General features: G+C 31.6%; 2 protein-coding genes, 2 non-coding genes and 1 pseudogene across 5 annotated transcripts; 3 read left to right on the top strand and 2 right to left on the bottom strand.

Annotated features, from left to right (window-relative positions):
* Positions 1 to 25,980: 25,980 nt before the first annotated feature.
* LOC146884756 (secreted RxLR effector protein 161 pseudogene) lies at positions 25,981 to 26,765 on the bottom strand (annotated as a pseudogene).
* Positions 26,766 to 35,942: 9,177 nt separating this feature from the next.
* LOC114192751 (zinc finger protein JACKDAW-like) lies at positions 35,943 to 38,791 on the top strand. Of its 2 annotated transcripts, none has more exons than XM_028082548.2 (3): positions 35,943 to 36,344; positions 36,821 to 37,217; positions 37,669 to 38,791. In XM_028082548.2, exons 1-3 carry the CDS (start codon positions 36,164 to 36,166, stop codon positions 38,666 to 38,668), a joined length of 1,578 nt encoding a protein of 525 aa, XP_027938349.1. In that variant the 5' UTR covers positions 35,943 to 36,163; the 3' UTR covers positions 38,669 to 38,791. The 2 variants fall into 2 exon arrangements, with proteins under 2 accessions (XP_027938349.1, XP_085531989.1); XM_085675863.1 differs by having other exon boundaries at positions 35,943 to 36,376; positions 36,814 to 37,217.
* A 1,790-nt stretch (positions 38,792 to 40,581) lies between these two features.
* On the top strand, positions 40,582 to 40,678 carry LOC114192850 (small nucleolar RNA R41). Its single transcript, XR_003606169.1, has one exon. It is a non-coding gene; the product is annotated as a small nucleolar RNA R41 (small nucleolar RNA).
* A 96-nt stretch (positions 40,679 to 40,774) lies between these two features.
* On the top strand, positions 40,775 to 40,850 carry LOC114192852 (small nucleolar RNA Z155). Its single transcript, XR_003606171.1, has one exon. It is a non-coding gene; the product is annotated as a small nucleolar RNA Z155 (small nucleolar RNA).
* Positions 40,851 to 41,600: 750 nt separating this feature from the next.
* LOC114192519 (Cation efflux family protein) lies at positions 41,601 to 48,646 on the bottom strand. The gene is made up of 12 exons (XM_028082265.2): positions 48,053 to 48,646; positions 47,895 to 47,964; positions 47,522 to 47,619; positions 47,213 to 47,361; positions 46,549 to 46,664; positions 45,246 to 45,342; positions 44,502 to 44,586; positions 44,183 to 44,245; positions 43,946 to 44,051; positions 42,657 to 42,802; positions 42,233 to 42,321; positions 41,601 to 42,153 (listed from the first exon to the last, which is right to left on the bottom strand). Exons 1-12 carry the CDS (start codon positions 48,383 to 48,385, stop codon positions 42,033 to 42,035), a joined length of 1,473 nt encoding a protein of 490 aa, XP_027938066.1. The 5' UTR covers positions 48,386 to 48,646; the 3' UTR covers positions 41,601 to 42,032.
* Between the last annotated feature and the right edge of the window lie 17,538 nt (positions 48,647 to 66,184).

Genomic DNA, 66,184 nt, shown 5'->3' with positions numbered 1-66,184 from the left:
ATTAGTACCTAGTACCTGGACATGGTGACTAAGGTTGGGTACGGGTATTGTAAGATTCTTGATCTTGTTGGAGATAGTACCTAGTACCTGGCCATGGTAACTGAGGCTGGGTACCAGTACTGTAGGATTCCTGATCTTGCTGGAGATAGTACCCAGTACCTGGTCATGGTGACTGAGGTCAGGGTACAGGTAGGACACCAACCTCCCAGTCTTGAGGAGTGGAGTGACAAGAGGACTCGATTAGCGGTAAGCGGCCCTAAAGGTTTTTGCAAATGAAATTTGTGGTTCTAGTCGTGTACTCGCTAGGTATACCAGCCTTCTAGTCTTGAGGAGTGGAGTGACGAGAAGACTCGATTAGCAGTAAGCAACCATGAATGTTTTTGCAAATGAAATTTGTGGTTTTGGTCGTGTACGCACTAGCATACCAACCTTTCAGTCTTGAGGAGTGGAGTGACAAGAGGACTCAATTAGCGGTAAACGGTTGTGAAGATTTTTATAAATGAAATGTTTTGTTCTTACGGTGTACTCACCGGATATATTGTTTATGTTCAGAATTGTTTATTATCAATTTTTCCTATTTTAAAGTTAGGACGAATTTAAATAATTTCCATAAGTTTATTTCTCATATGTTAAAAATGTAAAAATAATAATAACCTTTTATAAAATTATATTTCTCACTATAAAAATGTTGGATATACAAACTGAAACTTTTATGGGAGAGGAGAGCATTTCCAAATTTTGTAAGAACTTTTGGCGAACCTTGAATGTTGAAACTAGCTTAAGAGGGTATATAGTTCAATACACAAAGTAAACATCAGATTAAAAAATATGAGAAATAATAGGGGTGGAATGGAAAGGATGTTGTTTGGTTCTTTTAAAATATAAATGAATGAAGGAAACTATTTAAATGTCAAATTGACTAAATTAAAAAAATTCAAGGTCACACTAAAAATTTCATTTTATTGAGGAGACAGTAGATCAAAGGAACGAAACATAAATAAATATTAGACATCTAACTAATGATCCAGTAGCATATCATTTGTATGTTTCTAATGGTTGACTTAGAATAGGAATCCAACGTGTCATGCATCAACTAAAAATTTGTATGGATGTAAAAAACAATATATTACAACACTATAAATTTGTTTCTAACGTTTACTATAATTAATAAAGATGTATATGGCATTACCACTTTAATCATTATAAGTTATAGCTACTTTAAGCTTTTATGTATTTTAAAATCTTCTGTTTGCTTTGCCTTTAATATTTTTACATCGTTGCATTTAGATTTTTTTTCTCCGTGATCATTTACATTTCAATTCCATTTATTTTATTGCCTTTTTCTTTTCAATTTACATTTGTACAAATCTTTACGTTTTCTTCTTTAAAATTTGCATGCATTTTTGTTCACGAATACCGCTTTTCTCAATCAATCAGCTACTATTTCTTTATTTCTCTAGTTTTAAATTGTCAATATTTTAAAAACAGATATTAAACTTATTATCATAAATTATAAAGTAATAAAAATGGTGTAAGCTTCGGTTATCATTTCAACCAAACAGATATAATTATAATTATCAATATCCATATAAGTTTTATTCTTATAATAGTTAATTAAGTACCGAATTTTTTCTTATTTTAAATCTTTGAAACCTCAATTCATCAGTACAAAAATAGTTTTTAACATCAATCAATTGAAGAAGTTTAGAAGTCATTGTCTTAAAAAACCATGCGGTAACAATTTTAATTTATCACCAATTTTAAGTATTATCCATGAATTTTGATCGTTAATAATATTATTTTTTTTATAATAGACAATTATTTAAAGAATTGTCATTAAAAGTAGAATGAGTGAGAAATGATTATGATAATAAATATAACCGTCACTAAAAGTGGAGAGGACAAGAAATGATGAATGTTATAAATAAAATCGTCAAAAAATGGAGTGAGCTCAAGAAACACCAACTATTATATGTATGGAGTCATTGTCGATTGTCTTGCACTTTTAGAAACAGACACTACTAGAATTTTTCATATTTTATTTGATTTTTCTTGCAAATTTGTTATAAAATTTTGCAACAAAAGACTTTTTTTACTATTTTTCTTACGAATTTTTAATTGGCAGGTAATCACTTCGTGGATAATTAGTTCCTGCGAAATTATAAAATTCGTAAGTATTTTCTATAAAATTTGCTGCGAAAAACATTTTGAGCAAAATACTTTGTAAAAAAATTTATAGCAAATTCTTGCAAAACATTATTCATAACAAAATTTGCAAGTGTTTCCTAAAAAAAGAAATTCAAAAGAAAATTACCAAAAAATATGTGTTTTTTTAGTAGTGAGAAGCACGAGCTCGTGTGACCTATTTCATTCTCTACGTTTCCTCTTCTCCCTCACTCTAGCTTTCGATCATTACTCTACTTACTGCAATTGCTCACTCGTATCAAACACACAACCTTCATCGCCACTACCCTCCATGCAAACACCATTTGCCAAACTCCGAGAAGCTCCTTTGTACTGTGTAAACCTTTGTGCCAGCCACGCGAATCTCCATGTTGTGCTCCCTGCACCAACGACCTTTTCCAACGTCGAACACCCCACCCCTCACACGAGTGCCATTATTCTTCTTGTTCCAAAGCTCCATTGTGTTGTCCCTTTTATCCTCCATATTGCAACTATTGACATCCTACATCGCATTTTCTCCAAAGTTTACTTTTGTAGTCCGGGTTAGCTTTTTTTTTACCTATATTTTTTTTTATTTATTTAAATACAATTTTTTATTTGTAAATCAAATAGGTTAAATTTAGTAATTTAGAATATGTTGTAAGTTATATTTTATTTAGTAATTTGGAATATGTTACGAAGAATTGAAAGTATTGTGAAAGTATTGGAACGTGTTGGTATTGAGTCTGGAGGTGTGTGACCTCCGTTAAATATTATTAGACTAGGAAAGTTATTTTTTATCTATTACATTACAATTTTTGTTGGACATATGTATTGAGTGATCCTTAGTTTCCCGTTTGAGACTTAATACATTGATTTGTCTAATTCTCCTTCAATTTTAAATAAGCTAAACTTGATTTAAATTTAGTAGAGGTTGTACAAATAATAATCGTATTGAATTGTCTATGAGACGGTTTGGAAAGAGTAATAACATTTTAGTACATAACTTATAATGTACATTTCATATATTTCACTTAATTTTGATTAATTCCATTTGTGTTAATCTTCAAGTGCATATTTGATTATATAGTTTATGTACTCTTAATTATAATAAAAATGAATCTTCTTGAAAGGGATATGGTCATATCTTTGATAAGAAAAAAAGTGAGATTTACATGCATCAAACAAAAACATAATTTAAATGACTTGCGCACACAACATGGATTGGAATTGGGTTAATTCATCCCATTTAATGAAATGGTGAATTGTTAGACATGTCAAGCGTGTTTGAAACACTTGAATTTGCTGCACATCGTAAACAAACTTTTTGACAACAATTTTGGGAAGAACCGTCTTTGTCTTCTAACTCATTTTTTTCTTTGGTTTAAACTTTTAACAACGATTACATTGGATTGTTGTTTCTTTTTTAAACTTTTAATGATTATTGGTATCTAGAACTATCATGTTATCATAAACTTCTTACGACATTTTGAAACCTTCATTCTTCACCTTTTAACGACATTTAATATAACGATGATTAAAAAATCATCTTTAAAAACTTTATTTGATCGTCATTCGAAGTCATTTCCACAGTGAATAATAATTATAACTTATCCAAAGTTATAGAATATTATTACTCTAAGAATATCTAAAAGGAAAGACTATCCACATTGATAAATAGTAAATTTATATAAAAATCAAGATATTAATTTAATCAAAAATATATTAAAATAATATTTTTTTTGTTATTTTTCTTCTTATATTTTTATTAATTTGTTCATTTTGATCCAAATTTTAGACTTTCAATTCATATTTAAACTTCTAACAATTTTATATAAAGAGTATATTTTCTTCTACATTAATACATCTTCTACTGGATACTTTAGTGATGGTGAACAGCGACGGAGCAACATAGGAGCACCGAGGGACCATAGCCTCCAAATATTTTTAATTTTTTTCAAAATTATATATGTATTTTTGAAATTTTTAAAATTATAGATAGTATATGTAACATCCCGTTTTCATAGTTATACTATTAAACAAAACATTAAATTTTAATAATTCAAAAGCAGTTGATAGAAACAGGCCAGTATGAAGTACAATACAGTCATCCTCAAAATAATTATACATATACTGTCTATACATACAGCCTACACTAAACAAAAGGGTTACAAAACACCCTACGCATCTATGAGGAATAACAGATTACACCTACTACTGGGAACGTCCCAGAACCCACTCAACTCCTGTCCAGGAGTGGTGTATCCTCACCTGCACCTATATATGCTCACGCCATTCAGTAAGGACGATCATTGCAAAAATAGAAGACACATAAAACACACAGCATGTAAGAAGGGTAAGCTAACTTGAACCAAGAGCAAATCATGCAATTTTTATACTTAGGCAGAAATCAGAATTGATCACACAATTATCAAAATCATCCAATTAATCCCAACCATAACACCATACACCATTCTAGACTCGATATCCGGATTATGTAAGTGACATTGGAGCTCTCGGTGGCTTGCACTTGGGACGGTTCCCAAACTCTGCAGAGTTTTAGGCACAAGGGGTATTCACCCAACCACTCCCAAGGTAAGTCCCATCACCTCTATGACGGATCGGGTCCATAGACCAGGACCTCCTGCTACTCCCCCGACGTAATCCATCATACTCTACATGAGTCTTAATGGTTACTGGGAGCGTCAGGATGCCACCAATATGAGTCCTCATGCCCTTACATTTACTAAAACCATTTTCCTTAGAATTTCCCTTGAAATCCTAACTCCAACACATATTCATACAGACCAATTCCACACAATATCATTACACTGACTATCATGCATAAGAGTCACATACAAAACTAACCATTATCACATCAATTCAATTAATACAGCTGCAATTAATCAAAAACAGGGAAGAAACTCAATTCTGCAGTGAATCTCGCTCAAGCTAAAGGGTTTCGCCTAAGCTAGAGAGTTTGTCTCGCTTAGGCGAGCTGCTCTCGCCTGGGCGAGACCTCTTACAGTGGCAAAATAAAAATCATGGGCGAACTCTCGCTCAGGCTAAACTGGCTCGCCTAGACAAGAAGTTATCTCGCTCAGGCGACTCCAGCTCGCCTAGGTGAGATTTCGCGCAGTGACAAAGGTGATCTTCTGGTATTTTCGCTCAAGCGAGAGCTGCTCGCCTGGGCGAAACTACCAGGAAATCTCATCTATTCTTCACATGCAGACTCGCTCAGAATCATCCAACACCCAATTTCACACACAGACAATTTCAAACACGAATCAAACACATATTCAAGCAATTCAATCACTCATGAACACATTTCATACAAAAATTGGGCGAAAAGTCAGCTTCCCTTACCTAATTAATGGAGAATGCTTTGGGTGAGAGCAACTTAGAGAGGGGGGCAGAATTCTTTAGTTTAACCTAGCAAATTCATCATTCGGACATGGAGGAGTGAGGAACACTCGATTAAACTCAGAACAGGAACAAGATTTCGAGTTGAAATCTGGAATTGGACCTCAAAACGAAATTGGGAACTTACCTAGAGGAAGGAAGGCTAAGAATGGAGGCAGCAAGAGGATTTGTCGTGGTCCCTTCTCCAGAATCTGTTTCAGGAGTAAGGAGAAATTTGGTTAGGATTGAAGGTGGCTGTGTAGGGGATGATGGTGAAGCAGAGAGTGAAGTGTTCAGTGTGCTGGAATGAGGGGGAGAAGATTGGAATAAAGGGTTATCACAGTATATTTTAGAAATTGATGGAAATTAAATTGTGTCTTTTTATTTCTTTTATAAAATACAACATTTAATGTTAATAAATTATAAAACATAAAATCAAATATAATAAAAAATAAAAATGTTTAGGTTTAATTACTCTTTTTATCTTTGTTTTCGTCTAAAAATATCAAATTGCGACTAAAAAAAATTGGGCTAAATTAAGACTAAAAAAATTGGAGGACCTGGAAATACTAACCAAAAGAGTAATTAAACCAAACATTCATTAAGATATTTTTTATTTTCTTCTGTCATTGCATTTTTTATTTTTCACAAAAATTGTACTCATCTCTCACTCTCATATGTTTATGTTTTTTTGAAGAAGAAATGAAGCTAGATACATACTCATTATTTTTGCTCTCATTTCTCATTTGTTTCCTTCATTCCTCGAAGAAAAAAATTGTAACTCTTTTTTGTCTTACTTGATGATGAAATATTAGTTTAATAGTTATTAAAATTATTTTTTATCTCATGAGCTTTTTGTGTATTATTTTTTATGATTATAGAAGAAAAATAATGTATTATTTATTTTCTTATAACCGATTTTTAACTATGACTTGATTATAATATATTTTTCTTCTAATAATTATGTAATAATTATGTCTCTAAATATTTTATTAGATTATGATAATTAGTTTTTTAATATATTTAAGAAAAAGTATATCGATGAAGAATAAAATAATAGATTCATCTTGTAAAAGTGATAAAAGGGAAACTATATGTGAAGATGAAAACAAGATAAATTATACTTTTTCACATCTTTTAAAGTATTTAAAGCATTATACTACTAATCTAATCTAACAATCAAATTGTTTTATATAAGATTCATTCTTTAAAGCATTGTACTAATAATTCAATCAAATGATCAAAGAATTATATTATTCTGATCAAAACGCTTGGTCAAGATCCATCATTGATGGTGAAAAAAAGGGAAGTAAGAGTAATTATGTGGGATGCAACAACTATATACAATATTACAAGTTAGATTCATGAGTATGGTTAGAATGTACTCTGACTTGTAGGCGAGTATAAGTAATCTTTGCTTACAAATGTGTTTGCGTGTAGATAGTGCAATTTAATTTTTTAATTTTTCCTTATACATATGGCTTCTTGTATATGATTATATTTTGGCTTAAATATACATTTGGTCCCTATTTTTTTTTGTTTTTATTTAATTTGGTCCCTATTTTGGTTTTGTGTTTAATTAGGTCCTCATTTTTGTCAAATTGTAGTCAACTTAGTCCTTTTCACTAACGGTGTTTAAATAATTAACGTTTTTGAACAATACATACCACGTGTCAGCTCCAGGTTTTTTTGATTTTTTTTTTAATTTTTTTTAATTTTTTTTTTCAAAAAATTTGTCCATGTGTCAAGTCACAATTGTGCCACGTGTCAATACTAGTGTCACGTGTGAGTTTGTGGTAGTATTATTATTTTTTTTAATTTAGTCCATATATTCGTTATTTTTGTTCAATTTAGTCCCAATTTTTGTTAAAATAAATCAATTTTGTCCCTTTCAAATTGACACTAAATTTAATATTTTTTATACAAATTATATTAATATTTTTTCTAAAATTGGCATTTGAATTTATTATTTTTTAAATTCAATTATAAATTATTAAATTTAATTATAAAATTGATATATAAAAATATTTTAAATATTCAAAATATTTTAGAAAAGTAAACTAATATTTGTAAAATTAACATTTAAATATAAAACATTTTAGATTTTAATATCTAAAATGCAATAAAAATATTAAATATTTTAAATTTAAATGTGAATTTTACGAATGTTAATATATACTTTTAAAATTTTAATAATATTTAAATAATTATATTCTATTCACTTGAATCTAAGAATTATATTGAATTTATAATTAAATATTATAAATTATAATTGAATTTCAAAAATAACTAATAATAATGTCAATTTTAAAAATTAAATGGTTATATTTTAACAAAATTTGGGACTAAATTAAACAAAAATAACGAATATAGGAACTGAATTGAACAAAAATAACGAATATCGGGACTAAATTGAACAAAAAGAAATAATACAACCACAAACTAACACGTGGTACTAGCATTGACACGTGGCACAATTGTGACTTGACATGTGAACAATTTTTTTGAAATTAAATAAATTTTAAAACATTTAAAAAAATTAAAAAAATTTTAAGAAAAATCAGAAACTGACACGTGACATATACTGTTCAAAAACGTTAATTATTTAAACAACATTAGTGAAAAGAACCAAATTGACCATAATTTGACAAAAATGATGATCTAATTGAACATAAAACGAAAATAGAAACCAAATTGAATAAAAACAACAAAAATAGGGATCAAATGTATATTTAAGCCTTATATTTTTTATATTAGATGGTGTAAGTAAGTACTCCCCTTATGTATTCTATTTTGTTGGAGAGAAAAAAATGACATGCAACAACGTTATTCCAGCCATTGATATGAGTTTTTTTTTTTAGTTTAGTGTTTTAATTATTAATTAACTTCCTATTTCATGCTAATGAGAGATATATATTAATTTAATTTCTTCATAATAAATAAATAATTTATGCCTCTACTTCAATTTGCTGTCTCCTATTCTCTTAATCAACCTAACAAATTACATGTACCATATTGTTTTAAGGAAAATAAAATAAAAATGTGGTGGTAACGGTATAGGTTGATCCTTAATTAATATAATTAATTATTTCATGAGGTTCATATTAATCGACGAGTCCTAGTCTCAATCATGATTCTTCAAACACCTTTTTCACTTCTTTTAACTTTCGAGGTGGAGTCCTTTTTCACAGTCTACATTCATGAAAATGACACTAGTTACGTTTGAAACCCTAAGAGAACCAATTTTACGTTTGAAACCCTAAGAGAACCAATTTTATGATATTGATACTTATTACGCCTAGATGCTTCTATTTCTTATATCAATTATGAAGTCAGAAGCATCTTAGAGGAATAATATCAAAGTTAAAGGAAAATATAAGTGGGAAGAATTTGTTTCCTACTCTAAAATAAAACCAAGTCTAAGTATGTTCTTTTAAAGGAATATTATATATTTCGTTATTTTTTTAAAAGATATTCTTAAAAAGTGAATTTCAAATATATGAAAAATTTGTACTTATTTATAGGAAAAATAATTTTTTGACTACTAAATTTTGATAATTTTCTCTTGTTAGGTGATATTTTCTAAGTGATTTTTCATTTTTTCATTTTTTCATTCTTAATATTTCAAAATCACTTAAAATGTCACTTCATATTCTAAAAGAAAGTTGTCAAAATTTAGTAGTCAAAATATCATTGTCCTATTTATATACATGATAGATTTTGGATGACTCATACTATTTTAAAAAATATATTTTTATGTTTAATTCAACTCTATATTATATATTTAAAAACTGATATGAAAAGAGGAACTCATCATCTGCATCTTGATGAACTTAAACTGACATGATCTTATCAGTGTTTTTAAGTAACAGATAGTCTTGTACACGTAAATACACTTGGATCCATTTATAAACAAAATCATTATATTTTCTTTGGCAATTCAGATCATGTAAATTTTGCGGACTAACCAGCCAGATTTAGTAACTGAGACATAAAATAAATTATAGCAGAAAGGGTTGAAACTGAGAAAAAAGTTTCTGAATTGGGATATCATCGACCACTAAGTTGCTTGGTGTGACTTTTTATAGTTTAGTTTGCTTTCATTTACCTCAAACACTACATAAATCTCAACTGATTTCAATTATTACACAAGAATTATATTGAATTATAACTTTGGAAAAACCGAGACACTGAGGAGTAATAGGGCTAAACTAGTTCATCTTTTCGAAAAAATAGACTAATAAGTGGCACAGGAAAAAAATAGTACCATTCTCTTAACAATAATGAACATAGAGAAAAAATATTCATAAAATAAAGTGAAAGTACGTGAAGTGTGATTATGGCCTTGTGCCTTTGGACTTATTCTGATATTAAAATAACATGCAAAGAAATTTGATTGCTACGGTAGACTGTTTTACCTTGTGCCAAAGTGAAAGATTTATCGTATAACTGAACCTCTGGGGTTGAAATCACTGTGGAGGAACGTGGTATATGTGGTCCTATTACTGTTCTTACTCAGAGATCTTAAATTAACAATGGAAAAGTTGCACTTATATGAATATGTATTTAATATTGTGAACAGACAATCCAAGAAACATACTTATGGTCCTCACTTTGTTTGGATCAATTAATGAATGTAACTGTTATTGTTGAGTATTCAAAGTTCAACTTGGGTTTAATTTGACACAGTTGGAATCATCAAGTGAGAGGCTTTTGTTGGTTCCTTTAGTAGTCTATAGACTATGCACAATTTTCTTTCCGGTGATCGCTTCATAAACATCAGAATTTGTAGAATGCTTAGTAAACTGATAAGTACCGATATGAATATGTAGAATCTTCAGACAAAATTATAAGTAACGGTATGACAAACCTAACTCAATCTTTTAAAATGAGTTTGTAAGATGAGATTTACACCTATTTATATACTATAAACTCGTTCCAATATCATATTAAGAATTAGACTTTAAATCTAATCTAACTTTCTAATCAAACTGACTTATAAGGTGAATTTGTATCCAATTATATACTAGAAATTCATATTTTGTAATCGAAATGGGACTTCCAAGAAAATCGGGTTAGAATTAATGAATTAAGAAATAAAAGAGACCAGTAAAGAATGACTAAGAGAAAGATTTGGTATGGGATTCTTTGAGAGAAATTGGAAGAATAAAGTAATATAAAGGTGAAAGTGGGTGTAGGCACATGACAGGGAAAAAGAGAGTTTGACAAACTGAAAAGGGTTATTAAAGGTGTGTATGATGGAGCTAAAGAAGTTCATACATTCCAAATCTTTTCACTTTTGTTTAGGATTCTTGGCTCTTCATTCATCCCTAACTAGTTCCACTCAATTCTATAGTGCGTATATTTCCTCATATTATACTATTTTGAATCTTCCCCTAGGGCTAACCCTCACCATTAAAATCTTTAATTTTGAAATATCTATTTTTTAAACAAAAAAGAAAAATTACAGCATCCTAAGAAGTTTGTGGATGGAGTTGTACATATTAAATATTAAATAAATTGGACATTTGTGGAATACTATAATCTAATCGATGGTGTTTTCTGTATTTTCAAAAATGTATATATTAAACTAAATCTATTTAATAAAATTTAAGTAACAATTAAAAAGTTTTATATGAATTTAATTCTTTTTAGTAAGAACTTTAGCGCTATTTTTATTATAAGAGAAAAGATAAGAGATAATGGACTTTGTTCAAGTCTTATTTGTCTTTCTATATATAGATATGAAACCAAAATAGAAGTCTTTTTCTTTAAAAAAAATACAATACAAATATAGATATTTACCGGACATTTAAACTTGTGTATAGACAAATATGGCCTTTTAAACTACCATTTGATAGAGAAAAGATTAAGTTAAATGTGATTCAGACAATCTAAACGTACCAATGGCCATGAGAAAAAAATGTGAATAAAATAGAAAATTTTAAAAGAAAATATAAATCTAGAGGAGTTTGAAATATAAAGTAATTTCGTATTTGATAAAAAGTTTGAAATATAAAAATACATTCTAAAATCTAATGTGGATGGGTGTAAATCTTACTGGGAACTTTAGAAATCGCAGTCCCGCTTGATAAGGCAAACAGCGGAGCATTTATTTAAGTGACATTTTCTTTTGGGCTCATTCTTAACTTGGGTCACATTTAAAATCTTTATGGCACTGGCATGGGAATTTCTTCCTACACCTACATAAGCTAAGGAAAGCAAAAAGTCAAATTTGTTCTCATCTTTTTCCCTCTTCCCCCATCACACTTCCATGTTTTCATACTCTGATTGATGTTGATTGGTGTTTGTGCCCAACCATGTGTTTATAATTTTTGTGCCTTTAGCAGATATTAGACTCTTTTGTTACTGGTAGTGGACTCATTTCTTATCCTTGTATTAGTAAGACTATTATATTGTATGATGGGTAGGAACGTGAAGGTAAACGTTCTTTGTTATACAATAGGTTCATAATGAAATTCTATCTGTGTATGGTTTTGTGTTGCTTAAGTCTTGTTTGGTTTTTGCATGGTAAGAAAACCTACCAGGATAGCAAGAATAATTATGTTGACATGACTTGTTTTTTTCTGGTATTGGAATCTATACTAGTGTGTGGTGTTGTGCTTATGATTCTATGTAGGATCCATACTGGCATTAAGAGTGGTAGATCAAGTTCATGTTCTAGTCTCCTTTTTTTTATACTTTTCTCTTGTAATTTGGTGGGCAACAATTATGAGAGAGAAAGATGTATGGTTTAGATTTGTTTTCTTTTTTTTCTTTTACTTCCTTCTTTGTTTTTTTGTATTTGGGTTGGGGCAAACCTATTGCCCCTATATATTTATTATTGCTGATAAAAAAAAAACACCTCCATGTTTTCCTCACCTTCATCCCATCTTCTTCTTCCATTCACCTTCACCCCATCGTCTTTTACCTCCACCTCCACTCTAATTCCTCCTTTAGCATCCCTGTAAAAATAATATGGTGGAGCTTTAAACATTAAAAAAAGATAAAGATAGTTTAACTCACATTTTTTGACCCACTTTTAACTCACTCCTTTCATCACCATTAGATCATATATTTTGATTCTTTCGAGTGATGTGATGTGATGATCTAATGGTGATTGAAGTGGTGAGTTGGTTGAAAGTGAGTTAAAAAAATGGATTAAAATATCATTGTCCATTAAAAAACAAAAGAGAAGAAGATCAACCGTGTGCATTCAAAAATGCAGAATGTAAGTTTTGGATTTCATAATTTGTGTGCATTACAAATTATATAATTCAGAATGTAATTTTCATTATGGATTATACAATCTGAAATGTAATTATATGACGGATTATACAATCAAAAATATAATTTGCATTACGAATTTTATTTTTGTATTACAGATTGCACAATCCAAAATGTAATTTGCATTACGGATTACAGATTATTTTACAAATTTTCATTATGAATTGTACTAACTGAAATATAATTTTGCATTGCAAATTATGCTATCTAAAATATAATTTACATTTTGGATTAACTTCAAAATTTGTATTACGGATTTTAAAATCTGAAATATAAATTTTCATTACATTACATATATTGTACAAATAGAAATATAGAAATTGCATGATTCAAAACTATGATTAAAGCATGGACATAACTGAAATTTTAAAAGATGTTGGAGTGAAAAAAGAAAACAAGGGGTGCAGGAAGACATTCTCCACTGACAAATGAGGCTGCACATAATTATCTAAAGCCCAACAGCTTACTGGAGCATCATCAATGGACCAAAAGTTAAGTGGGTGTAGAACTTTAAAAGTATTCCTTGTATTAAGAAAAAGAAAAGTGTATGACTAAATTTCTCTCCCACACGTTAGAGTTGAGTATTTGGACAAATCTCATATAGGAGTTACTGGCATAACTCAACACATGGTTAAAGTTGAGTATTTGGGCAAACCTCATATACGAACTACATCCATAACTAAAATTAGATGTGAGTGTGAACTTGCATTTTTTTTTTTTCGTAAAATTTGTATAACTCCACTTTCCCATGGTTTCTCTAATCGTCACATTCTATAATTATATTCATCATTTTACTTTCTTTTCTCTATAAATTTAAAATCTTAATTATATGGAACACTTTTACTTTTTATTTTATAAATTTAAATTTGTTTAGTGATTTTTTCAAACTTAATCGAATATTTATATTAATTTTCACTTTAATAAAAACATATGATAATTACTAAAGATCAAACGTGCCTTCATTTCTTGAACCATTAACAAAGTTAAAACAAAATTAACAAAAGACTCGATTAATAGTTTAGTCCCTGAATTAGGTCTATAATTCACTTTAATCCCATATTTATTTTTAAATCAATTAACTCTCAATATTTATAAATAAAATTAATTTGATTTTTTTCGTTACATTAGTATTAATGACGTCAATTTGACGGATAAGACCAAATTAAGTCTTATTAAAAAGAAAAATATTTTTTAACAACTAAATTTTGACGACTTTCTCTTACTACCTTAAATGGTATTTTTTAAGTGGTTTCCCATTTTTCATTTTCTCATTTCTATATATTCTAAATCACTTAAAAGATGTTACCTCAATTTATAAGAGAAAGTTGTCAAAATATCTTTATTCTTTTAAAAAGTACCACACCGATTCTTTGTAAGAAAATAGAGACTCAATCAAGTACACACATATAAGGATTAAAATGAATTAAAATCCTAAATATAGGAACTAAATTACTAATTAAAACTTAACAAAAATTGAAATTTTTGTACTAAAACTATAATTTTTTTCCCATTGTAATAAAAAAAAATGTCAATATTTGGGTATCAAAACTACTATTTATCCTAATAATCAATAGACACACCACAAGTTCTTTTTGAAGCATACAAATATTAAAAAAGAAACTTCCTCATTACAAAAAGGTTTGATAACAACACAAGAAAATATCATATAACTAACAATAAATACAACCATTTACATGCAATAATTGATATAAAACATTTTCTAGAAACTAATGTTTCTACATGTATTTGCAAATAACACTGTGCTTATTATTTTTTATCTTCTTCTCTCTTTTTTTGGAACTTTTTTGTTTTTTCAATCAAGCACACGATTTATGTCTTTGTATTTTCATTTAAACTTGATGCAAAATGAATATGGGTTGGATGCCCATAAAGAAAACCAAAAACCTTTTTTTCTTTAATTAAGTGAATGTAAGTCCAAAAATCATCCTTGTATTTTGAGTTTATCAGTTTCTCTAATAAAAAGTGTCTTCTTCAAAAAAAATAGTTATGAACAACTTGCTTAATCTTTTTAATAAGTTGTGAGTGTCTTACTAGATACAAGATGATACAAATATTGATTTATCCATTGTTCAGTCATGCCAATAGTCTTCCCATTTAACTTCCACCATTCTCCCTCATATTTATCTTTTGATTTAATACATTTTTCCTCTATAGAATCATGCATGTCTTTGCAAAATAAAAACTCTTCTATTTCATTTTTTCATTTTGAATAATTGGTAAAATTCAATTTAATCATGATTATAATACCATCATGGTCCACCATCTTTAAAGAACAAACCAAAACTCTTAATATAAGCTACAATACCAGTTGTTGGAAAATCACAAAAATAAGAAGCGAAAATAAAACCAAAGTCTCCCCTATATAATTATTAGTAGGCTCTAGAAAATACCAACCGATAAACAATAATAATTGGTTATACAATAATAAAGAAAATCCAAATTATTATCTAGTTAAAGAATAAAGAGAATCAAATATATGAAATAATTAGAAATAAACCATTTTCTTGAAGCTTGTTTTTCTTCACAAATCTACATTAGAAATAAACCATTTTCTTGAAGCTTGTTTTTCTTCACAAATCTACATGGGATGTATTGGAGAAATTCAACCATTACATGAAAATTGTGATTTACCTACATATAATTACATATGAATTTGAATCCATAGGTATTACCTACGGACTTTACATATGGATAAATAATATTTATTTGGCTTAAACAATGATTTGATCCTAGTTTTCGTTTAGTTTTTTCAATTTGGTCTTACTTTTGTTTTCTTTTTCAATTTGGATCTAATATTCATTAATTTTATTCAATTTGGTCCTTTTCGCTGACACCATTAAAATAGTTAATGGACTATGAACACTAATCGTCATGCGTCATTTTTTTATTTTTTTATTTAAAATTTTAAGAAGTTAAAAATATTTAATTTTAAACCAACTCTAATTCTAAATTAAAAATATTTAATAAAAATATGCATTTTAATAAGAATATCCATATAACAATTATGTACAAATTAAATTTTGTCTCAATTTGAAGAGGAACAAAAATGCTAAATTTTAAAAAAGAATTAGGACCAAATTGAAAACAAATAACGAATATTAGAACCATATTGAATATAAAAAACTGACTATGACACGTGGCATGATATTCGCTTAACACGTGGAATTTTTTTAAATTAAAAAAAATTAAATTTAAAAAAAATCACAAAATGACACGTGTCATGATATGAGCTTGACACATGTACATTTTTTTAAAATAAAAAATTTTACAAATTTTACAAATTTTTAAAAAAATAAAAAAATCACAAAATGGCACGTAGTAGTTACTATTCACATTTCGTTAATTATTTTAACGGTGATAGCGAAAAGGACCAAATTGAATAAAATTGACGAATATTAGGACCAAATTTAAAAAGAAAACAAAAGTAGGACTAAATTGAAAAAATCGAATGAAAACTAGGACTAAACCATTATTTAAGCCTATTCATTTACAAACGAATTTTTTCGTATGTAATATAAAAAAAAATCTAAAAATTTACCTACTGATTTTTCATACGAATTTCAAAATATTTAATTCTTAAAAATTAAAATCCAATAATTTTCTCGCGCTTACTCAAATCAGTATTTTCTCATTCCTGCTCACTCGAATTCACCAGGAGAAAAGAAGAAAAAAAGTTTATTTTTCTCACTCTCTCACTAAAACTTGTAAGTGTTTTTCTTTTCCTTACATCTCCCCTAGAACCTAGCCTCCACCGCGCCCCTCCTCTGCATTGGCTACCCTGGAATCCTAGCCTCCACCGCTCGTGCCTACTCTACATTGGCCATCCCTTGGAACCCTAATCTCCATCATATGCCCCTCTTTCATATTGGCCTCCACTAGAACCCTAGCATATAACGAGTGCGCCTCCTCCGCATTGGCCATCACATGAAACCCTAACCTCTAACGCACACCTCCCTCCTTCCCCACCGCTTCAGCTTTCCCCTCATTTAATGCAACTCAGCATTTCCATAGGTGAAGATTTTCCCAACAACTATAGCAATGGGTTCTCGACTCAGACCTTCACAGAAGATGCGACATTCTACTTGATCCGACATCGTTTCGAGGGTCCCATGGAATTGGTGATCTTGATCACAAGGCCAATTTCATTGATTGGCTCCACCACGCTAGTTCCTCCGTTTGGCAGGTAGCTCCTCTCGTGTCGCCTGGCAGAAAAACCAACGAAGAAGAATCCCATTACTTTGGCCAAGTTCAATTCAATTTGGTTTAGATAGCTATTTCTTCTCTACAATTTCAGTGTAATTGCATTCACTTTTACATTGTGATTTTCAGGATGCGAATTGTGGCAACATGCTCTAGATCTCTCTTCAAGGCCTCGTCGACGATGGATTATTGGAAAAACACAAGCTTCCTCAATTAATGTGAGTCACATAGTTTTCCAGTTTATTTGTTCTAATTTCCTTTTATTCAACGATTTGTTAAATGAATGCAGTGATGTAGAACGCGTCAATTTTTTCCCTTGTTGTTGACCTTAAGGATCCTTTAATAACCAAAGTGAGGTGTTTACAACTTTCTTATTGCTAGAATCGTTCCTCACCTTATCCATTTGTTTTTCTTTATTTCATTTAATGTGACTCTCCCCCTATTTTCATAGGCATCTTTATGTGTCCGGTGTTTTATATTAATTTTCCTCTTTTTGAAATTACATATATAAGATGCAAAGAGGCTCATTTCAAAGGAAGGAGAACTCAATGGACTTCGAGAATTTCTGAAGGGACCCTGGCATACAAAAGGAGACACTCATTTTTGGCAATTCTCATGTGATTTGTGTGTATGTCTTTTAGCTTTTAGTGAAACAGTTTTTACTGGTTTGTAGTCCCTAAAGAATGTCTATAAAGTCTTATATAACCTATTTCATTTTTTTTTGGAGCAAACTATACCTTTTGATCATAAAATAGCTCTATATTTTATTTGTCAGAATTGGAAAGGCTTTCCTCTTCTAGTGAGTGGTATTTCTCTCTATACATTACATTCAATGACATTGGCCAACTTTGGGGCAGGTTTGAAGTTAATACAATGATAAATATTTTTGGATAATTACATATAGATATATTTGTAGGTAATTACATACGGATTTATCCGTACGTAACTACCTACAGATTAATTTGTATGTAATTACCTACGAATAAATTCGTAGATATGTTAGTTAGGACTAGTTTACTTACGGATTTTTGTTCGTAGGTAATCCGTAGGTAAATTTGTTTTACCTACAGATTTTGTAACTTATCTACAAATTTGTGCAGTAGGTAATATGTGTTTTTCTTGTAGTGAACACTAATGTAGCATTAGTAGATCCATATAAGAAATTACAAAATCGCCTCCAATCTAAAACCTTAAAACAATAAGTCTTTTAGTCTTCTTCCTACTCAATGTGATTCTCAAACTCACACTTAGATACCTAAGAAATTCTCCCTCAAGTGCAAGTTCCTTTCATATCAATACACTTTCCCTCAAGCAAAAGTATGTTTAACCTAGGTACCTCAATGGTGATCCTTACGTATATCTGAATTGATCATTAAGACAAACCAATGATCTTGATACTATTGAGTCTTTCAAAAGAAGATAACTAGAAAAATTCAACACCAATGAACCATGAACAACCAATATAAGATATTATGACATCACTTTTAATCGAAAATCTCAAAATAATGAGTTTGTAAGTTTTCTTCCTTATATATGATTCAACTTTCTCGAATCTACTCATGTAAGACTCAAAATCACACTTTAAAATAAATAATTAGAATGACGTAATTTATTGTGTTTGTATTTGCACTTTTTTTATTTATGTAGTAGGTCAACTTATAAATAATTTAATTTTATGTAATTTGTATAATTTAATAAGTAAATGATTAAATTATACATTTGGTCTCCATTTTCGTAGCAAAATATCAATTTGATCCTTCTATTTTTTTTATCTCAATTTGGTCCCTATTTTAGGAAATTTGATGTAATTAAGTCATTTCTGTTAGTGCTGTAGTAACAACGTTAAAGGGGTGTCAAGTATCAGTTTCTAGATTTTTTTTAATTTTTTAATTTGTTTTTAATTTTAAAAAATTAAAAAAGTTGCCATGTGTCAAGCTTACTTCGTGCCACATGGCAGTGACAATGTGATGTGACAACAATAATACCACATGTCACTATTATACTAGGTGTCATTTCCTCATTCTCAATTTGGTCCCTCTATCTTTATTTTTATCTCAATTTAGTCCCAATTTTTGTAAAAATTGTGCAATTTCATCCCTCTCTAAATTGAAACAAAAATTAATTTTTATATAAATGTTATACAAATATTTTTCTTAAACTTGATATTTTTATTATATATTTTTAACAAAACTAAGTTTATTTAAATTTCTGTTTCACATTCAACTTTATTTAAAATGCTTTCAAATTTTTAAATTTATTTGTTTTCGATTGTTATTTAAATGGGTTAAAATTATTTTAAAATTTATATAATTGTTATTTTTACACCAACTCAAATATTTGTATAGAAATTATTAAACTTTACACATTTTAAAAATATACAATTATTTAAAATATAAATTTAAATAAAAAATAATATTAAATTATGATGTAATAAAATATCAATATAATTAATTTATTGATTTTTTTTCTATTGGCATTATTTTCTATTAACAACTTTAAAACAATTTTAAATAAAGTTAAATGTAGAATATAAATTTAAATAAATGTAATGTTGTTAAAAATATTTACTAGAATAATAAATTTTGATAGAAATATTTGTGTATCATTTATATAAAAATTAAATTTGATTTCAATTTGGAGAGGGACAAAATTGTTATATTTTTTTAAAAAAAATAGGATTAAATTGAGACAAAAATAAAAATACATGGACTAAATTGAGAATTAGAAAATGACATATGACATAATAGTGACACATGACACTATTACTATCATATCACATTGTCACGTGGTACGACGTCAGCTTGATACGTGACAAATTTTAAATTAAAAAAATAATTAAAAAAAGGTTAAATCATTCCATAGGTCCCTATATTTGTAGCGAATTCTCAAGTAGGTCTCCCAATTTTCATTTGACTCAATTGGGTCCCTAATTTTGAAAAACAACAACAATTCAACCATAACAGTTAACGGCCGTCAATGACTAGTAAATGAACACTGATTGGGATTGCTGAGGTGTTGTTTTTTACTAACGTGGCTCGATCAGAATTAATTAATAATTAAGTTTTAAATATTATATTTGAAAAATGAATAATAGAAAAGCTCGAGAATACCAGAGGACTTAGTGTTGTGAAATAGATTTGGGGGAAAAGCATCGACCTAGGGTTCTTGCGCGAAGAGAAGCGAAGCGAACCGAAGAGAATAGAAGGGGCAGAAGGAACTAGAATCGAGTTGTTGTAGAGGTTTTCCATCATTTGAATCGCGATTTGGTTTAAATAGAAGGGTAGAAGGTGAGTTTTTTTGTATAGCATTTGGGAATTTGGGAATAATTTTTTCGGTGCATGTTCTGATGTTTCTTGTTTGGGGAACCAGGGTATTGATTGTGGTTTGTCGGTGTTATCGATTGTGGTTTGTCGATGTTTAAATATGCCTTTTTTGGCCCACCATGTGTAAATGGTTTTGCGTTGTGGTCCCCCATGTTTAAAGTGTTGTTGTAGTGTCTTTTTCAGTGTGTTCTGTATTTAATATATGTTTCATTTTTTTTTGTCCGTATATGATTAATGTATAGGTTTATGTATCTATTTCTATACGTGTTTGTGTGATGGACGAGGAATTTGAGGTGGTTTTTCACCATGGAGGTAAATTCATAAGTGATGGGAAGTTGCGGTACGAATATGGGGAAACTACTAGGTTATCGTTCGGCCCAGACATGTGGAGCTACTTTGTTGTTTTAAGCGTGATAAAAGGGATCGGGTATGTTGGAGAAAATAAATTATGGTTCTCAGTTGGAGGTTCTTCAGTATTGGATGACAGACTGCAGCTTCTGTGTGATGACAGTGGTGCGTTGCATATGGTTAATATCGCAAGACTGAATGGTGAAGTTCATTTTTTTGTGGAACACATTGTCTGAACCCCAAGTCATTGAAATGTTGGAGTATTATCCGTATGAACCTGAGACACAAGAGGAGGGTGAACCTCAAGCTGAGAATCAGAGTGTTCCTGTTGCAGTAGATGATATTGGATGTGAAGGTGAATGTGATGTTGAGATAAGGGAAGTGGGAACTGAGGCTGATATTGTTGGTGTTTTAAGTGATGGTTTGCAGTGTGAAGCTGAAGGTGAGGGTGAGATCAGGGATGATGGAGTTCAGTGTGAAGTTGAAGGTGATGTTGAGATGAGGGAGGATGTAGTTCACTGTGAAGTTGAAGGTGATGGTGAATTAAGGGATGTTGAAGTGAATTGTGAACCTGAAACTGAGGGTGAGATGAGGGAGGATGAAGTTCAGTGTGAAGTTGAAGCTGAGGGTGATTTAAGGGATATTGAAGTGAACTGTGAAGGTGAAGCTGGTGGTCAAGTAAGGGATGTTGAAGTTACCAAAGAAGTTGAAGAAGATATGGGGCAGATTGAGATAGAAGAAGATGGTGATGTTCACAGTTGGACTGAGTCTGGACCAGATGATAGCATGAATGAGAGTACTGACAACCTACTAGATGTTAGTGTTGATTGTGATATTGATGATGAACTACGTCATAAGGAGTGGCCTGGTAATGTAGAAGTTGAGGTTGAATCTGGTTCCCGTGGACAATCAATTGCCTCTGGGCCACAAGTGAACCAAAGCTATGACACTAACGTGGAGGAGGATGTGAGGGGGTTGTCGGATAATGAATGGATATCTGATGAATATATGAGTGATGTAGTAGATAGTGATGAAGAGGGGTATGGGAATTTTGGGACTTTTACAATGCCCAAGACAATGACTGATTATAAATGGGAAGTGGGGACCTATTTCATTAAAAAAGAGGAACTTTTAGAAGCTTAGAAGCTATCAAATGTTATGCACTTGAAAATGGGAGAAACATAAAGTTTGTTAAGAATGACAAAAGACGAGTGAGGTTAAGATGTATAGGCGGAAAAGGAAAATGCCCATGGACAGCATATTGTGATTACATGAAAGCTATTAAAACTTGGCAGTTGCGAAAAATTGTAGATAACCACACATGCAGTAGGGAATTCAACCTATGTGTACTTAGTTCAAAGTGGTTGAGTAAGAAATTGGAAAAAACAGTTAAGGAAAATCCAAGAGTGAAAGGAATTGAAATCCGGGAAAAAATCAGTAGAAAATGGAATGTTGGTATCTCAAGGTGTATGGCTTATAGGGCCAAAGCCATTGTAGCACAAAATGTTGAAGGGTTCTTTAAAGAACAATACAAAAGGATATATGATTACGCGCATGAGCTTCTAGCAAGAAATCCAAGATCAACAGTGAAAGTTAATGTTGAGGAGAATGAAGGGGAGCCAATATTCAAGAGGTTTTACGCATGTTTGAAAGCATGCAAAGACAGTTTCATTTCATGCAGACCTATAATTGGATTGGATGAGGCTTTCTTGAAAAGGAAATACAGAGGAGAGTTGTTAACAGTCATTGGTCGAGATGCTAATGACCAAATGTTGCCCATTGCATATGTAGTAGTGGAGGTTGAGAATAAGGATTCCTGGTCCTGGTTTTTAGAGCTGCTTATTGAGGACCTTGGTGGATCTGTAGTGTGTACATCTTATATATTTATATCTGATAAGCAAAAGGTACATTCAAATTCAAGCTCTTTTCCCACATATTTTTTATATGAAAATTTTTAACCTATTGTTTTAATTATGATATTGTTAGGGGCTGCTACTAGCCATACAAGAACTTCTGCCTGGAGTTGATCAACGTTTCTGTGTAAGGCACTTGTATGCTAATTTTAGAAAGAAATTTCCAGCCAAAGGTCTGAGACGTCTTATGTGGAGAGCAGCTGCAGCCACACACCCACAAGCATGGGAAAGGGAGATGAGGAATATAAAAGATGTGAATGAAGATGCATTTAAGCATCTGATTGCAATCCCACCCAGGTAATACAATTTTCATTGTATTGTTTTCAATGGTCAGTGATTTTATATCCAACCAAATGGGATTGTATACTATCATAATTCGAATATTTATGTTGTACTTAGATATTGGTCTATATCAAGATTTACCACAAAGGCTCAATCTGATACCTTGGTTAACAATATGTTCGAGGCCTTCAATAGTGTATTGTTGCATACAAGGACTAAGCCTGTGATAAGCATGTTGGAGGATATTTGGGTATACTTGATGAGAAGTGGGCAAAAAACAAAATGAAGATACAATCAATATCAGGATCTATTTGTCCTAGAATATGAGCAGATTTGAAAAGGAGTCAGAATTAACAAAGTATTGGATTCCTAGGTAAGGATTGAATTTTGTTTAACTTGAAAAAATGAAAGTTGTTTAATTATTGGTGTTTTATGTGTTCTTGCAGCTGGTCAGCAGAGAAATTATTTAAAGTTAGGCACGTCTCACAGTTAGAGGAAAGGTTTGTTGTCAATATAGACGAACAATCGTGCACATGCAGGAAATGGAGTATAAGTGGTATTCCCTGCTTCCATTCACTGTCTGCAATGAAGTTTCTAAACCTCAATGGAGAAGACTTCATCCCAGCAGTCTTTAGGAAGTCCACTTATGAAGAGATATACATTTCCATAATATTTCCCATCAATGGTCAGAGTTTATGGGAGAAAACTCTATACCCTGATGTCTTACCCCCCTCGAAGAGAATTTTACCAGGCAGACCGAAGAAAAAAAGAAGATTAGAGCAATGGGAGATCAGAAGAGATGACACAAGACTGAGAAAAGGTGGTTTAGGTAAAACTTGTCGTCTTTGTAAGCAAATTGAGCATAATAGAAGGGCTTGTTCGAAAGCAATTGAAATTCATATGGCTCAATTAAGGGAAGCCCAGCTGCATCGTCCAACTGAAGGATCCCAAGAAACAACACCCACTGATGCATCTGAACAGCAAACTCAACCATCTTAGCACCCACCTCCACCCCAACCATCTCAGTAGCCAACTCCACCCCAACCATCCTAGCAACCTACTCAAACTCAACCATCCCAACAGCCACCTCCACCTCAACCATCCCAACAACCACCTCCACCTCAACCATCCCAGCAGCCAACTCCAACTCAACCATCCCACCAGCCACCTCAACCAACCCACCAACCACCTCCACCACAACCATCACACCAGCCATCACGAGGTGCATTAAATGCCAGAGTGAAACTGAATGCTAGAAGGGGTCGAATGCCATGAAGCTGCATGTGTTTTTTTTTTGTGATCTTGTTTTGTAACAGTTGTAAAACTTTAAGGTCACTTTGGAACCTTTTGAATTTCTTTAGTTGCATGAAGACATCTTTTAATATTGCTAATGAGTGGCTGGACCACCACTTTTGTTATGTATTTTAATATTTTCACTCAGTGGCTGGACCACTTTTTTGATGTACTTTGTGTTAATTCAGGACCTCTTGATATGGAATCTATTATGAATTACAAGTCTCATGCTTTTCATTAATTGTATGTAGAATCAAATTTAAAATTAGCATATGTGGATACAGTTAAAACAGTAAATGAAAATAACTTCCAAATTCATTGATACTCAAATATAAATACAGTACATGGAAATAAGCATTCTAAATTAGGTACCCAGTTATAACCACTAAGGGACACTGCAACAACTAATCACGCATTCTTTATCAACATTGACAACACTATTACATTAACCACACAAACAAAGATAACCATCCCAATCAACACCTTCATCCATTTCTCAAATATGGCAACTGATTTCTCCAAGTTAGTAATCGTTTTTCTATCACCATCACTTTCTTCAGTCTTCACCAAAATTTCACCCCTTCCTTCGCAATTCTCACTGTTACCAATCTCTTCAATGGCATCTTCAGTCCACCATTTAAAGTAATTGCATCCATCATCTTCATTTCTACTCTACGACAAAATTACAAAAGCAGTTATCCTATATACCATTTAAAAACACAAAAAACATACCTTCAAACTCTCTCACCTTATATTTTGAACAACCCCAAAATTGTTTCCCCCTATTCTTTGCTGTTTTCGCAGTTCTTAAAACTGATTTCTCTCCATAGTAGCAAAGGGGTTGTGAACCCAAACTCCTCGATCTTCCAGCACCACGTGAAGATAAACTAGGGTTCTTCTTCCCCTAACCATTACAAGTGCAAGAGGAACAAGAATGATAAAGCTGTAAAACTAATTAAGGATCTTTAAGATTTATAATTCTCACACGATAAATCATAATAGAGCACTAACCTTGATCCATGAGAAATCCTGTGAATATGCGTTCTTCAATTTATAATCTTGTGTGCTCTTCAACCACCGTTTCCCAATCTATCTCTTTGCCTTTCTTTCTCTTCTCACACGTTCTTGATGGGTTACTGTGAAAAGAACCTTATGGCCAGAGACAGAACCCCAATTCCTTTTATAAATAAACGTCCATCAAGTTGGTTTTTATTTTATCTTTATCTTTATTTTATTTTATTATCACTTCCCATAATAATAACCAATAAGTCTTTATATTTTTATTAAATCACAATTGGGCCCATCATAATATTTCAAATGAGTCACTAATAGAATTAATTCGTCAATTAATTCTAACATTCTCCCACTTGACTCATATGATGTCATAACATTATGTGATTTAATACATAAACATAATGCGCAACAAAAGACCTTGCATAAATTGGTTCCATCATTATTCATAATTAAAGATACAGAAATAATAAGAGTCATGGCGGTCACACATCATTTGATCGACATGATCCCTTCCATGTACTACTATATCATCCCTTTCTTCTTAATATGACCTTAAAAAATGAGAAGTCAATAATGGGTTCAAACATAATGTCATTTTACAAAGCAATAACATAACATAATTTGTTTTCTTCATCATAATTTGCATGCATAAACATAAAGAAGAAAACACAGATTTCATAAATTTATACATTAGGGAGCTTAGAGTGTCACATAAACATTCAAAACATTAACATTCAACATTCACTAGTAGACATAATGCCCATATTTTTTACATGACCAGCATACAATTTGGGCGGTAACCCTTTTGTTAAAGGGTAAGCAATCATAAGATCTGTGCTAATATGTTCTATTGACACTTTACGTTTCTGAACTTCTTCTTTAACGGCAAAGTATTTCAACTCCATATGTTTAGCACCTTCAGAATACTTGTCGTTTTTAGAAAAAAAGACTGCTGCGAAATTATCACAATAATTTTTTAGCGGCTTGGAAATACTGTCGACTACTCCAAGTCCTGAAATAAAGTTCCGCAACCAATTAGCCTGAACTGTGGCCTCAAAGCATGCCACAAATTCAGCTTCCATGGTGGATGCAACAATGACAGACTGCTTCGCACTTTTTCATGAAATCGCTCCTCCGGCTAAAAGATACACATAACCAAATGTAGACTTTCTTGTATCCACACAGCCGGCAAAGTCTGAATCTGTATAACCTATCACCTCAAGGTGATCAAATTTTCTATAAGTAAGCATGTGATTCTTTGTTCCTTGTAGGTATCTTAAAACTTTCTTTGCAGCTTTCCAATGCTCTAGACCTGGATTACTTTGGTATCTACCAAGCATACCAACTGCAAAGCTAATATCTGACCTCGTACAGGTTTGAGCATACATCAAACTCCCAACAACAGATGCATAAGGGATATTTTCCATCTGTTTCCGTTCCAAATCATTCTTTGGACATTGCATGAGACTAAACTTGTCTCCTTTCTGTATTGGAACAGAGATGCTGAACATTTATCCATTCTGAATCTCTCTAAAACTTTATTAATATATGCATTCTGAGACAAACCTAACAGTCCTTGTGTTCTGTCACGGAATATTTCTATTCCTATCACATAGTATGCCTCACCCATATCTTTCATTTCAAAGTTATTAGAGAGAAACCTCTTAGTCTCAATTAATAGGCCAAGATCATTAGTCGCAAGCAAGATATCATCAACATACAGAATCAGAAATATAAACTTACTCCCACTGACCTTTAGATATATACACCGATCAACGGTGTTTTCCTTAAATCCAAAGGACACAATAGTATCATTGAACTTAAGATACCATTGCCGAGAAGCTTGTTTAAGTCCATATATCGATCTCTTAAGTTTACACACCATGTGCTCCTTTCCTTCTTCAACGAACCCCACCGGTTGGTCCATATAGACATCCTCTTCTAAATCTCCATTCAGAAAAGTAGTTTTAACATCCATTTGATGTAACTTAAGATCATAATGAGCTACTAATGCCATGATAATTCTAAAAGAATCTTTCTTAGAAACAAGCGAAAATGTTTCCTTATAGTCAATGCCATCCTTCTGAGTAAAACCTTTGGCAACAAGACAGACCTTGTAACGTTCAATATTGCCTTGAGAGTCACGCTTAGTCTTAAAAACCCATTTACACCCAACTCTCTTGCATCCTTCTGGCAATTCCACAAGATCCCATACGTCATTATGTGCCATTGATTTAAGCTCATCTTTCATGGCATCTAACCACTTATCAGAATTATCACCATTAATGGCTTCTGAAAAAGAAATTGGATCATTATCAATACTTAAGTCATTTTCTGACTCTAGTAGATAAACCACATAGTCATTCGAAATAGCAGACTTTCTATCTCTGTGAGATCTTCTTAATACTATTTCTTGTGGTTGTTCTACTATTGGTTCATTGTTAACCTCGGGATCATTAATTTGTTGTTCTTCTTGATTGTTGTGAGTTTCTACAACATGTGGAACAACAACTCTTGATAAAGAAGTACTAGATATAGGAACTTGTACTCTAACTTCCTTAATGTCCACATTTCGTGAAGCTTCACTCCCACTGGTTTCACCATTTTCAATGAACCGAGCATTTCCAGTTTCAACGATTCTTGTACTATGGGTAGGACAGTAAAACATATACCCTTTTGATTTTTCTGGATAACCAATGAAAAATCCATTGATTGTTCTTTCATCCAGTTTCTTTTCTTGTGGATTGTATATTCTTATTTCTGCCTGACAACCCCAAACATGCAGGTGTCTCAAACTGGGTTTCCTATTCGTCCATAACTCAAAAGGAGTCTTTGAACAGCATTACTAGGAATCCTGTTCAACAAATACATGGTAGTCTTTAAAGCATACATCCACAATGATACAGGTAAACATGAATTACTTAACATACTCCTAACCATATCCATTAAGGTTCGATTACGCCTTTCTGATACACCATTGTGTTATGGTGTGCCTGACATTGTGTATTGACCACAAATACCACGTTTCTCAAGGAACTTAGCGAATGGACTAGGGTGTTGTCCACTTTCATTATATCTTCCATAATACTCACCACCTCTATCAGACCTTACGATTTTCACCTTTCTGTCTAATTGCCTTTCCACTTCATTTATATAAACTTCCAAGGCATTTACTGACTGAGATTTCTCATGCAGTAGATAGACATGTCCATAACGTGAAAAATCATCAATAAAGGTGATGAAGTACTTCTCTTTATTGAAAGAATTTACATCAAACGGACCACATATATCGGTGTGTATGATTTCAAGAAGCTGAGTGCTTCTCGTGGCTCCTTTCTTTGTGTGTTTAGTTTGTTTGCCTTTAATACAATCTACACACACATTCAGATCAGTAAAATCTAAATCCGAAAGGATTTCATTCTTTACTAATCTTTGCATTCTTTCTTTGGAAATATGTCCCAAACGTTTATGCCACAAGTAAGCAGATTGTTCATCCACTAAACTACGTTTAGTGCCAACATTGTGATGCAAAGTCATAAAAGTTTCAGCATATAAATTATCCAAATTCAATTTATATAAACCATCATAAAGTGTACCAGATCCAATCATAAAAGTACGCTTAAACAAACTGAAACAACCATTCCCAAACTTAAAAGAATATCCAGCAATATCAAGCTTAGACAAAGAAATTAAATTCCTAGTGATACTAGGTACATAAAAAGTATCCATAAGGTCTAAGTGATATCCAGTGTCGAGGATTAGACGATAAGTCCCGACCGCTTCCACTGGAACTTTCTCTTTATTGCCCATGAAGACAAACTTCTCATTTGAGTTTATGGTTCGGGTTGTAAGAAATTCCTGCATCACATTAGAAACATGAGTCGTACATCCAGAATCAATCCACCGCGTATTATGGGGAATTTCAGTTAAGTTTGATTCAAAACATACGTAAGCATTATGCTCACCTTTCTTTTCGAACCAAGCTCTACTCTTTATGCAGTCCTTCTGGAAATGTCCAGACTTCCCGCAGAAATGACATTTGTCATTTTTCTTCTGGATTTTGGTTGAGGACTCGTCAATCTTCAGTGGTCCTTTACCCTTTCCATGTTTCTTAGCAACTTTCTTTCCAACAACTCCTTGATTCTTCACATACTGAATAGAGTGGCTTCCTAAGTTCTTCAGTCGGGTCTCCTCCTGAACTAGCATACTGTGCAACTCATGCACATTCCACTTGTCTTTCATGGTGTTATAGTTCATCTGGAACAGACCATACTCAGACGGTAATGAGTTCAGAATGAACTGCACAAGAAAATCTTCATCCACTACCATTCCTAAAGACTTAAGTCTTGTTGCGATATTTGTCATCTCGATCACATGCTCATGCATAGTACGTGAACCGTCAAACTTCATAGTGGTCAACGTACTCATCAGTGTCCCAGCGAGAGACTTATCAGCAGTTTGGGAGCACTCTTCCACAAATTTCATAAATTCTTTTGCGTCATCAGTTTTGGGAAGAGCTGACTTTATATTGCTTGCTATGCTCATTCTCATAAACATTAAGCTAAGTTTGTTTGATCTTTCCCAAGCTTTGTAATGGGCTTTCTCTTCATTGCTACTAGCATCCGTGATAGCAGCCGACTTTTCAACTAGAAGAGCTAGATCAAGATCCAACACACCTAAGTGAAATTGGACTTGCTCACTCCAGTCAGGGAAATTCAACCCATTAAAGACTGGAACAGACGAAGCATGCAAGTGTAAAGATACCGGAACAGAGACTGCAATTAACACATGCCTAACATTACTGCTTTGAGTCATAAAACTAAACGTAAAAACAGATTCAGATATAAACAATCATTCTATGCATACTAATGTTCTCCTTTGGGAGATCCAATAATATACAAACATAAGCATAATGATGCTAATCATATTATAACATTATTGATAATTAAAATATGCATCAACTAGAATCACCTACTACCTTTGGGTATATAAATAAAACTAGTGACGCATACAAAATTATCTACAATCATGTTCATTAATTATAAGAACCATTAATCAACATTTGGGTGATCCTTAAATGCCTTATAATTAATGAATTTTAATTAACCCATAAATTTAATTATTCATAATTTAGTATCCATACTATGGGTAATTAAAATAAAAAACATTAATAATTTGAAATCATATAAACTTTAAAATTTTGGCCACTTTGGTGATTAACAAAATTTATTATACTTAATTTCAAATAAATAAATACACATACATTTAATTGCTATAAACTTTATATAGCATCATCATTAATTTTAGTTTAACAATAATAAACATAAATATTATTGCAAATTAAAATAAAATTATTAATTATTTATATAAATAAAATAATTAATATTAATTTTATTGGTAACGTAAACCAATAAAACATTTAAACTTTAATTTTAATAATCACACGGTTCACACATTATGTTCCAATTTGCACACGTTCACGGTAGTGGTTTTATGCCATTCACTATGTATTCATTCCAAATACACGTGCATAGGTAACGGTTCTAAAACTTTCATTTATTTTCCTGATGCAGGTTCATACATTAACGACACACGTTCACACTTCATTATGCCATTCATACATTGTTGCATTAATTACTTTATACCAAATTAAAAAAAAAACAATTTTCATAATACAAACGTGACAGCGGAAGACTTGATTCTTTCTTTTAAAAGCACGCATACAATTCCAAGCAGCAGCGGATGCAATATTTTAATGGCAGCATCATCATTCATAAAATTAAATTAGGGTTTATAACATTAGGGGAAAACATCATAAGGGAGAAACATCACATAATAGGAGAATCATAAATCCTACAATCTTACTCTGATACCACATGTAAAACTAATTAAGGATCTTTAAGATTTATAATTCTCACACGATAAATCATAATAGAGCACTAACCTTGATCCATGAGAGATCCTGTGAATATGCGTTCTTCAATTTATAATCTTGTGCGCTCTTCAACTACCATTTCCCAATCTATCTATTTGTCTTTCTTTCTCTTCTCACACGTTCTTGATGGGTTACTGTGAAAAGAACCTTATGGCCAGAGACAGAACCCCAATTCCTTTTATAAACCAACGTCCATCAAGTTGGTTTTTATTTTATCTTTATCTTTATTTTATTTTATTATCACTTCCCATAATAATAACCAATAAGTCTTTATATTTTTATTAAATCACAATTGGACCCATCATAATATTTCAAATGAGTCACTAATAGAATTAATTCGTCAATTAATTCTAACATAGCGACATTTGAGGATGAAGAAAGAAATGCACCAGTTCGAAGAAGATCACTCCAAGGAAGAAGATGAGTTCAACGGAGAAGATGTTGAGGAGAAGATGAATCCATTTAGGGTTTCAATGAATTTATTTCACATTTGACACGTAGACTACAATTAATTTTTAATACCACTGACACGTATCCATTTTACTTGTCCACTTCATCATCTAAAAACGCCGTTTACGCAACTTTAACGGTTATGGCTGAATTGTTGCTGTTTTTCAAAATTAGGGACCCAATTGAGTCAAATGAAAATTGGAGGACCTACTTGAGAATTCGCTACAAATATGGGGACCTCTGGAATGATTTAACCTTAAAAAAAATAAAAAAAATCAAAAAAAAAATCAAAAACTGACATGTGGTATACCCCTTTAACTTTAACGTTATTATTACACCACTAACGGAAAGAATTTGATTTCATCAAAATTTTCAAAATGAAGATCAAATTGAAATAAAAAAAATAGAGGAACCAAATTAATATTTTGCTACGAAAATGAGAAAAAAATACATAATTTAACCCAAGTTAATGTAACTTTCACCCTCATCTGGTATTATTATACTGGATTGAAATTTTCAATAATCGTAAAATAGATTAAATCTAAAACTTAATATATTTTTATTGAATAAAGATAGAATGAATTTTTACATTAATCCTTTTCTGATCTGTAAAGACTAGATTGACGGATATATAATTTAAAATGAGACATAATGAATTTATATCTCACTCAATTTTATAAATAGTTAATTGGTAAAGTTTTTACTTGACTTTTATTTATTTATTTATTTATATATATATATATATATATATATATATATATATATATATATCATAATTATAATTTAATCATATCTTGTGAAACGTTTTGTCATCGTAAGGACATAAAATATATTTTAGGATTTCCAACAATATAATTACTTAACTAACAATAACATATATTATTGATAAATATTGATCTTCACTTGTATATATTTGTCAAAGGAAATATATAATGAATTGAAAAACAATAGCATATTTTTTTGTTTAACTTTTGCTATAATAAAATATCTCATTAACAATCTTTCACTAAAATTTGTTGTTAGTTATTATAATGACTAATTTAAATACCAACTTTTAATTAATTAATAAAATAGTCACTATTATAAATAAAAAAATAGAATTGATCGATAAATAATTAGAGATTAATTTGAAAACTAATTCCTATGGTGGTAAAAATTCTAGTAGCTAATGTTTGGTGACCAATTTCCTTTCATAGCTAAAACTTTGATAGCCAATTTTTAGAAACTAATTTAGAAACCAATTAAAATTTTTTATTCATGTGAAGATTTTAATAATCATTAATTTTTTATTTTGTTAATTGGTATCTAAATTGGTCATTGTAGTAATTAACAACTTTTAATCATTAACAACTTTTAATCACCAAAAATAGTTGTTAATGAGACATAGAAAGAGGGGGAGAGAAGGGGACTGTATTATTTCTTTCGTTATTTTAATAATGATTTTGTTAATCAAAAAAATATAGAAGGAGAGAAAGAGATAAGTATGTATTTTAATTTGGATTAAGAAGATAGGCACAGTCGTGATGAATTTGTCAAATTTCTTTATGGTGAATGGACTATTCACGAAATCTAAACATGTCCATGTAATTCTATTTAATTTCAATGCATTTCCTGTCATTGAACAAAAACAAAACATCATAGTCGAAGAATTATAAGATATGGTCATGGAAAAGAATAATCGATATGATTGGTTTTATACACATAGCTCTTGTCTGTGTCAGTTAGTAACCATGTGAATTAATTATTCTTAAGATTCATGAAACTCGAAATTCTGCTAAACGTCATTGTAAGTAGGGTTTACATTAATCAAGAAATGGGAATATGGCTGAAGTTATGATTTAAGTATGCATGCTTCATCAAATATATCGATCAATCTATCGATAATTTCAACAATGTCTTTCTCATTCATTATATTACTATTTTGAGATGGATACCTTCAAATTTTATTGACTCAAAATGTTAAGTGTCATATTCTAGTTCGTGTCTCTTTTTCCTTCTTTTTTTTTTTCTTTCAATTACGTGCGTTTTTGAGTGCGAAGATAACTTTTCTACGTGAGATTTTGACTGCTTCAAAAAACCTGTATCAAAATTCCGTTGATACTCGGATAAAACTAGCGATGAACAATTTGGTTAAAAAATTAGAAAAAAAAAAGTAATTTTTTTAATATAAATTGAATTAACTTATCGTATATGTTAAAAATAATACTTTTCAGAAATTGTACAAAAAGGTTTGTACAAATTTATTTGCATAGTTATGTATAAGTTAATTTTAATTTGTTACTAAATACAAGGTATAAACCCAACAACAAATAGTCTGGTTCCCAAAATAACCTCAACTTATATACATTCCCTTACAAGAGTTAATCTTAGCCACACACAAAACATATTATGAAAAATTACCATATGATGTGAATAAGTGCTATGCTCTCTTTTTTATACATATATAAAAAAGAAAAAAGAAAAAAAGTATTGTGCTCCTCTAAAGTTAGACATTATATTTAATGAAAAGTTATTTAATTAGACCTTTATTTCAATTATCCACATAAACCAACTTTATTATCTTATACGGAACTGATATTAAAACGAGAAACTCTTTGAAAGACATTCTTTGAGGACATGAATGTTTGGCACAACTTGGTAAACTAGATAATAAATTATAGCGAAGTGAAAAATTTTATTTACATGTTTAACTTTGTCTCTCTTTTTTCTCAATAGACTTTAGGGTTATAAGCTTAAGTATCTGTGTATATGCTCATTTATGTGCTTAGGAGAGATTATCACTATGTTGACCTTACATTTTGTAACATTATATATGTATATAAATTAATGTGGTAATATATAGTTAAAATGGGAAGAAAAGTGTAATATTTATGTCTAATTCAAAGTGTGGAATATTAATTGAAGACATCATAGGACGCTCTTAGTTAATGCCAATATTAATGAAAAATTAATGTAGATAGGTTAACTCGTCAGCAACCCTCCTTTTTGTCTTTACTAACTTCTTTATCCCTTTTTTTGTTTTAAGATCACTTATTTGGCTTCTTCATGAGAAGCATAGAGATGATGGCAATTTCTCATCACTTATATTAATACAAACAAATCTATTCACATTAATTAATACTAAAATAATCGCTGCAGTTAACCACATTTCAGGAAGCTCAAAGAATATACTGCCATATCATTCTACAATATATAATTAAGCTTATACACGATTTACAAAAATAGTTAATTAAAAGTGGAATGCAAGAATTAAATTGAAGTCCCAAAAGTTGAAACTTTTAGGATAAATTGAAGTCCATTAGAAGCTGAAACCTTTCTTTAAAATAATGTATCAGACCATTAATTGCCCTTTCATCTTATAGCATAATATTTTCCAATACAAGGCAAACAGTACCAAATATCTGTAATCGTATAGTTTAATACTATGCTCAAGCTTTCTCGAAAATTAATTTAGAGCAGAAGATTGCATGTCACAGTCATCATTTATTTAAAAATGGGTCCAACAAAATGCATTCATGAAGAATAAATATGATCATATATGGATGTATTTCAAATTATACACTAAAAAATATATATCTCATTAATAATTAATTTTAGTGATAAAAAATTATTGTCATTATAATAACTATTTAGGTATTAATTTATAAAATAAAAAATTATTAGTTACTAATTAATTGATCACATTAATGATATTTTTTCTTAAAAATGGTTTATGGTGATAAATCAGCTATAATAATTAATCTATCCGTAATTAAGGTTTCATTTCTGTATTTTGCAGAATAAAAATTAATTAGTTTAAAATTTTTAAACTTTAGAGAATAAAATCTGTTTTAAATTTTTTGTGTTACACTATAGAACCATCATTTTTTAAAACCAAACAATGTTTTAGTGTAAGTAAGTTTTTAGATGTGGAAGAAGAAACATTAGAAGTGGGTTATGTTTTATTTATAATACATTCTCTGTTCCGAAAAGGGGGAGTAAAACAAATGGAGAATGTGAGTAATATAGCATCACTAATCTAATCTTTATATTTTTATCAACGTTCATGAGACAGCGATTCTATTTTCAATGCTACATTTTTCTTCATGATATTAAATTGAAGTTGGTGATATTTAGAACAAAAGAAATACTTTTTTGAATAAGATTATCATTTATTTTAATATAGGTTACAATTTATTAAAAACTACAAATAATAAAACTTATAATTTTCAGTTAATTTCAACAAATAATAAAGATTACATTAGGATGAGGACAAAACGTAAAAGTGAGAAATAAGTGATTACTCAAAATATTACCACAATACGAAGAAGTTAGTGCCATTTGCCTACTCGTTGTCTTCTTATTGGCATTATACATATATGTGTGTAAAAGACCAAAAGAGCTTCCAATATTAGTATTACCATGGCAACACTTTTCTAAATTCCTCCTGCCTCTTCTACACCTCTAGTCTTGGAGAGTTGATAAGAAAAGCAGTGTATGAAGAGATAAAAGAAAGAGCAGTGAAAAGATTGAGAGTGTTTTTATGTTGAAAAATGTCAAAAATTTCAGGTGATGAAGGAAGTTTCTCCTCGGCAAACAGTGTGGAAGAAGTTGATGAAGAAAGCGAGCAGCAACAGCGACAAAAGCGGCATGGCTCAACTTCTGGGGCTCGCAATCAACACCAGTTGCAGAAGCAACCAACCAAGAAGAAAAGAAACCTACCTGGAACCCCAGGCAAATATTCAAACCTCACCTTCACTTTTTCCGTTTCACTTACTCATCACAAACACCAAATTCTTCATTAATTAACTCATTCTGTGATTAAGGAAACTAAACAAGTCAAAGTGCGTTTCACTACTTTCTGTGTTGCTTAATTTGAAGTGGTAATGGTGCATGTTAGCTGTACTCTACTGGTCAAACTCTACTTACTAGGCAGTCCTTGTAAATACGTTGAATTATGGTTGAACAGAAGGTTTGGTGTGCATTATTAGTGAGAATTTTACAAGTGTGAAAAAGTTTCAATACTACTGCAACAACCTTTTAATAAGCAACATGAGGATTTCCTTATTCGAATTCATTTTCATTCTTCTTTGACTTCCTCAGTTTTTCACGATTATAAGAATTAGTTGGGTAAAAGTAGTAACATGTAATGTAAGAGGTTTATGAATAATATTAGAGTGGAAATTAAAGTGGTGAATTTTAGGAAACAGATCCGAATGCTGAAGTTATTGCTTTATCACCAACCACATTAATGGCAAGAAATAGATTCGTTTGTGAGATCTGCAACAAAGGGTTTCAGAGGGACCAAAACCTTCAGTTGCACCGGAGAGGTCACAATCTGCCATGGAAACTGAGGCAAAGAGCAAGCAACGAGGTGAAGAAAAGGGTTTATGTGTGCCCTGAGCCCTCATGCGTCCACCACAACCCAGCTCGAGCATTAGGAGACCTCACTGGCATAAAAAAGCATTACAGCAGAAAACATGGTGAAAAGAAATGGAAATGTGACAAGTGCTCTAAAAGATATGCAGTCCAATCTGATTGGAAGGCCCACCACAAAACCTGTGGCACCAGGGAATACAAATGTGATTGTGGGACCATATTTGCCAGGTATCATTACATATTTTATCACCAAACCTTCGCTTTTTAATTTTAATCACAAACCTTTGCATCATTGTTGTTCTACATAAACAACAAAGTCTTGTCACCATCCCTATATTTTTCATTTGATTCTGCTTCGTGGTAGTTTGTGTTCATAAATAAAACACATACTGGATGGATTTGACAGATAACATTTACTCTCCATTACTATTCATTTGGTGTGGTCCATTCTTTCTTTCTTCTATGTCTCATCACTTTTTTGCTCATGCACTGTTTCCAATGCTGCAACAACAACTGTCAACTTATTTAACTGTGGTGTCAAGTAAGATTTCAATTTTTTTAACTATCTTAGCATTTTTAACACAAAAAATGATCCCATCTAGATGCTAAGATTCTATCTTTTCAAAGTACATGATTCCTACATGTCTCCATTCAACACTTAATAATCTGAATCTTGCAGAAGAGACAGCTTTATCACACACAGGGCCTTTTGTGACGCATTAACCGAAGAAAACAACCGAGTAAACCCTTCATTAACGAGTGGCACTGGCACTGGCACGACACCACCAAGTTTGCAAAATGAAGTGCAGGAACTCATGGCCACAATGCCTCTAAGCAATAGTCCAAACAACGCAGTAGCAGAATTGAACAACAACTACGAGTCTAGTAAGAGGCCACTGAAAAGCCTATCCCAAGAACATGTTGTCCCAATGGCATTGAAGTCCATGAACATGAGGGGTTGCATGTCCTCTACCACTTCAGCTACACTCTTTGGTGGTCCAAAAAACATGTCACTCCCCTCATCTTCCACCCTTCAACTCAGCCCCAACAACCCTCATACTTTCAATTACTTCCAAGACAGCAAAAACGCTGCTGCATCATCAGCCCACATGTCTGCCACAGCTTTATTACAGAAAGCAGCCCAAATGGGTGCCGCTGCAACCAATAATAGCATTAACTTTCCCACCATGATGCACAAAAGCTTTGTTAGTGCCATCACTGGTCCTTCTTCCTATCACCCCTTCCATCATCAATCTCACATGGCTGGGATCAGTGCTGCTGGAGCCTTCACCGACCATTTTTTTCACAAGGGGCACCAACAAATGTCACCAATACTTGATTCCAACACCAGTGATATGGGAATCTTCGGTGCAATGTTCATGGGAAGTGACCACGTGGAACAAGAGGTTGGTGGTAGTAGTTCAAGTTTGATCCATAGAAGAGATGTATCAGAAGGAACTTCAAGGTTTGGAGGCGGTGACATGACAACGGTTCATGATTTCTTGGGCGTTGGGGGTGCAACTTCAAGAGCAGGGAGTTTGCATGAAGCAGAGAAACAACAGCAGCAAAGTTTGGAGTTAGAAGCATTAACCCAGCAGAGGTTACAAATGGTTAATCACTTTCACCACCACCTTCCACATGGGGATTCTGCTGTGGAGAAGTCCGTTTGGGACATTTAACAACTGATACAAACGTGCTGTCTGGTTTAATTTAGACAATAGAGAAGACAATTTTCCTTAAAACATTTCTTCAAAGTTTGTAACATTGTCTGATAACAGTTCCTCAGCCAATTATTCTCAATAATTAGCTTATCTTTGAATCTATTATAAGTTTAAAATCGGAAGAAAAGAAAAACGGATAAGTTCAAAATGATGATTACAATGCGAGGAAATCGAACCATGCCGAACCAGGGAAGGTAACAGGAGGTAAAGGATGGGTATGAATTTTAATAAATATAGATGCATTAAAATTTACACGATATATTTTTTAAACCTAAAACCATGTAAAATAAAATATTCTTCTGTAGAAGATTAAACATTTGTTTTAATATTTAAACTTAAAATAATAATCACCAATTTCATGTGTCAATACGATTCTTCGTAAAATTATTTCAATAATTCCTAGAAAAAAAAATTGAACAAACTATATTGCTCATTAAGTTTGTCTTTTAAAACCAGATAACCGTTAAAGAATAATTTTTTTCAAGATTGTTGAAAAGTAGAGAAAAACAATTATATCCTAATAAAGTCTGTAACTTAAAAAAAAAAAAAAAAAAAAAGCAAACTACGTTCAATATCTCATTTGTGTTCCTAAAGTTTGCTTAATATATATTTTTTCCCTTATGTGCATTAGTTACCGGAAGCATGATAAAAGAATAAAGAAATAATGAAAATATAAACAAATTAAAAATGATAGAAAATAAAAATATTTATTCTCAAATTTGACTTGTTAATTAGATTTACTGTACCGTGTTTATAAATTTGATCCCCCAATACATGTTAATAAATATTTATTTCCCAAATCATGATTTTTAAAATATTTGATTACACAAACTTTTTATGTTTTTTTTTTTTAATAATGATAACAGTGACATTGTAAAAGAAAAACTTGTAAAAATAACTAATATTCAAATATTTATGTAAAACAACAAGATATACAATTATTTTTACAATAAAACGTTAAAAAACACAATATTATATTAAAAATAAATTAAACAGTATTATTTAAACTTCTAAATAAAAATAATTAATATATATATATATATATATATATATATATATATATATATATATATATATATATATATATATATATATATATATATCACGCTCCACTTTGATTCCCCTATTAATCCTTTTTCCACATACTTTTTATAATTTTTCTATTTGAGATATGTAAATTTTACCTGAATTTTATAGCATTCCAATTAAATTTTAATTCAATTGCTCATATAAAATACTTTAATCAAAATTTATTTTCGTGTGCTCTTGAGGTATGTTTCACGCTTTTTTTTTTTCATTCCAAAAAATATCTTCAGAAAAGTAAGTCAATTTTGAGATAGTTCCAAAAAGTAACTTGATAATTGTTTCAATTAATAACTTCGTTTATTTTTATTTTTTCGGTAAAAGGGAAAAATAGGTTTAAAGGGTGAGTTAATTGGTTAGTACAACAACTCTCAGACTCTCAGGTTGAAACGGTGAAAACTACAAAATGGAAGTTACTGAACAGGATTATTTCAGATAGAGAAAAAAAGAGAGTAAAAGCTAAAATAATTTCAATACAAAAGATGGAAAAGGTGGTGAAATTAGAAATATGGGAAGTGTAAATAATAAAACTCCTAAAGTAACAAAACGGGCCACAGCCTAGATAGGAAGGCCATAATGAAAGAGGCCCAAAATGGTAACCCTAATTACATCACGCATTTTTATATATAAAGATAGACAGCATATTCAGCTATTATACTCTGTTCTTTGCCGAAATCTCTGTTCTCTATTTGATTTTCAACTATTACTTACTTCTTTTGCCTATTTCCTTTCCGTCTTCTTCTATATGTTCTTCGTATTCTTGATCTAAATTATGATTAAGTGTTTTTTGGAAGGCAATGATGGTAAGAACTACCTATTTTATGAGGGAATTTAGAATTTTCCCTTATGATTATAAAACTACCAATGGATCCTTCTGAGCCTTCTGTATTTTTTTTTTTTTTCAAGGTTTAGTTGGATATTTAATTGGTATTACATATGACAGGATTGGTTGTCATGCTGGGAAGTGAGTGATTAGAGAGCCATTGAAGTGATGATGCTTTTTCTGAATTTAATGAATGTGGATTTATTCAATCAGACTACAATTATCTGATCAATGGCTCTCTTCCCTCCCGTTACTCCATTATTTCTAACTACGGCAAATTACATTTTTTTTAGAAAATATATTTTCACACATCTCCATACTCATATCATTTTCCTAATTATGGTTTTCAATATTGCAATATAATAGAAACATGTGTTTCTAATACTTATTTAATAAATCACTCACATAATATGCTTTTACATAATATGCTTTTACGACAATATACTTTTAGATCCTGGGAATAAAATGTCAATTTTAGCAATTAAACAACATATTTGGTGTTTCTTGAGGCAATATAGTCTAAAATAATACTTCACAAAATTGTGATTTTATAAAACCTAAAAAGGCTAAAATTATTCAGATCAAATGATAATATTTTATGGGGGGAAAAAAATATAAAAAGATAATATTGTAGTGACTTAACGCATTTAAACATTAATTTATAATCAACTTTATTAATAGTCTGGCTTCGGATTAAGGTCAGACTATGCCATTACTGACTGCTATAATGTGAACAGCACAATTCATACATTTTTAGCCATTGAAAAACACCATTTTTTTCATTATTCCCGTATTTCATAAGATGTCTATACTTCTTTTTTGTATCTATAATAAAATGTCCAAAAGACATAAGACATTAAACACAAAAGGAAAATGACATTTTAATCTATTGACCAATTTTTAGCCCACCACTTTCATTACTCTTAGATCATTTATTTTAATTTTTTGTAATGATGTATTGATAAAAATAATGAGAATAGTGAATTAAAAGTGAATAAAAAAATGAATTAAAATATCATTATCCAAACACAAAATGCGATATATCATGCATAGGGGTCAATAGACGTTAGGATCCCAATAAATCCAATGCTAAAAGGCAGGGGTTATTGCAAAAAGTCTAATGCTGATCAACACTGCAGGCGGGTTATTGCAAAAAATCTAATCTGCCGTTAAAAAACTGTATAACTCCAAGAGGTTCATTATTTAGCCACATCGAGTAATTTTGCAGGGTTGAGGTCTCTTCACCTTTTCACCTTTCCACCTCCTGAGAAATTCTCAAAGTCATTGGCTGATATTGAATTGTATCAGACTAGCAGAGCTATATTGCAATAATCTATTAAACTTATATCATAGTAAAAAGAAGCATGGAGTAACAAAAAAATTGGTTTTCCACCATCCATATCCATGGAGATGGTCCTAAGTATGATTGGTCTGTGGGAATGGTTGCCCCAAACGTAGCTGAATGCAAACATGAATTGTATTCGAGACAGCCTTCAAAATCTCTTTCTCTGCTTGCTGTGCCATTTCCATTGCATGCCTGTGGATAAATAAACATAAGCTGACCCAATGACCCAATTCACAACCAAACCGACTAAAGGTTAGACGAGAGATATTACCGAATTAGGATATCATGTGGCATGGACACCTCAATTTGAAGAACTATCTTGCTCTGAAACGTGTGGCGTGTTATGTGCTCAACTACCATCTGAAACCGGCGAGCGACAATTAAAGATTGAATACACAAGTAATTTTAAACCAACCTTTAAAATTCAACAGTACTTCCATTAAAAATGAAAGCATCTTTCAGCCACCTTCAGTAAATATTGAAACAGAGAAACTTCGTAAGACACTCACACTAAGAGAACCGCAACCATCTAATTCCCCAAATTTTATGGCTAAAAGAACATGAATAGTTGCAGAATAATCCGTTTGCACTGAACCAATAAAATCAAAGAATCCCAAAATAGAGGAAAGTCCCACATAAAATTACAACTAAAACCTACTTTGATTGTCTTCTGCTTTTCCCATACAAAATGTTACCTGAGGGAATTTGGATGAGATGATGTCAGAAACAATTCCTTTAATGTTACCATCCTCAGCAGGAACAATACTGTGCTGGTCCATGTCTTCACTCCAACTATCTTGCTGATCTATTGTGCAGGGAGAAGCATGTGACATTGCAGGATCTACGAAAAAGAAATAAGAATAGGACAAATTTAGAGTTAAAAGGTGCAAAATAGCAAAACACCTTCACTACCAAAAAAAGAAAAGTCATTTAGATTTTTAAATTTAAGAAAACCCCGTTAAAATACATCACTGGAAATAACTGAATTTAAGTTGCTCTAAGGCTGCAATTTTAAATATAGCCTGCATGAATAGAAAATTAGGCATATCTTTGTCATGCACCGATCTATGGTGGGTGAAATAAGATAGAATGAAAAGGACCAATGGTGACAGACTTGATCTTCATTATGACAGCCATAACAGGCTGAAGCATTTTCTATCCATACAATGGTTAGTACCAGTGCCAAACAGTTTGCATGAAAGTGCTGAAAGAAAGACAACTGTTTTGGTTCATAAGAACCAAAGATACTGTTTTTCAGCTTTGAACAACGGCTAAAATAAGGATGCATAGCAGAGATGGGACAAATCCTTGCCCTGACGCCAACTTAAAATCGAAGGAGATAATACTTTAGTGACAGTTAATGAATGAGAAATTTGCTCAACTCGAGATTTATATACACTGCTAATATATGCATAACACACTTTTGCAAGACAAAAAAAATTAATTATACTTTTATTAAATGGAACAATTACCATTTTATAATTTTCAACAATAATAATCTCATACAAACATTAATTCAGTACCAGTCAGATTATTCCATTGCTTAGCTTCCGTTCTTCTAAAGCAGGGACTTCATTTTATGTCCCCCATTAAACTGCATCCTATCAGGACATTTAATTACTTACTCTTTTGTTCAGACTTGACTTGACATAAAACTTACTTCTGCTCTAGCCCTTTTGTCAATTCCTGATTTGTTTTTATCGGCAAATGTTTGTTGTTATCAACACCAACCCACGACTTATAACTCCTTTTCTACTTGTACCAACTAGCCGACCTTATATAACTATATAATTTATATATATTTAAATTATTTTTCATTGTATATCTAAATTTAATTCAATTCAATTTGAAATTTAAAATTCAATTATAGGGGTTCACAGTAACTTTGGGTAACAACTATGTCCATTATTAAAAAGAATTGTGAAAACAAAATAATTACGACTCTGCAATAGCCAAGAAATTTATAAAGCTAAAAGACACACACCTATGTGTATAAAAATTTCAACGACTGTAGGGTGAGACTTGTGAATTTGATGACGAACGTTTTCACCAATGTCATGTGCAGCACTGACACTAGAAAAAGGATCAACCTGCAAGGTAAAACTACAAATTAAACCCTGAAAACTGGTAAAACTACACAGTAAACCCTGACACATGCAGTCCAATCATGAGTTCATAACACAGCGCATGTGGCATGAATATAAAAGACAGGAGAACTGACCTCAATATGTACATCAAGATACAGATATGAACCAGCTCTTCTACCCCTTAACCGATGGCACCCCTGCATACAAATTAGAAAAGAAAATTCAAAGAAATGAACAAAAAAAAAATGTAATCTAAGCTGATATATTCATATATAGTATACCAAAACAGTATTAATGTACACCTAGTTAAACTGCATACAAAAAATTAAACTAGAACTTTACACATTTCTTCAAGTAAAAGATGAAACTGGAAAATAAATCATATGCAAGTTTCTCAAGGTTGCAAAGTTAACAGTTTAAAATGAATATTTGAAAATAAATAAATAAATAAACCTTGACACCATCTACTTGCAATATTGTTTGTTTAATAGGATCCAACTGCTGTGCTGGGATTGCAGCATCAACCAATTCCAAGACACTGATAATTGATCAAAAAAAGCAGAAATAAAATTAGAGCTAGAAGTATGGACATAACCAAAATTGGCTGCAGATAATTCTAGTAGTCTATAAACTTTTTTCTATCCCCCTTAGTTTAGGCAGAATTAGTTCCAAGTCGTTAAACATCTTGAGTCACTTTACACCCATTTGTATTCTAATGTTATCTCAGTAGTTTCCCAAATTCAAATTTCCATTAAGCATGGACAAAGAGGTAGTAAACTATATGCCTGAAATTATTAAATAAATGAATTTGCATTAGCCATTAAACGTGCACATCAATTTATATATGTCAAACGTGCATCATTAAAAGATCAGCCCAACATGACAACCATCCATCAAATCCGTCTGGGAAAAACAAGTAGACAAGTTAAATTTAATTAGATGTCATATCCAACAAGATAAATGTAATCTAATTTAGAGGTATCCAGCACATGTCTATGTCTAGTAGGTTTGTTCAATATTTTGTTGTATCCTTGTATCAGGATACACTTAGTTCCCTTAAGTTGTTTAACTCAGGTTCAAAAATGTGCCTGACATACATACGTAGGATTAAAAAAGACAGTTTCAATAACGTATAAACAATCAGTTAAATTTGCAAGCAAAGTGAAAGATAAATTGCAGAAGAGCGGATAAAGGTACCTTTGGTAACCACTTTCAGCTCCAGCTTTCAAAATCATGCCTGAGACGAGAAGTCCAGCAAGGGGATCTAGAAACTTCACTCCAAGAATAGATCCTCCTAATATAGAGATGAAAATCGATAACAAGTGAATGTAAGCAAAGATGAAAATCGATAACAAGTGAATGTAAGCAAAGACCGAAGGCATAAATGGATCAAGTGCCCAAAATCAACACCTAGGAATGCAAAAGGAAATATTTATTTAGAGGTTTAGGGTCAAATTTTAGTCCGGAAAGAAACATTCAATTATCATTTACTCCCATAACATTAATTTAATAAATTTAATCACTCAAACCCTTAATAATTTTGTCTATCCTTTCACTTTAGTCTAATACTGCTAACAAAAATCTTAAAGTTTACATTTCACGATTTGATTAGTAGTCTATAATAATCAAGTATTATGATGCTGTCACAGGCTAGCATTTCATGTAAACCATGTTAAGCCCAAAATGGACAGAGGAAATAAATTATTAGGGATTAGACGTTTGAATTTACTTGAGAGAACAAATTATGAAAGTAACCTTCAAGAACTAATTGAATTATAAGTTCTTTTGGATTAAATTTGGACTCTACTAAAAATATAAATACAAGGTCTTGGATGGTAAAATATGATGAAATATCAGAGGGTTTTTCTAGTTTAACAATTATGACAATTTACATAAAAAAGACTCAAATTCAGTAAATTAAATAACCAAAAATCAATGAAAATTCTAGTCTGTAGACAGTAAACAAAGCACTAGTTCACTTTTTGATGTTATAATGTTAAACAAAAGCAAAAGCATCTGATCAATTCAACTAATTCAAACGAGTTGTCCACATATGACAACTTAAGCTCCTATTCAGACTTCAGAGACTTTAAAAATGGTGAGTGACCACATCTAGTTATGTCAATTTTGGTAGCAGAAAAAACAGAAAATCCATTACAAGTGTACCAATAAAACTAGATGAACAAAAGCAGCTCGTAAATTCACATGTCAAAACACAATAAAAATTGTTAAATATAAAGTATGCAACTGGAGTTCAATGACCATAACCACTTTTTATTTTTAATAGATGTCCATAAAAAACTGATAACTTATTTGTGATTATATAATTAACATCATACCATATGATTAATAATAATAACCCAACAAATAAACACAACTATCGCTGGCTTGTAAGCAGGAAAACCTGATTGACAACATATATTGAACTAGGAGCCAGTATTATAGGACTTTCTCCTGAATAACAGTAACCTTTCAAAGAAACAAGTTTTAAGTTCTATACCAACTCCAATGAGAGCAACAACTGATGAAATTGCATCTGCACGATGGTGCCATGCATTTGCTTTCATTAGTCCACTACCTTGCTTCTCACTAGCTTGTTTTGTTACCCAGTAAAGCCTACAAATTCGAAAAGCAAATATAGACACTCAAGTCTTGGTAATGCATATTAAATTAAACCATATGAGGGCATCAAGAAAAAGAAAAAGAAACTACGAGAGGTATTTAAGTTACAAGGTTATGATGTCAAAATGCCAACCAAGAGCAAGAGTAAAGAAACTCAATTTAGACCTATTTCAGGAGAGGAAAAATCAAGGAGTTAAGACCATGGACACATTCCCTGGGAAGTACAATGCTGAGCTAACATAACTACAGCGATAGCTTAATTAATTTTTCCAGAGATTCATTCAACCAAACGTTTTTCTCTAAATGTTTCCTACTTGGTGATTATACTTTGATATCAGCCCCATTGACTTGAGATTGCATCAAACTTTGTTGATTTTCAACTTACACTCATGGTTGAAAATTATCAGATACCAATCAATGAAGGATTAGTCAAAGACAGCATATTTAAAACAGTGGCATAGGACACAGGTGGCTAGAATAGGTATCAGGAATAATGGGACCTCCTCAACCTGGTACAAGTTAATATTAAGAAAAAGTAATACCCTTCTTTAACGCATATTGACACAATAGTCATATTCAAAGCAAGGATGGGATGATCCATGTCAATTCCATGATGATGTCCACCATGCTCGTGGCTATGCCGATGTGCTAATCCCTCGCTAACCATTTCAGGACCAGATGAGAACAATCCCTGCACGTGTATAACAATGGCTTCTAAGTATTGAATGGATGACAAAATATCCACTTTAAATAATTAGCCTAACAAGATGCTAAATCAAAAATTTCTTTATATCGTGTATTTTATGGGAATAAATGAAGCAACAAATAGATCAAAGTTTGAATTTCAATACCATTAAAAGGTCTACAGCATGCCAAGCAATGCCACCTCCAGTAGCCAAAAGCATGCAAGAGATTCCAAGAGCTCCTATAGTCTCAAATTTACCATGTCCTGAGATAAGAAACCAGAGAAATATAACCATTAATGACACAGAAAACTTTCAGTAAAGAACAGATGAATGGCGACCATTAGCCTAATGAGTAATCACAACAAATAACAGAGCAAAAGAACATTATGCAATTATTATTAGTATTTCTATAATTATATCTAACTGTCAGATAAGCAAAGCACTTATATTCAAACAACTCATTCAGAATATCTAACATAAACTGCAACACGATGCATGAGAGATAAATGGAGTAGCGTGTAGATACAAATCAAGCGACCATATGGATGTTCTTTATCTCTAGGCGCCTTGGCAACCTTGAAAGAAACCAAAGCTATGCCACTAAGAACCTGCGACACCAAGAATGACGGAGATGAACGTCGTTCGGAGACAAGTTGCACTAAAGGAGTGTATGTGAGTGTGGGAGTTAGCACTTACCACATCGGATATGGAATGAGCAGCATCGGCGATAATGGCGGTGCTCCCGGAAAGATAGCCGGTGACGGCTTTTCCGGTGGCTAAACAGATGTCGGCGGCAAGACCCAAGCGGAAAATATTCTCTCCCTCCTTGTGGCGGCGATCGTGTTCATCGTGGTGGGAATGACCCAAATGCCATCTCTTTGGGATTTTGAATGCGGGATTTTCAGTCAAACAGGACTGTAATGGATGGCAATTAAGCGATTCCAAGACCGGAGGGGGGAAATTCGAAGAGGAAAGGCGTGAAATGCATGTTCGGTATAAGGGATTCAGATTTCTCAATCTAAACCCCATGCTTTTTTCTTCAGATTCTAAGATCTAACTAGGGTTTTCTTAACCTCTAATGTTTTTTCCCCTTCAATTAGATGATAGTTGCTGAAGCGATGCCGAATCCTTTCAGCGGCAAATTGTTGAACTTCATCTTCACACTCACGTCGATCTGACGCAAGTATGCGAGGTGTGACACGTGTCGACAGGACAAAAAGTTGTAACCGCTCTGCCACATGCCCAACGAATCTTCACGCTTATAACATTTAGCATGATTCATGGACAAGGATAAAAATCAATTCTACACCCCTCCCTACGGATCTGCGCGCCTTATATTTGAATGGCAAAAATTAAGTTGATTCAGTATCGGATTAAGTTTAATCTCAAACTTAGTTAAGTTTTAAGGAATTTTAAAAAATATAATTGAATATTTATCAAGAAACTTATAGGTTTAATTAGTCGTATGCATCTACTCTCATTCATATGTCTCAGTTGACATTTAATTTAAAAAAAATATATCAATCAAATCCCAACTTTTGATAGATAAGTGTCATCCAGACAAAAATTATTAATCCCGTTAAATTTATTCATGACTTTTATTATTAAATTTTAATATAAATATCAATACTTAATTTTGTAACTCATTTTAAATATTAATATTGTTAACGACATTATTAATTTTTTTCTTAGAAGGACATAATTAAGATATTTTTTCAAAAGTTGAATCTCAATTGACACATTTTTTAAAAGTGAATATTAAACTGACACATAAAGAAAAGTGGGTACCAGTGGCGAAACTTAGACAAAAAATTTAGAGGTGTCAAATTAGATTTTTTTTTTTCAAATTTCTAACTATAAGAATGTTAGAAAGTTATTTTTCATTGTCTTTAATTATTGGATTCACATGAAATTTCTAAGGTTTAATTAACGTAGATGTAACTTTTTTTCATCTCCATCACAAGTCTTGCTCTTGTAAAAGAAAGAACCATTACTCTTTTTTACAATTTTTCTAATATAAATTTATTATTACTCACCTATTTAGAAAAGGATAAATTTATCACCTTCAAGTGATATATCATGATATACAGTAGACAAATTTATTACATATAAAAAAAAGATATATTTCTTTAAAAAATAGTGAGATTGAGGATGAAAATTAAAATATGAGAAGGAAAAAGGAAAAAAGAAGTGGAAGTAATAAGAAAGAAATGAAAAAAAAAGAAAAAAAGAAAACTATGCATGAAGTTTTAAACAAAAAATTTAAAAGCTAATATAAATAATATAATATATATATATATATATATATATATATATATATATATATAAGTAATTTTAAAATAAATATAAAAATTGAAGAAAAATAAATGGAAAGTCGTGGCTCCTCTATGTTATATTTAATGTATCATTTGTGAGTGTGATCCAACTAATTAAACAAAACTTTATAATAATGTAGTTGTTATTTATGTTTTTTTACTTTTAAATCATTGATCGACTAATTTTTTTTCTTTTAACGATCTCATATACATCAGGGAATACGTTTTTTCTCCCTTCAAGAACAGGTATATAGAAAATTGAAGAGGGAAGATGCAAATTAGTACACCGGTCAAAGATTAAAAGAAAATAAAAGTCATGTCTTCTTCCTAGTAACAAATTTAATTAAACTTAAAACAAAATTCAGGTTGACGGAGCATATGTAAATATCATTTGCTCCTTTTTAATCTTTTAAATTAATGGGTACTGATAAAAAACTGTTATTAATAAAGTGTTTAATTTCATTTGTGAGGATTTTTACTATTAAACATTTTAGTAAAGAAGTAATTAAAGTTAATTTTATGAAAGTTTCTGCTATTAAGTCTATTAAAGACTTAATAACCAATTAGTTGAATTAAATCTAAGGAACGAGATAACTTCTTGTTGAGAAAAAGTTTTGTAATCATACCATAGTGATAATGATTTCTTAATGTCTTTATCACTTTTATAAATTTTTAAATAATCATATCATTTACAAAATATACTTGGATATAATATATCTCATTATTAGGGTACGCTTATTTTTATTATTTTCATTTCATGTTTTTTTTTCCTCTAATATTTCACTTTTTCGTGAGCATGTTGTTCTTTCTTTGCATTTATTTCTTCACTTTTTCCTATTGTAATTACCACCCGCAAGTTGTGTGTTGTCACCTAAAAATAAAAAATCAAAAACATATTATGCGTGAAGCGAAATTCAAATATATCAGGTTAATTATTCAGCAATTTATAAGTTTCCTTCTTGTTATGAGTTCATAAAATAGTTACAATATTAATTGTCTGATGAATAATCCCACTTGAATTTTGTCTCCTAAACAAATTATTCGTATAACGATTACCAAACTGGCTTTTGTCAACATTATGTCTTTCTCAATTTTACCTCTAAAAAAATTGAAATTCGCGACTTATTTTAAAAGTCTTAATTGGCAAAGTAAATATTTACATATTTTCATACTTTGCATATTTATAGTTATATACATATATGTATCTACAAAATTTCAACGCATTGATTATTCAAGAAATTTGGTATAACATAAAATGAATTAATATATGTCATAGTTTTTGAAATCGCAAAAATAATAGTGATGATGTCAATGATTTCATCTTGTAGTATTAACAAAGACGGTTTGTGTCATCTAAATGGCATTTTATTATTTTTTGCGTTCATCACCATTTAGAATTGTCTCACAGGTGGATAAGCTTATATGTTTTGAAAATCTTTGTATCATCTATATAAAAAAGAAAACAATATACACAAAAAAAAAGAAAGTAAAGAAGTGAGAACAATTATCAATTAATAATTTATGACATTACAATTATACCCATGTAGTCAAACTCACTGGTTGATTCAAGTGTATCAATTTAAATTTATATTTGTTGTAACTAGTCAAATAACATACATTTAAAATCCCAAAGTGAAACTTACATAAAACTACTAGAATTTTTGACCCGTGCACGGTTATTCTTTAACGAATGAATTTTGTTTTTTTATAAATGAATAAAATTAAGAAGTTAAAAGTAGATATTAATAATAATGATAAATATGATTTAAAATAGGAAATATCAATTTTATTATGTTTATAAATGAATGTAACAATTCTGAAACATCTAAATCATGACAATACTAATTGTAGTAATTATTGTTTTGTTCAATATAAAGTTTTAATTTTCTAAACATTTATAGATGTACTTGTTATGAACATTTATACAAAACTTCTTATTGATTTCATGGTTCAGAAGACCATTACAATCTGCAATATAAAATCAATATAACTTTATTAAATTTAAAATTGGATTAAAAAAATAAAAGAATGCAATACAATAATTGACAAATAACCGGAATCGTATAAGATTAATTTGTATACCTCTTATCAAAGATTTTTAAATATTTATTTGTAAACCACATTTGTAGTTGTAGTGGTTAGTTACATTTTCATTTTCATCCATATTTAGTATTTTCAATCCAATCTTTTTTTCTATTTCACTCTAGAAACTGTTACATATAGTTGTCCATGAGTGAATATGGCACGAGAAAGATAAAGTCCAACTTTAGAGAGAGTTTGCTCTTGTCTTTTGTTATATGTGTTCTAAGTCACACAGCTACCTTTCACCTAATTAAATTAAACATTAATATAATTAAAATTCATTTCTCAATAAAAAATAATATCATTAAAATCCAGCTGCAATACATCACAAAAATTTCTAATTAAAAATTAATACAATTATAATTTTCTAATTTTGCAATCACAATTTTGTATAGAACCAAAACATAATAAGGTTTGGTATTTCTTAATTATAAAGTTATTATTTATTACTTTTCGTATTCATTAATTATAACGTTACTATTTATTAGTTCTTGTGTAAAGAAATTTTTATTAATGTTATTGGTGAAGATAGATGAGAAATTGCTTCTTTTGATTTATTTTCCCTCTTTTATTTTATTTTAATTCTTTTCATATTTCCATATTTTATTACATTATTTTCATACACGGTATATTAATGCTATTTGTGGAAATAAAGAATTCAACCTTCCAATGCAAGTATTTTATTAAAATAAAGATGAAGAAGAACTTGTTCCCTAATAGATGAAGAAAAGGAACAACTTCCATGAATCAACTATATCATTCCAAATCTTAGCTTCAAGCATACCTTTCTGCCGATAATTGTTACATTAATTTCGTTGTGCTCTCGATGCACCAACCTCTTGAACTAAAGGTATCTCAAGCCCTTTCTTTTTTTCTTTATCAAGAACAAAAACATTAGGACGATATGAGAAATAAATAAAACATACCAAGATATAACACTTATGTAAACGACTACAATATTAAAATAATTTAAAATTTTAATCCTGAAATTGTCATTTTCAATTACTGGACATACATAAAGAGATAATACTACTCACATAAAACATACTTTCAAAATATGTCACTGTGAGAATTAATTATTATTAATGTTATATGTTCTACCAAATCAATTAAATAAGAATTAAACAATTAATCAAACTTGTTACCATATTATAATAGTTTTTTGTGATTTTGATTTCAAATAAAAATTTTAATACCATATATTTCGAATTTAAAATTTTGTAATATGTATTTTAAGTGTATAGAAAAAAAAAAAGCAAACCATCATCTTTGAGAACATGTATCTTAAGTTATTTTTATTTTTGTCAATATAATTGATTTTTGGAGATGAAAAGTAGGTATGAAAAAATGAAAAGTTTTGAAAGGTGTATAAATCTTCTTCAGAAAGTTAAATAAAATTAAGTAAAAGAGTCATTCATAGATTTAACCTATTAAACTTTAATAAATATTTATCAGAGTGTGATCTTTGTTGAAAGGGGGAGCTACTTCAACTCATACGAAGATGGTTTTGATGATGTCCAAGGCTACACTTCATGTGCATTACCAGTTTAGAATTAGTCCTGTTTTAGTTAGGCTGTGCATTAGGCTGTTAGTATGAAATTATCATATGTAAATCAAGCATGCATCAAGTTGTAATTAAGCCTGCATTAAGTTGTAATTAACCATCACAATCTTGCTTGTGCAAACATGAATGATTAGCTGTTTAACTAATGGATTAACTGTGAGTACTGCACTAAGGTAGTGAAAACACACTCACGATAATCGATTAGGTAAACTCCTAATCCATTAATGACAGCAGTATAAAAGCTGTTTTCTGAATCTGTTTCAGTTAGAGAGAAAATTTACATATCACTGAAATTCATTCTGAGAAACAGCCCTCTAAGAGACACAGAGTTCTTGAGCATTCTGGAAGATCATTCAAGTGAAGATTCAAGGAGATTGATGGTTGATTCTACCTTGATGGGTCTAGCTTGAATCAAGGAGCAAATTGACAAATCTGCACAACTATAGGTGTATTCGTTTCTTGTTTATTTTGATTGTATCTCTGATTACAGTTGCTTCATTGTGTGAAGTGTAGGCCTAGGTGCAATTGCGTGGATGCATTGCTCCTAGGGGGAGTTCTTGATTGGTAGATCAAGTTCTTGGGTTTTAGGTTCTAGAATTATATAGGTGTTCTTGTAATTCTTGGATCCTAATTGTATTAGTGGAATCCTCCTAAGTGGGTTTACTTAGGAGAAGACTGGACGTAGATTCTTTTTGAATCGAACCAGTATAAACTGTTGTGTCTTGATCTATCTCTTCTCTTACAATCTTTCTTAATTGCCTTAAACAATCCATTAACACAGAACTGCGAAATTGATTAATTGGGTTATACGACTTAAAGATTCTTTCAAGATTCAACTCAACCAAGTGAAAGACTCATTAACCAATTCAAATTCCCTTCTTGGTTAAGATTTTTAGACATATCTATTTCAACAATTGGCACCAGAGCTGGCTAATCGCATGATAATCGATTAGAAAGATCCTGGTATGTCTAATACATCTCAAACCTTTGCTGAAGGGGCATCCATCAACATACCACCTCTGTTTACTGGTGAAAACTACCCTTTTTGGAAAATTAGAATGAAAATTTTTCTTGAATCAGTGGACAAAGGGGTCTGGGATGCTGTAGTTAATGGACCTTTTCAACCCATTAAAGTTGTGGAAGGCAAAACTGTTCTTAAAGAGTTCTCACAGTGGACTCTTGATGAAAATAAAAGGGCACACTATGAAGTTAGAGCCAAAAATATTATATCCTTTGCACTAACTTTGGATGAATTTTACAGGATATCTATGTGTGAATTCGCTAAGAGATGTGGGATGTTTTGGAGGTCACCCATGAGGGCACGGATGAGGTAAAAAGAGCAAGGAAGAATACTCTCATTCAAGAGTATGAAATGTTCAGAATGAAGGATGGAGAAAGCATATGTGATGTACAGAAGAGATTTACACACACAGTAAATCACCTCTTAGCTCTTGGCAAGATCTTTGACAAAGAAGAACTGAATATCAAAATCTTGAAGAGCTTAAACAGGACATGGCAGCCCAAAGTCACTGCAATTTCAGAATCCAAAGACCTCACTAGCATGAACATAGCTACACTCTTTGGGAAGCTAAGAGAACACGAACTAGAGCTTGGAAGACTCAAGGAAGAAGAGAATGGAGAAAAGAGGCACACAATAGCCTTGAAGAGTGCTGTAAAATCTGCAGCAAAACTGAAGAAAGCAGAAACTGTATATGACTCTAATGATGATTACAACTCTGACAGTGAAGCCTTGAGACTAATGGTAAAAGGGTTCTCAAAATTTCTAAAATACAAGAACAAAGCTACCAGTAATTCTGCAGAAATTAAAAGATCCTCTAGGAAGCAAGAAAAACATGTTCCAACTTGCTATGAGTGTGGAAAAATGGGACACATCAAACCTGAATGCCCTCTCCTCAAGTTGAAGCAAAAACTAGAAGAGAAAGGTGAGGCAAACAAGCACAAGAAGAAAAGGAAAGCGTACAACAGTGACTCCAGCTCATCTAGTGAATCTGATGGAAGCATTGAGGAAGAAACTAACCTCTGTCTTATGACTGGAACAAGCTCTTCTAAGAGCAGTGTGAGTAGTTTCAACTCCAATGATGATGAAAATAACTACTATGAATTACTTGATGCTTTTAATGAATTGCATAAGGAAGCCACAAAATTGCAAAAGTTAAATAATAAGCGTAGAGGAGAAATTAAATGGCTTGAAGGTAGAGTAAAGCAACTAGAAGAGGAAAATGAAAATCTGATAACAAGTCTTGAAAAACTAGAAAAATCTAAGAAACACTCTAAGTCCAAAGATGACACAAGCTCTTCCCAATGTGAAAAATGCCCAGGACAGCTAGAAAAGATAGATTACCTAATGAAAACTCTCTCAAAATTCACTTTGGGAAGATCAAACCTTAATGCAGTGTTAGGATCTCAAAGGAGTGTGCTTAATAAAGAGGGAATAGGTTACAATGGCAAATCTAATCCATTAGGCACCAGAAATTTTCTAAATATGAGTAAACCAACATCTGTCATTTGCTCCTATTGTTCTGAACTTGGTCATGCATCAAATTCCTGCTATTTTAAAAATTGTGGGGTTCCTAAAGGAGAGTACAAATGGGTACCTAAAGGAACACCTCAAACCACTAACATGAAAGGACCCAAGTTCAATTGGGTACCTGCATCTTCTCTTTAATCTTTGTTTCAGGTGTGTCTTAATGCAAGGAAAACAATGTAGCTTCTATATAATGGATGCTCAAGACACATGAAAGGAGATGTGAAGAACTTCTGCAGGATATCTTACAAAGCCAATTAATGGTCATGTTACAAGAGGTGATAATAACAAAGGTCAAATTTTAGGCATTGCCAAGGTGAAAAGTTCCTCTTCTATTGTGATCAAGTATAATTGTTGGTTGAAGTAATCCCATATTTTGAATTTACTGCATGTTTGTTCAATAAAAAGGAAGTAAAATGTGCATTTTTTCATATTTCTGCATAAATTAATCCATTAGGTAATTCTCTAATGGATTATCGTTTTCCTGCTATGGCTAATTTGCTTCTGAACACTACATAATTCATTAGATTAGTCATCTGCTAGTACTGTAATACTTAACTGCCTATATGCACTCTGATATTCCTGTTGTTGGATATGTTTATCATCCCATTGGTCTTGGTTTCTATTTGCTCTATACTTCCATAAATTTCTACACTACTGGTTTAAACTGATATTGCAATACTTAATTGATGATTTGATTTATGGCTGTATGCACTCTAATGTTAACCTGTGCTACTGATTTCACCTGCTGCGTTGTTATTATTGTCATACTTTGTATTGTTACTCTATGATGTTCATGGTATGTGCTGGTTTGGTTGTGTTACACCCCTATGCTCTTTTTGCTAATGTCCAAAGGGGGATAAAGCTATTTGTTTCTGTATTGCAGGACATATAATGCTGCTATGTTACATGACATATTTTGGCCATCATCAAAAAGGGGGAGATTGTTGAAAGGGGAAGCTACTTCAACTCATATGAAGATGGTTTTGATGATGTCCAAGGCTACACTTCATGTGCATTAGGCTGTTAGTATAAAATTATCAGATGTAAATCAAGCCTGCATCAAGTTGTAATTAAGCCTCCATTAAGTTGTAATTAACCATCACAATCTTGCTTGTGCAAACATGAATGATTAGCTGTTTAACTAATGGATTAATTGTGAGTACTGCACTAAGGCAGTGAAAACACACTCACGATAATCGATTAGGTAAACTCCTAATCCATTAATGACAGTAGAGAACTCAGTATAAAAGTTGTTCTCTGAATCTGTTTCAGTTAGACAGAAAATTTACATATCACTGAAATTCATTATGAGAAACAGCCCTCTGAGAGACACAAAGAATATGATAATGATAGTTATTCTAAGAGTCACAATTGTACATCATGATGATTCATATTTATTGCTTATCCTGCACTTACATGACTTATTAAATAGCAATAATTATGGTTAAATAAATAAACAAAATAAATTAATTTTAATTCAAATATACAGCCAAACTATAAATGTGTTGATCATGGTTATTCTAACGGTAAATATAAATAATAACATTAGAGTTATTAAAATGGAATGCATAATAAAAAAATAAATTTAATTTAAATATTTGAAATGGAATCTTTCAAAAAAAACAAATACATATCTGATTTGAAAATTAAGAAAAGAAAAAAAGACAACCTTCATTGTGGCAGAACAAAAACTTTAGTAGAATTATGAATCCAAAAATACAAAAATCCATAAAAAAAAAATCAAAAGTGAAAAAAAAAACATGAATGTGTTGGACACTTTGTCAAGAAAAAACAAAAAAAGAGTTCATTCATCTAAAAGAAAATTTTCATTTTTAAAGTGCAAAAAAGACAGAAAACTACTTAAATGTGGTAGAATCAGAAAACATCTGAGAGAAGAAGAAAAAATTGTAGGTTTGTTATCTTGTTGAAACAATTAATTCATTTCAAAGAAAAACTGCATTGATAAAAAAGAAGAAGAAAGAAGAATACAACATTACATATAGGTGGTAGAAGCAAAAACGATTCACAACAAATTCAGATATGGGAGAAGAAGAAAAAAATTCGTGAGAAGAAGAAAAGCTTGTACCTTTATTGTGTTCTTCAAACATTTCATCATTTTGACATAAACAAATCATCCATCAGAGGAAAAAAACAAAAAAATATTTAGATTCAGGAGAAGAACAAAAGCTTATACCTTTATTGCGTTCTTGAAACAATTCATCCATCTCCTAGAAAACATGCATTCATTAAAGAAAAAAAAACACAAAAAAAATATTCAGATATGGGAGAAGAAGAAAAGATCTGCGAGAAGAACAAAAGTTTCTACCTTTATTGTGTTCCTCAACCCGTTCATCCATTTGACAGAAAGCATTCATTCATCAGAGAAAAAAAACATAAAAAAGTATTCATATCTGGAGAAGAAGAAAAATTTCGCAAGAAGAACAAAAGGCTTCGACCTTTATTGTGTTATTGGAATAGTTCATCCATCTTCTACAAAACAATATTCAGATCTGGGAGAAGAACAAAAGATCTGCGAGAAGAACAATGCAAGAAGAACAAAAGTTTCAACCTTTATTGTGTTCTTGACACATTTCATCTATCTTCCAAAAAACATTCATTCATTATAGACAAAAAAACATAAAAAAGTATTCAAAGTATTTAGATCTTGGAGAAGAAAAAAATATCCGCGAGAAGAACAAATATGGTAGAAGAACAAAAAATGTCATAAAAGTTTCTACCTTTTTTATGTTCTTGACGGTGCTCATGAATCTGAGAGCAAAACATTCATCGAACAGATAAATATGACCAAGAAAAGAAGATAAATATGATAAAAGAACGAAAAATAGCAGAAAAGTTTTTACCTTTTTTATGTTCTTGACGGTGCTCATGATTCTAAGAGCAAAACATCACTCTAAACCAGAAATAAAAGAAATACAAAGTAGATCTGAAAGCAAAACATGCATCAAACAGATAAATACAACAAAAAAGATTAGTTAAATATGGTGGTAGAAGAACAAAAAATCGCATAAAAGTTTTTACATGTTTGGTGTTCTTGACATTGCTCATGATTTTGAGAGCAAAACATCAATCCAACAAAAAATAAAACAAAAAACAGTAGATTTGAGAGCAAAACTGATATCCAACAGAAACTTTCATCTGTTGAATGTGTTCATCAGTAAAGATTGAAACTTTCATCTGAAAAAGAAATCATGAAAAAAAATTACATACTCGTGTAGAAGAAGGAAAACTTCGAGAAAATATAACCTTGTAGAGGATAAAGTAAACGCTACTGAAACGTTGGGGGTGAAATAGAGGTTGTGTCGAGAGAAAATAATGTGAGTGATGCGTGAAGAGAGGAAGAGAATGAAAAGATACTGAGTCTGTGAGAGGAAGGGAGTGAGAGGAAGTGGGAGTCTGTGAGAGGAAGGGACTGATGCAAAATGAACGTTTTAGGGTTCATTTTAAGTTTCAAAATTTGATTTGTTTATTTAATTTTGTTAGTAAAAAATCTGTATATTTGACACCTTAGCTTCTTTACTTTTTCTGAACAAAAATTTGAAATTCAAGTTTTATACATATATTATTTTATTAAAAACTTGCATTTTGTGTCACCTTCATTTGTATTATTAATAGATACACAAATCCATCAAATAACCTTATATACTAAGATAGTCAAATTTTACTCAATCATTTTTCAATAAAGTTTTTAAAACCAAGAATTTATAATTTTCAAGTTGGAATCTTTATTTTTGAAAATCTTAATCTTACATTGTATCATTTACTACCTTTAATGACATTTTCTTAGTTACATTTATTTAAAATGTTACAATATATAAATTTAATGGAGTATAGTAAATTTTTTCATATCAATGTTACTACAAATAATATAAATATTATATTGTGACATTTTATAGATGAATGTTGAAGTAAATAAAACAATAAATAATTTTATTCTCTTTGAAAATTATAACATAATAATAATAATGCATACTAAACTTGTTACTTTTTAAGAAGTTGCGATTATTTGTGATGTTGACCCAAATAAAAAATATAGTCAAACAAATTACGGGCTTAGAATGGGTCACTCGCCTTTTAGATCACCCAAATTTCTCGGGGGCTTCTCCCTACACCTCCAATTATCTCTCATGTACCCCCAAAAACAAATATATTTCCATGTTTGTCCATGGTAAAAATTAAAAGTTACTCACTCTCTCTCTTTTTGTCACTGCATACCCCTCTGCACCCCCAAAACCACATACCATATGGACCCCAAAACGCACCCCAATAAAAGGAATCAGATTCCCTGCACCCCCAAAGGAAGAATCTTTGACCTAGCAGCAGCAGCTTTTTTTTTTCCTATTCTCCTTGTCGTCCAGCATCCGTTGCACACTCTTCTTCCTGGCCACAGTCTCCTCTTCTCCCTCCACACACTCTTCTTCTTCGCAGCCTCCACACACTCTTATTCTCTGCAGCCTCCTCTCTTCTCCTTTCGCGCACCTCCGCAGCCTCCCCTATTCTCCTTTCGCACACCTCTCCTATTCCGTTTACAAGGAGTATAATCCAGTTAAGTAATCCTATACCATCTCTGTATATTTTAATTGATTTTAGGAATGGTTGTGCAATAGATTACAGATCCGTTTCATAAAAATCATAAACAGATCTCGTCTTAATTTTTCACCGAAACGGAACATGGCATCCATTTTTGTTTTTCACCGAAACGGATTGTGAAATCCGTCTCGCAGAAGCATGAAACGAAACATGGCATCCGTTTTTTTTTTTTCACCGAAACGAATTGTGAAATCCGTTTTAGAATTCTGGGAAACGGAATTCAAAATCCGTTTCATGTTTTTTATTTAAATTTGTTTTTTTTTGTAATTAATTTAATAGCAAAATGCGTTTCATGTTTTTTATTTAAATCTGTTTCATGTAATTAATTTGATTGTGATTTGTCTTATTCTGAATTTGGCAATTTGTGAAATTGAACTTGCATTTGCAATTATTGTCTGCACTATTTAAAGACCATGAAAAGAGAGAAAAAGAGAGGTTTATATGAGGAAAAAAGAAAGAAAGATGAGGGCATGAGGCTTTTTTATTTATTAATTTTTATTTTATTTTATTATGTTTTCATATTTTTTAATATATATCTAAAAATAAAACATATATATATATATTGAAATTAATTAGATAAAAAACAAAAACGAAATGGCTAAGACACGGGGAAATTTATATTGGATTGTAATGTTTCAAACTTTGAATTATAGATATGGTTAGGACACGAGAAAATTTATCTAGACGTGGTTCACATGATGCACCCAAGAGTTCTACACAGGGTGTTGCACGGAAGAAACCGACAGCTTCAGCTCGTAGAAGGGGTCAGCATGAGGCTAATGTTGTTCAAGATGATGTTGTTGAGCATGAGGTTTCTGATGTTCCTCAGGACGAGGAGCAGGGGATTGATAACGATGGTGCAGGATTTCCAGGTGGTCCGTCTGATACATCTTTGTTGACTCGGTACCAGGATCATGTTGCACGAATGATATGGGATGGTCAGGTTAGTAAAATGTTTTTATAAATGTTTAATTTTATTGTTGTTATGTATTTTTATTCTTTTTTGTTTCTGTTATGTTAGGATCGAGTTGTGAAAATAGTCTCCCATATTAAAAAAGTGAAGAAATTAGGACGTCCTCACCCTTTTATTCTAACCTTTGTGGTAGCTTCTGGATTATCGCCTTTGTGCGATATTTTATATGAATATATCGATCTTGGGTTAGTATTGGGTTTCATGGAGAGATGGCATCCCGAGACTAATACTTTTCATCTACCCATTGGGGAGATGACCATCACTTTAGATGACATCTGGTCACTCCTCCATCTTTCCATCACTGGAAATTTTTGCTCCACTAAAAATCTTAAATATGAATATTCAGTTGAGATTTTGATGACATTTCTTGGTGTTGATCGGGCAATGGCTTGTGAGGAGCTGAATCAAAGTCGGGGTGCACAGGTCAGACTTAGCTGGTTGAGAGAGTTGTATGATAGCTATTGTGATAACGAGCTATGGGAGTTTGATGCACGTGCATATCTTTTGCACCTTGTAGGGTGCACGATATTTGCTAATAAAAGTGCCACCTATGTTCGTACACATTATCTCGAGCTATTTAGAGATCTCCCGACATGTCGTCGATATGCTTAGGGAGTTGCTGCTCTTGTCTACTTATATGAGTAGCTAGGAGATGCCAGCTTTGCAAATACAAAGCAATTAGCTGGATATCTACCTCTTCTACAGGTACCCATTTATATTACATTTTATTCAATATTTTACTTGTTTTTTGTTTTATATCACAATGGTTAAATGAAATGTTATTTGATACATGCTTGGATATACGAGCACTTTCCTACATTTGGAAGGAAGCAATTACGGGATACATATGTGGAGACCGAACCCCGTGTCATATGTTATGTCACTAGACGCGCTATTTCCGCTATAATTGATGTTAGACTCTAGTTGGATGCCTTGACATATGATGGGATGATTTGGAACCCATCTGTAGCACATAGAGTTACTCGATCACTTCTAACACATGGCATGTTTTCTGGCTTCCTTAGGCTTGGTACCCTCGTACCCCGTCATCTACCGGAGCGTGTGTTGTGACAATTTGGCTTCATGCAGCCTATTCCACGACCGTCGAGTTCACTTCCCATGATGGACTTTGAGGCTATTGATGATCGGTGGAAAAAGCACGAGCAGTATGTTGTACATCAAGTGGTCTAAGCACCAACTCCTTTTTCATGTTCAGATGGATAATTGCAGTGGTTTAGGAGAGTCTCCCATCCATACATTTTACATGGAGCTGACCGACCTAGCCTTGTGATTGTGCCCCGATTTCGTCGGAATTTGCCAGATGACATAACAGTTCAGAGGACGTCACCATCATCATCTTCCAGTGGTTTATTGGTATGTTACAAATTTATTTGTTCATATTATTAGTAACTTAAATATTTGACATTAACTTGGTATTATCACAGGGTCTCGTGAAACGCATTGTAGGCGGTCTTCAGCGGATGATAGACTGTAGAGACGTTACTGAGGGCACAATTGCTTGGGATCGCACGCATGAGTTATTGCAGATGGCTCGTGATGGCGTTGAAGAGGAAGAGACTAGAGGAGGACGTAGAGTTCGAGGTCGACGACCATCTACGTCTGGATAGTCGATTTACTATTTATTTGTATTTGATGTTAGAATTTACATTTTTACTGGATTTTATATTAAGATATTTCATCTATATATGGGATTTTATATTAAGTTATTTAATGTTAGTAATAAGGCCAAAATATATTCGTCCCTTGGCCAGAGGAGTTAGAATTTTATATATTAGTAAAATAATTACAAACTACAACAGTCAAATATTTAATACAATTAACAAATATCAGTCTTGCATGAGATCTACATAACTACGATCCACTACGTGTAAATCTAGGAATGCTTGCATCCTATCTTTATAAAATGATGCCCACCCTTTTGTCTTTGGGTAACAATTGCTAGATGATATGATATCCACTGTCGATAATGGACAACCTTCTTGTAGACGAACCTATAAATATGCAATTAGTCAATAGAGAAATAAAGTTCTTTAAAAAGATTATATATATATATATATATATATGTATATATATATATATATATATGTATATATATATATATATGAACATATATACCTGTACAAAATGAGAACTGTAAACATGTCCGATACAAATTAGTCGATGTTGACTTTGCGAAATAGGTGGGGATGTACGAAGTGAGAATATCATCAAATTCTGAACTGATGACAAGCACACGAGGATTACATTATACCGATTAGCAATCGCATACCCCATGTCTGGTATAGTCATCCACTTGTCTCAATTAGCCTGTATATAATTAATTAGATTATAATAAAACAAAATCATAAAAAACTTTTAATACATAAGTTTCAACATTAGTGTGTAGAAGTTATACCCCTGATGGTGAATGAACTAGCAAAGACTTTCTCAGTTCTTCCAAACGATCATAGCCTCCAACTAATGTTGCATATTCATCTCGCCATTGACTAAGTTCTTTGTATAGATCATGTCTGATTAGAGGCCATGACTCCTCACCCATACCCAACAATGCAGCAATGCAGCAATGCATCTATATCCACAATGACCATCCACCACAACATCGACAACATCAAGTATATAAGGATGAAAAACATGATTGAACTGTTCTAGCATAGGTATTACTTTTTCTTGAATTACACCTTTGGTTTTCAGCTTGTTTTCTATTTTTGCAACACATGTGTCTTTTCTTGATGACTCAATGAAGGCGTCCACATGCTCAAAATATGAGGGATCACGTTTGGTTGACTTCTTTGATCTATGACTCTTAGGTGCACCTTTCGTCTTAACTTTACTCGGTGGCGGTAACATCGATGTCATCGAAGGGCAAACTATGTCAAGTAATTTATGTTTTATGGTCACTTTTCCTGCAATATCAACTTCTTTGAAAAGATTAAGCAGTAGATCAACCTCCCTCTGAATAGATAATTGCCCTTCGGATTGTGAAGACGACACATTTGAGAAGCTCAACCTAGTTCACATGACATGAATTTCTTGGAGAGGAATCATCCCAGGATCATATCGTGCTAATTCACACGCACATGGTAGACCATAAGTTTGTCTAAGAATCCAGCCACAACGACTAGTATCGAATCCAATCTTCTTTACTCTTTCCAACTCTAGAGCAAGGAGTTCTAAGGCACATCTAGAAATATTTCCCACTAATCTTCTATAACTCAATGCCTTGTAAGAGTCACTGATCAGATTTATACTTCTTTCAAAAGATGCCTTAATTTCGTTATGTTGCAAGATAATAACGTTGTGAATTTCATCCCAACACGAACAAAGGTCTCCCATACTACTTCCAAGAACTTTCTTCAGACTCTAGTGAGCAGATTCAACCCTAGTACAATTTATACAAGGAAATCATATAAACCATTAATAAAAAAAGTTAATTAATAGCAAAATGCAAACATACCTGTTTGATGTTGTATTCGTCCATGCCTTCACAAAGAATTTCTTGTAAGGAATGATTCACGTGTCATTAACATATTCAAAGAATACAGGCCATGATTGGCAAACAAGCTCAAGATGATTAACACAATCGTTAAACTTTAATTCATCTTCACAGTCCATGACATTCTCCCAGGCTTGCAGTACAACATCCCATGCATCAACATAATTTACTAACATTTTGCACTTTGTCTGCACATTTTTTTGAATATGGAAATGACATAGAAGATGATAATACTCAGGGAACACAATGCCAACAACATTCATTAGAGCCAAATCCCTATCAGTTACAACGACTTGTGGACCACCCTCGGACGTCATAAACAGACCTCTTAGCCTTTCAAGAGCCCAAATGAAATTATTTTGCTTTTCACTAAATAAAAATGCAAACGCGGCTGAGAAAGTTAATCCTGTTGAGGTCACACCAACAATCTCAAGCAATGGCAACCGATATTTGTTCGTTTTGTAAGTACTATCCATTAAGAACACAATATTGAATGAATTTAACAACTTCACAGCATTAGGATGGGTCCAGAGCTAACCACATCAGATTCATCAAGACATCTACTAAAATGGATGTAGTGATCACATTCCAATATCAACATTAACTGTTGTAACTTAGTCCTTGAACCTCTTATTGAACGTTTGTACCTATATCTTGCATTATACACTTGCTTCAGAGTTGTAACATTACACTCATCTTTTTCTTTGAGAGTGAGAAGTATATTTGCAGGTTTTACTTGACTTTTAGTCATATCAACAAGCAACGACTGTTCAGTAGACTTCAACCTACTCGCATATGGGTGACCAACTAGAGTAGATGAGACATCGTGATTATGCTAACCACATTTTACGTTCAACACTTATCCCTCCCCTTGAGAGATGGGTCTCCCTCTCAATCTAAAGGGACAATCACATTTTCTTGTCCCAGATAAACTCGGTTCTGCATCAAATTTGTATTTTCTATATTTTCCACCTCTTTCACAACCTAATAATACATGGGTCTTTCTTCCTGCTTATCCATTATATTTATCTGATCTTAGAATAATAACAACAAATCCAAGATTATAAGCAACCCCCTAACCCACTTAATTAAATTTTCACGTGTTGGGAAGATATCATCAGTTGTAAAATGAGATGTATAATCTTGTTCGCATATATCATGAACAAAATCAGAAAAGTCTGACATGAGACTACAATTTAGTTGAGAATCCGCTTAAGAATCCAA

This window comes from Vigna unguiculata, chromosome 7 (assembly GCF_037176805.1).
Source record: "Vigna unguiculata cultivar grain cowpea cultivar isolate G323 ecotype 2 chromosome 7, ASM3717680v1, whole genome shotgun sequence".
Classification (NCBI taxonomy): domain Eukaryota; kingdom Viridiplantae; phylum Streptophyta; class Magnoliopsida; order Fabales; family Fabaceae; genus Vigna; species Vigna unguiculata.
Note: the sequence above shows the minus strand (reverse complement) of the source record. Positions and strands in the feature narration are given on the sequence as shown.

Excerpts from the sequence above, each read along its gene's own strand:
- LOC114192751 (XM_085675863.1), top strand. The coding sequence starts at position 36,164 with ATGTCAAAAATTTCAGGTGATGAAGGAAGTTTCTCCTCGGCAAACAGT. Across the intron at positions 36,377-36,813 it reads ACCTCACCTTCACTTTTTCC|GAAACAGATCCGAATGCTGA; the intron begins GTTTCACTTACT and ends GGTGAATTTTAG. Across the intron at positions 37,218-37,668 it reads TGTGGGACCATATTTGCCAG|AAGAGACAGCTTTATCACAC; the intron begins GTATCATTACAT and ends TGAATCTTGCAG.
- LOC114192519 (XM_028082265.2), bottom strand. The coding sequence starts at position 48,385 with ATGGGGTTTAGATTGAGAAATCTGAATCCCTTATACCGAACATGCATT. Across the intron at positions 47,965-48,052 it reads CTCATTCCATATCCGATGTG|GTTCTTAGTGGCATAGCTTT; the intron begins GTAAGTGCTAAC and ends TTGGTGTCGCAG. Across the intron at positions 44,052-44,182 it reads ATCTTGATGTACATATTGAG|GTTGATCCTTTTTCTAGTGT; the intron begins GTCAGTTCTCCT and ends TTTACCTTGCAG.